Here is a 69730-nt window from a genome sequence, read left to right as displayed (position 1 = left end):
TGGTTGCAAATGGGAAGATAACAAGTGCAAAGATTCCTCTATTCTAGTAAACAAACAACTGGCCCTCAGCGTGGTTTCTGCAGCATTTGTGGCCTTGCTGTTTTAAGGATTTTATCTCCATTTTTCGAAGTAATAGAAAGTTATTTTGTGTAAGAATTTTCTATAATTTGATGGCTCCAATACTTTTTTATTGAAAATGTAAAATTAGTAAAAATAAAAAAATTAAATACTAGCAAAATGTTTATGAATGCGGCCCATATGTGTAAATTAGTAGAGTAAAAAATATAAATATTGATTAGCATTCGTATTTAGTTTGTTTTTTATATACTATGGATATTAGGAGCAACTTATGGTTATTCTACTAAAAAAAATAATAATTATTATTGTTATGACAGGAAGTGTTGTGAGTGTGTACAGTTTAATATTATAATAAGAGAAGCAGTAATAATCATATTCATGAGAAAACAAAGTACGAGTGATTTTTGAAAATGACAATGCCGCTGTGAAAGTAAGAGAGTGAAATAGTGAGAAAGTGGAATATTATTCAATAAAAATCAGAAAGAGAAGTAATTAAAAGATGTAGCATGTGCAGTATAAAAGGCTATGATTGTGGAAGCATCATACCCAAGGAGGTGAGAAAGGAAGACAATGATAGAGAAAAAGAGTATAATTTACGGATAAAATGGCTCTAATACAGCTAATTAAAGAAAAGAGCAGAAGTAATCAAATAGAATCGCCGTCAATATGCTCTTGAAATCCACACAGAGAATCATTAGTTACGGTTGAAGCACTATCATAAACCAGGAGAAATCTAACACAGAGAATGTAGTAGGTAAATATGGTGTAATGCGTCTAAAAGATTTTCTCCTAAGTTGAATGTCAAGAGCGGTGAAGCAGTGGTATAAAACCAAATGATAATTTCATAAAAGCTTACACAACGTACTAAAAGTCGGACCAAATTTACAAATACTAGAAGTAGGATAAGAAATGTATCAAGAATAAAAAGAGGCACTAGCAACATGGTTGTTATTTCATCACGAGAAAGTCTAAATCAGTTAGCCCAAAGGGCCTATAGACGCAGCCAAACTGAAAAAGATATTAAATATAGGCTAAATGTGTGTTGCATTATATATTCAATAGTGTAATTTTTGAAAAAGTGTGTCTAAATGACATATTTTGTATGTAAGACGCGGAATAAATTAGAAGAGTGCTACTGTATTTATAAATAGGAAGCAGAAAACATTAAATAGTGGATATTATGAATATGTATTTTATCTTTTTTCACTGCTTTATGTGCCGTTGTTATTCAAAGTAAGCAATAATAGTAAAGAAAAACGGTCAAATAAACGCATTTAGATTGTATCTTGACATAAAGAAGCGCGAAAAAATAAAAGAAGCAAAGTCAAGCCGACGATACAGAGCATTTAAGGAATCAAGAGCGTCAAAACTGCCATAGCTTATGATGCCCATGTTGGCGTCAGAACTGCACCGGTAGTAAACCAGGAACTTTAAAGAAGGTATCGAAGACCTGCCAGGAATCATCCGAATCAACCCAAAAATATTTATAGTCCTAAATAGAAGCTCTCTTTTAAACAGAGCTGGCACAAGACAATCGTTAATATTGTGCTAAACATCATTTATCCCGTCTCACCAATAGCCAAATGAAACGTCCAGCATACCCTTTTCAGACCGGATAACTAAAGTCAGAACTTTAGAATGCATGCTAATAAAATATAAACAATCAGTAATAGATGCCAAATAATCGTTTATTCATACGTTAAACCGCAATGCAAACGAAGACAGTTCAGAAAAAAGATTTACAACGTCTTAGGGATAAATTCACCGGCATCAGTCGAAAAAAAGAGCATCACTTCCTCACTATGGATATCTCCTGACGTCTTCACGGAAAAGAAATTGCATGCAGATGCATAGCGCATCCTGGGGACAATCCAAGAACACAATCCCTAAGTTCAAAACTGAAAGAAACGACGCGCTAGACGAAAACGATCAAAAAATGCTAATGGCAAACGCACCGACAGTTGAGAGCACATTCTAATACGAAACCCAATTTAAAAACATTAGCCATAACGCTCAGCAGTAAAACAGCAAAAAATGCAAGCAACCATGTCAGCAGTTGCACCCGGCGTTATTTTAGCGATAGCGGCACTTAAGCAAGCACGCGGCGTCACCGATGGCGACAATGCGGCGATATTTAAGCCCTTATGTGCGGCACTACAGCTGGCGGACGTCAAGCCCACTTTCGAACCTCCGATCCAAGCTAATATGCCGGAGCCGCTGGACCTGTACAGACTCAACATGTCAATAGCACCGAAAGACTGGCGAGCGAAATTCTTAAATCAAGGCAACAAAGCGGCCTCCACACCAGCGGAAGTGCCGACAGACGAGAACGACGAGGAATTAAAGGCGCGTTGGAAGACGTGGGCCGACACAGCGGTCTTTCTAGCAACCGACAACAACGAAAAAGATCTAAAGGCCAACTATGGCCTAGCCACTGCAACGGCAGGACAGATCGAGGCGATACGCCCCACAATACACGACATTACCGAAGCGGCGCGCGCCATCTACACGGCCGACAGCGACCCAGGGCCGGCACCTGACGCCGACGAGCTGCTACAGAAAGAAATAGCACAAGCCGTATACGGCCAAGAGCAATGGGGACCAGAAGAGCTCACAGCGAACAAAGTTTTAAGCGGCCCAGACACAGGTTACACGACAGCCTGCGGAGGAGGAGGAACACAGAAACCTCAAAACACAGTAGCCGGTACAATAATCTGCGTCTGCGGAACCGGCAACACACAGTCGAAGAAGCCTTGCCACAAAAAACAGACAACGCAAACGGCATGGCAAGCGACCAACATACCGAACAGAGCAAGCTGGGGCAACCTACGCAACGTCTGCCCGAAAGCAACCAAAACAAAGATAACAGCACATGGATTAAGGGAACTCGTCGCCGCAGCAAAAACAATAGCGAACACACAAGGCAACAATGTTTTCATAGGCTCAGAGGGCGAAAACACTTGCAACGGCAATGCAGCCGGTGCCTGCGTCAAAATCACTGGCGGGGCACCATCAGGAAACCTAAAAGACGACGCCATACCATGGATAAACAAGCTAGAAGCCGTCGCAGACAAACTCGCCGCGCGCGACAACTACAACAGCGAACAGCGACGCAAAAAAGCAGCAATTGCCGACCTGATATCAAGGGCAAAAGCGGTAACCAAACGCGCTCATTACCTCTTCCAGTTTCAGAAAACAGCGAAAACAGCCGCTGCTGGTGAAGCAACGGAAGGAAAAGTATCAAAAGGAGACTGCAAGCAATACACCACAAACAGTACCTGCCCCAAAAACGACTGCAAATGGGACATCACTACAGAGACAACAGGAGAATACTGCAAACCCAAACCAGAGACAGAAACCACAGAAACAGGAGAGAAAACAAACGAGGGATAAAAAGATAAGTGCTCTGCCGCCCAAACCCCTGATGCATGCGCTGCAGCAAAAAGCGATATACCAAAAGGTGAAAAAGCAGTTTGCAGATGGATTACTTACATTGAAGGCCCTGGCGATGCCGGCCACCTCATCGTGGTGCCAGGGTCCAGTACCCCGTATCATCGGGGGAAGCCAAGAGCCAGCAGCGTTCCTTTCATGGGGAACACTGCTGTGCTCCGGCTACGGCATCATACAGCACAGGGATCAGCAGCGTCTTGCTGGGACACCGTTTTTCATTTGTCTGTCCCTGGGAACGTGCCAGTGTGCCATCAGCAGTATCATCCGCACTAAGATGCTGCTGTCCGGTGATGTGGAAGAGAATCCCGGCCCGTCGTTGCGCGGGATACAGTGGAACTGCGCCGGGCTATCTCAAGGAAAGAGATTAGCACGAGTTCAACGCCAAAGACGGGTCAAAAACCTGGCATGACATCCCGTGGGTGAACAACCTAGAGGCTGCTGCACTTGGCATCGAAAAGCAAACGGCGGCAGCAGCATCCGCCCAAGCTGCTGCAAAGCAGATACAAGCGGCACTGGGGGAAACAAAAGTAATTTATTCGGCAGCACTTGCTGGGGAACTGAGCCCAGGCAACAAAGTACCGAACACCGACAACATGGCGGAAGAGCCCCCAATAAAAAGTGAGAAACCAACACCAAACGTTTGTGCTGGAAAAAGAGTTGGATATAACTGCACAGACGGCTGCAAAAAAATTACAGAAAACGGAGAGAAAAAGTGCGTAGTGAATCCGACATACATACCAAAACAGGAAGAAGAAGAAAATCAAGATGGGAAAACTTACTGCTTTAATCATACTACACAACAAGCCTGTGAGAAAGAAAACAAGGGCAAATCTAGACCTGTTTGTGGCTGTAGTAAAAACAAAGTTGGTTAAGAGGAAAATGATATAGAGAAGCGCAGAAATGGCAGTTTCCTTGCAAGTAAAACATTTTTCTGCTTGATGCTGCTCTTGTGAGTTTGGCATAATATTATTATTTTACTATTTTAAAGAGTTTTTCTGAATTTTATGAAAATTTATGAATCTTTTTCTTTGATATAATTTCAGCTGAATGTTGCTGAAATGTGATGTATTTGATAAATATTAACACTTTATTTGGAACATTTACAAAAGTAAGAAATCAAAAATCTATTATTTTTGTATTAAATTGGTATATGGTTGTGTAGTAGTAAGGTGACAGAGTACAAAAATATAACTAGTTTGCTTCTTTGCCATACTTTATGGATATGGATAAGGTTATAATGGTTATAATAATAATTGTAATAATAATAATGATAATGATAGGGGTGTATTGTCAGTGTGTGTATTTACTAATATTATAATAATAGTAATGAGTTTTATAATAGTAACAATTCTATGAGTTTTTTATGAGTTCGTATGTGGCAATTATAAAATGTGTCAGTTATGGACCTTTTATAATATTATATCGAATAAATTGAGAGGAATACTTGACTTATGATTTTGTTTTTTTTGTGGGGCAGAATTTGGACCAGAGGTGAAACAATGGTTTTCAATTTTCTTTTTTGTATATGATACCAAGTCTTTTTTAACTACTCCTTTGAAGGGAGAGTGCAGAGACAGGCCAACGAGATCAGGTGTTAAAATCATCGCTTGTCCACCTGCTGTGTAAAAATAACTTACTGGAGATCATTTTTCATCAAATAAAACTTATGGAGCAAAGGAAGGGAAGTTATATTTTGATAGAACAATGGTTGGTGGAAGGCAGTCAACAAAGGTACCGCTTTACAAGGGTCAAAGGGTTTAAATAAGGTACATGCAAAGATCGAAGTCCTCCAAAAAGCAAGTTATTGATTTTCCGTGAACAATAACTTAACCTGACGCAAACTCCTCCTCGGAACGTAACTATAATTCTATATTAATAATATATGTAACAGATATTCGTGACCTTAAGCAATCCCTACAAAGAGAAGGTAAACAAATAGAAAAAATACGCAACCAGTAATTTTTAAGCTTTTCTTTATAATGCAGTTATTACATCGATTGCGGAAGGAGCACAGAACGGTGCAGAAGCTTTTACTGTGTATTTCAGTGCCTATAATGTAGCACGGTTGGGAATAAAAGAAACGGACCATCTACCAGCGGCTGAAGTGGAAAAAATACGACAGAAACAGAACATCCATGGATAGTAACGCTTCCAAGTGCTATGACAACACAACAGTGTGGCAATTCGAACAGGCACACGAAAGTGGAAGACTCGAAAAATCTAAAAAAACAAAGCAATAGATTTATAAAGTGGCAAACTATACGCTACACCAACCAATTTCCAACAAAAACAGTAGTTCGCCATAAAATTGAGCGAATTCTCAACAGAAGAAAAAAGCCTGCAACGGAAATACAGACTGGGTCCCAATCAAAACAGCCTGCGACACGCGAACCACAAGTACCACAGCAACAACAAAAACTCTAGTAGCCGCAGTATGCAGCGCGATCGAAATCATAAGCAGAGGAACGGGCTCCAGCAAAACACTGCTAAACGCTGGTGGCGGCGCTCAAAGTAACTACCAGGGCTGATCAGCAGCCGCAGTCTACATAGACTATACGACCAGCTACCAAGCGACAAGTGTAGATTCTATCCCATGGATAAAGCAGCTCATAATAGGGATTGAAAAAGATCAGGGATGCAACAGCAAAGCATGCACAGCTAAAAGTCCAAATACAGCGGCTTCATACGCTGGAAAACTTGGCTTGGGTGCCCTACAATTTTCTAAATTTGCCGCACTCCAGCAACAAAGAAGGGGAAACGGAGAGCAAGACACTCGTACAAACACAGGCATCTTGCGGCTGAAAAGAAAAAAAGAGTGTAATAGTTCATGCAAATAATAAAGGGCTAAGGACAAAGGGTAGTGCAAGGTAGAAGAAATGTAAAATTACAAATCAGACAAACACAGCAGAAACACAAGATGGAGCGACAGGAACATCAACAGAGAAATGCAAGGGGAAAGAAGAAAAAGATTGTAAATCTCCGGATTGTAAGTGGGAGGGAAAAGTGTGAAAATACTTACATTTCCTTGTAAATAAGAAATTTTCTCTGATGGCTGCTTCTATTTTGAGTTTGATGGCGTTTCAACGATATTTCTTAATTTAAGAAACTTTGTAAATATCGCTGGTTTAAGATATTTTTCTAATACTATAACACTTTTGTAATTTTTTTTGCAAAGTATGCAAATTTTGAAAAAATTAAAAACATAAAAACTTAGTTTGAATATTGCCTGTGTGAAAAGTGCTGAGGTGATAGGGAAATTTTCTTTATTTATTCTTTGTTTTATCTATTTTCTTTTCTTGAATATTAGTTACTGATATAATAGTAATAATAGTGATAATGATAATAGGAGAGTGTTGTGAGTGTGTGTATCGTTAGTAACGGCAGTACCTCGATAAGGGTGATGACCGGACAAGTGTAGGATTAAAAAGAGTTTAGATTTAATTTGATGAGCCTCGTATTATTAGAAGTAGTTTTGAAGCAAACTATATCTCTTCCTTAGTATTAACGGCAAAATAAAGTCATCAAAGATGCAGATACAAAGTAATGTTTGAGCTGAATTTGAGGCTAGACTAGCAACAACGGTGAAGCGAAAAGGTGGAGAGGCACGAAGAAGCACAACTAGCAGACTATACAGCCTTGTTTACAACAAAATGAATAAGAGACACGGTGAAACTGGTAAGCAACCTAATTTTTAGAGGGGTAATACTGACCTTCCATTAAATTCAAGCACTATAAACCCTGAACCGCAAATTATAAACTGACATGGAGGCAAAACAGGCATAGGATGGGCTCAAGAAGTAAACTTGCATCCATTACAACCAGCGCAAAAGCATAAAAGGTAGCTTTGTAGATAGCACTGTGTTTTGGTGTTGGAAACAGCAGACTACACACTATACCGCGCACGTGTGATTGTAATATAATAACTTTGCAACGAGAAAAAATACAATTTTATAAACGAATATAAATTCGGAATTTCAGAACATACGATAGGTTCAAGTAACAAAGCAGTACAGCCAAAACAACAGACCAAGGGTACCTGTTTTGGTGAATTCCCTAGCGTTGTGTTACAACACCTTATGCTTATACCAAGAAAGCAACAGGAAAAACACCAAAGCGCACCGGTAGGCGGTACCAAAACAGCAAAGACAAATATACGAACAATGAAAGAAACCAAAAGCAGCCGCCTCACAGCTGCTCTTACTGCTATTCTGCCGACTTCAATTGGAGCACAGGACGCCGCGGGCGAGGTTATGAAAGTCGCGAGCAGCATCAACTCGGTATGTGACGAGGCAGCGTATGCACTGGCATTAGCTAAAACGTTCACCCAAAAACTGGACACTGCGTTAGAGAAAGCAGCCATATTAAAGAAACAATCGACCAAATGGCAGCTAGCGGCAGCAGTAGAGCAGGAATCAATCAAAGGAGCCGCAAAGACGGTTCTATCACTCCTCATGAAACTCCGGGCGGAGGAAACCAGCCGTTCTGCTGTATGGCGAAAGAAACACTGACAAAAGCATCAAACGTGATGTTAGCAAGGGCCACAGCACTGCTAATATCACGCAAAATACATCCGACTGAAGTGCAGAGCAAAAAAGCGCCACAAAAGACGATAATACCGGTACGTTTTCAGAAACAGCAGCAAAATTCACAATTAAAGCGGACCAGACAGTAGAAGCGCAAGCCTGCGACCTGACAAAAATCAACAACCAGGCGATAGACGAAGAAGAAGAGCCGACACCAACAAAACTACAGATCAAAGCAGTTTCTGATACATATTTTAACCCGCCGGAGCTAACAATCACCGCCTTCGCTGGGGGGACTGCGAGCACGCACAACAACATAGGCAACACCCACGCATCAGGAAAGGACTGCGATGACAACAACGCGCGAGGCGGCGGCAGAACACATGGGCTCGGTGCTGACGTCGCTTTCGCGGCCACCAGAGACTCGACGTTGACACCAACAAACATAGGCACAGTAGAAAACGGCAAGATAAGCTGCAGCACGGCCCCAACGGCGGAGCAGGCTGCACAGCCGGGTCTTGACCAAGTAAAATGGGCAATATGTGCAGGCCTAAAAAACACAATAAAAAAGCAGTTGGAGCTAACAGCAACGAAGACGGAAGAATTAGCAGAGCTGGACGACTTGCGACAAATAGCGCAGCAAATACTTTTTAGCAGAACGGAAATAGAAGCGATATCAGAAACACAGCGGGACAGACAGGTGCGGGAGAAGATCAAAGATGTTTATGGAAGAGGAAAAACTGACTTTGCAACGAATTACCTCAAAACCCTAACAACAAAACTAAATTACAACCTAGGAAAACAAAACGCAAACGAAGACAAAAAACCAGAGGCAGAAGTTATACTTGCCTATTTTTAAGGCATAAATTACCACAGGAAGCAAGAAAAAAGCACTGAAAAGGAATCTTCAGATAAGGGCCCAAATAAAGAAGACACAGCGAAGAAATCAGGCAAAGGTGACGAAAAGAAGGAAGAAGACAACGTTGTCAAATCCGCGTGCAGCAGCTTTCCAAACCAGACAACTTGTGAATAAGAGCAGAATTTCAGATGAGAAAGTGAAAGTTGCAAGGATAACAGTATTCTCGTCAAATAGATATTAGCTCTAAGTGTGGCTGCTGTTACAAGATTGATAGCATGTTAAAATTCTAAAATTCTAAGGATTATCGCTGAAAGTGATGAAAATAGTAAAAATAATATAATTATCTATTTCAGAGAATATAATAAAATATTAAAAATTTGATATACTAAACACTGTTTGCCAAATTCTTTCAAATTGTTTAAAATTTTAAAGATATGAAATTGTTGTAAAAAGTGTATGGTAGTAGCTCTTACGTGTATAGTATGATAATAGGGTATGAAAATTTTACTTTTTTGTTTATTATGCTTATTTTGTTAATTTTCTAAACATAAACTATAGTTAAAACAGTGATTGTAATATTAATAGTGAAGATGAAAATAAATAACAATAATAATAATAGGAGAGTACTGTGAGTGTGCGTATACTAACAGAATATGAGTGTGATGATGTGGTAAACTAAATGGGAAGACAAAAACAAAAGAACTTAAAAAATTCGATGCTGCAATGGGAGTAGGTGAATGAGTAAGGCTGAGGGAGAGGAAGGGGAATATTGTCAAAGGACACGAGATAGAAAGACAAAAAGGGAAAGAGATGGAACGTGCGCAATTACAAACACAAACATGACGATAGGTGTTGTCTTGCTTGACCAAATGCTGGGTGCCACAGCGGTGGTGTGACAGTATAGTCTGCAGCCGAAATGGAGTCGCTACGTTTTCCGCAGGAGCAGTGAAAGAAGAAGATAAGAAAATACAGATTGATACGAAAGCAGACGTGGAAAGACGTTGCATTACAGCCGAAATTAACACATTTCTAGGATTAAATGATGCGCTGTATTTCAATCAAAAAGGGGAGGCTGTAGCAGTGGAGATAGTAGTAACTACATTTTTTAATGTCCTGGAGGATCCCAGTATCGAGCTGCGAAAAATAATCAGGGGCAAGGGGAAGAAGGGATTGTGTAATCTTGAAATAACTTCCAAACCTTATTCTCAGAAGATATAGTAACAAATGCTAGCATTGGTGTGAAAAAATATAATATTATAAAGAGGAGGGTATTAAAACTATGACATATAATGGATCACTGTGAGCAACAGCAAAAATTAAAAAGCAGAATACCCTTAAAGTAGAGCATATATCAACCGGTAAATAACTTTATATGAATTACAGTAAGTTTGTTATGATAAGCTTCCCCTACTTGCTTAATGGAAACCCCGTGAACCATTTCAAGGAGCGGATACTTCATATAAAAGTTGTCGGTGAAGCGGCTTTGATGGAGCATATTAAGAAATTTCAAAGCAAAAGAGTGGAGCCACGACAGCAATTTCCATGTATGAGGAGGAAGACACCGACAATAAAACGCAAAGACAGTGGGAAATTCCACAGAGCACGCGTATGACAAAAGCGGCAGAATTATTCCTTTATCGAATGTGCAACCACAGAAAAGGAGTTGCAACGCATCAGAAACGCACAGTATCCATGAATGACAGGTCTAATATATAAGGAAAGAGGAAGAGAAATCCTTTTTGCAGTTCAAACTGGAAACCTTTAAAAAAATTTAGCTTGTGGTAGCGGCCATGAGTTTCTGTGGTGAAACAGATCTTTTCAAAAAATAAACATATGAAAAACACAATGAAATAGAGTAATAATTTACATGTTATACTGAGTCTTCTGTTTATCACCATTGATACGAAATTATTGAGAAATAACTATCCGTTCGTTTTCAGAAAAATCACCAATTAGGTTTAGGTGAGTTTTACACTTTCTCAACGATAGATGCAACTTAGACGGTTAATAATCACTAATTTTCAAAAAGAAGTGTCAGTTAGTTGTGCATTCCTTTTTGCTTAGTTTTTGCAACTTTACCGCTATTTTCAACACACTTGTACTGTTTGATTGCAGATTTTACATAGGTTGGAGCTAATTCTTTTACGGGACGAAGGACATGCTGGCGCTTCTTTTTCTGGCACTGATAGTTTCTACCTGTCCAGCTGAGCCAGCAGCCAATGACGTAGCATTAGAATTCAACGCACTGTGCGAGCTGATAGGTATAGCGAGAGCTAGAGACAAAATACCAAAGTTGACCCTTGGAAGCAAAATAACAAAACAAAAAGAATTTATAATCGCCCTAAATATGTCTGTCTCCAGCGATACATTCTTCAACCAAAAGTTTGACAGACCTGATGCACCAACAGGTGAATCCCCAGAGTGGCAAAAGAATAAAAAAACTTGGCAGCGGCTGCAAAAGATAATAAACGACAAAAGTAGCGGCGCTTTCGGCCGCGTAATAAAACAACCACCAGACACAGAGGAAAGAGAACTAGCAGCGACGTTAAACAACCAAACGGTAGCAGCAGCAGAAGCACTAACAGAGGGCGAAGTCAATGGACCGACGGACAAGGAAATCCAAGACCTGCTGCAAGGAGCGGTGAGCGGCAAAGGCGGAGCTGCGCCAGCGGACGACACAAAGACATTTGGCACGGTGGCGAGAAGCTGCGGAGGCAACGGGGCAGACAACACAGGCCAAGGCAAAAGCCTAGCAAACGATATACTCTGCCTCTGTTCTCACGACTCAAGCAACGCCGGCTTCCAAGGCTGCGCAGGCGAGGGTGCGACCCAGATAATAACATACACCAGGGAAAGCGGTGTGACGGCGGCGCTAACCACGGTAACAGGCAAATGCAAAATAAACACAACGCAGCAAGTGACTGCCCACCGTCTAGCGGCGGCAATAACAAACTTCAAGGCGCTTCTAGGCCGGCACGAAGAGGCGGCAGACCTAAGCAGCATGAGGCTAGGCAAAGGCCACGCCGGCAACACCCGCGATGGGGGCGGAGCCGGTGGCTGTATCCTGTATAAAGGACTGGGGCCAAATGGCATCCACGACATACCTTGGGTAAAGAAGCTCGAAGGCGCCCAACACTTACTGTTATTGCGCTACCAGGCAATCCGTGAAGAAAAGACAGTTCTCTACGGCATGACGACGCTAAGAATGACAGCAGAGCAACTGCATAAGAGAGCTCTACTTACAAAAAAGCGACCAGCAGGCACACCATCAAAGGAACCAGAAACTAAAAATCAGCAAATAACAGACTGTAAACAACACAAAAACAACAAAACCGAATGCGAAAATGCAGGAAAATGCAAATGGGAAGGTGAGAATGAGACCAAAGGGGAATGCAAAGCTAAACAGGGATCAGATACCCCAGAAGCAGGAACAGGCGATGAAGCTACAGGAACAACAACAGATAAGTGCAAAGGGAAATCGCAAACAGACTGCAAAGATGGCTGCAAATGGGATGGAAAAGAATGCAAAGATTCCTCTATTCTAGCAACCAAGAAATTCGCCTTGATGGTTTCTTCATCTGTGATTTTAGTAATATTACAGCATTATAAGGATATTTGCTCAATTTTATAAATTTTATTAAATATGAGAGAATTGGCTGAAATTTCTAAAATTTTATACATTTTAATACCCTTTCCAAGAAAAATGAGCGAATTTGAATTTTTTCAGGAATTAAAAAAAAACAAATTTGGTATGAAACTGGACTATTGGTGTAAAATAGTAAGGTGATATGGTATGGAAAATAAGTGATATTCTAATTTATATTATTTTGATTATTTTGTAAAATTTATATGTATTAATTAGTGTTATAGTCGTAATAGTAACTGCAGTAATAATAATAAGGATGATAATGATAGGGCTGTGTTATGAAAGTGTATATGTACGAATATTATAATGAGAGCAGTAATAATAATAATAATGATGATGATAATAATAATAATGGAAGAGCGTTGTTAGTGTGTATATACTAATATAATAGTAAGAGTGTTTCTGAAGACTAAAAGGGTAGCCAAAGTAGAAGAACTTAAAACAGTGTCAGGGTTGCAATGAGGGTGAGTGAATGAGTGTGACGATGAACATAAGAATAGAGAGCAAGGAGTATATTATTTAACGAAACAGAGGAAAGAACAAAGAGAAAGCGAAAACGAAAGATGGAAAGTGGAAAATTCGCACAATTATACACAAATATGACACCGGATATATTCTAATTATGTAGATACAGAGTACAGCAGACGGGATTAATGGAGTCGCCACGGTATCCGTAGAAATACTGTCGTGATAATGAATGGAAGAAAGCAAAATACGAAATGAAATGACAAGATGTATGCCGGCACAGTACAAGACAAAATATTATACCGAAAGCTTGCACTCCACAATTAACACAGAAATAGATAGGTGTAGCTGTAAAAAGAGTAGCTGCAACACCAGTGGTTTACAAAGGTACAGCGATGGGAGAATCATGATGAAAACGACTGACTGTGATATTTGTCACCACAAATTTGTAACATTCTAGGTATGTCTGAGAACATATTGAAACCAGCTACTGTAATTCTCGTAACAATTTATTGAGGGGAATTTCGAAAGAAAGTGAACAGACAATGACGTAAAGTGTGACATAACAAATGCAGTGGAGCTAATTTTAAAAAAATAGATAGGAAATGAAATAAAAACTCAACAAAGGAGCATACACTCTTTTAAAAAGATACATCATAACAATAAAATGACACTTTTCATATACGTAAACACTGTTTAATCAACTGCAAACCTTATCTGCCTGACTGATCTCTTTTCTAAAAATCTCCAAGTTTTCCTTATAACTTTCCCAAAATTATAAAGCAAATTAGGGAATAAAATTTTTGCATCTTGAGAACTTTACCCTTACTATCACATTTAGTATGCTTAGACACAGTATCACTTAAAGAGGATACAACAACAAATATAACAGAAACTGTTCCTGAGATACTAGAGTATTTGTGGTCGTAGTTCAAACTCATGCAACCCAACAATGGTGTAGGCTCATATTGAGTGCCAAACTAAGCCATGTTGAAATTATTACAGTTGAAATGGGAGGTTTGTATAGCCATGTTAAAAGGTCTTGATTGGTTATGGAATTTTTAGAAAGACAGGATGCTAGTGATGAGGATGTTGTAATAAGTGTTGATGGTTCTGACGTTACAGTTAGTGACTGAGACAAATATGAAAATGCTGTGGAATATTTTATACAAAATACTGCAGAAACTTGAAGAGAAATTTAGTAAAGAGGATATATTTATTGAGAAACAAATTTCTCCAATTATATTCATGACAACATCAGAATGTTATGCATCTCAGTTGGATTTGATTATGAACTCAGATCAGATAGAGGACATGTGCAGAGATGCTATTGGTTTTTAATGTTGGTTACAGAAAAGAGGAGGATAAGAAGCTACCGCATTTACTGAAATCACCTCCTAGTTGAAAACCTTATCTTAGTGGTGATGGTTTTATAGCCAGAGTATGGGCATTTGAAAGGTTTGAATATGTATTTGGGGAGTTACTAAAAGGAAGTGAGGAATGGTGGTCTGAACAAAGTATTTCAAAGCCTCTGCTAATATGGAGTGCAATTGAAGAAGAAGCTGTTGGAAAGAGATTTGTTTTGAGAAGGGGCATGATTGGATAGGATTATGAAGAGAGATTTTTTACTATTCTCAATAGTGTGGAGTTGGAGCAGGCTCTATTTATTCATCTTTCTGGTTAATCATTTGCGTTGGCAGAGAAATCAAAGGTGATTTTGAGGAAGTTGCTCTGGTACAAAGATATTCGGCCAGGGTGTTCAGACATAAAGCACCCACCAAAGATATTAACTTTTGCGAGCACGTGGTTTCGACAGAATATTGAATATAAGGTTATATGCAGCAGAGTCCAAGAAGAATCGATATTGATTAAAGCTATAAAATAAGCTATTTTCTTTGTTTGTTTTTTAAAAACAACATGGAATAGGCGTAACACAGCAAATGCTCGCAACCACCATACCACCGCAAACGATTAAGCGTCAACAGCAGGATAAAAGCAGCTGTTAGCGCAACTCCTCTGGCGGTACACCTCTATTCACTTATTAATATTACAAAACCTTTAGTAAACGCAAATCATAGTCCGTATTTTCTTGGATGTCTTCTTTCCTTCCAAGAATGGTTTATAATAGGCCCCTAGCGTTTTTAATATACTTATTCACTTATAATCACCCGCCTGTCATGGCTTATGTGTCCTATGTTATCGCATTCCTGGCAGCCTTTGCAGCGACCATCAAGCAAAGCTCAGGAACAGCAGATGGCAACGCAAAAGAGCATGGGGTAATGTGCCACCTCCAGGCGCTAGCAGCATCACAAGCACCAGCAATAAAAATCGAACCTGACAAAGGAAATACCCTGCAAATGTTGGAAGAACTAAACTTATCAACAAGCGATGATAAATGGAAAGCGATTTTCAACACAGCACTGGAAGCACCTGCCGGAGAACAGATGCCAAAAGAACACGACGCATCACCGCACGCCGAGCAGTGGCGCAAGGCCTGGAAAAGTTGGTGGACGGCAGCAAAATCCGCGTCTAAAAACAAGCTAGGAACCAAGGAACATGGAAAGTACAAAGGCATACAGGACGAATATCAGCGACAAGCAGCGCATGCAGTCATTGAACAAGCAACGACGCAAGCACAGGCGCTGCAAGCCGAGTATAACATCGCCAAGACACAAGCGACCGAAACGCTACCGCAGCAAATCCAAAGCGAGCTCAACGCAGCTCTGTATGGCGGCAGCGGCGGCGTCACGGCCGTCGACACCGGCAACACACTTAAAGGGGCCGGACGGTGGGCGACGACGTGCAGCACAGCAAACGCCGGGACGTCGATCGCAGGCGATTTTTTGTGCCTCTGTAACGGCGCCGACGGAGGAAACAACAATTGTCCAGGAGACTATACACAGGCCGACTGGAGTGCAGGCGTGTCGCAAACAGCAACCAAGTGGGCGGCGCTCACAGCGACCTGACAGACACAGGAAAAGCCCGGGGTCACACAAGAAAATATAGCAGCAGCGCTCCATGCCTTTGCGTCAACGCTGCAGCGCAAGACAAACGGTGCACAAACCAAAGTAAGGTTGGGTGAAAGCAACGACTACAACTGTTACGGCACTTCCAGCAAGCTTTGCATAGATTACAGCAATCACTTTGTGAAGGCAACGGGAACCGGAATCAAGGGAATCACATGGGTCAAGCACCTTTATACAGCAAGCAGTAAATTGAAAGAACAGGCAGAGGCAGCCCAGCGGGCAGCGACGATAGGCCAACAGATCGCATCATTAGAGACCCAAGCCGACCTTGTCTACAGGCTAGCCAGCCAAAATCTCTTACAAAAAGCAGCGCCGGCGGTCATTAGACAACAGAAATCGACCACGAGTTACGGAGAAAACAATAAGAACAACCAGTGTCCCATGAAAAACTCCACCGCTGCAGACTGCCCACCAGACCTCTGCAACTACAACACGCAAACACAGGAATGCAAACCTAAGCCTGGAAAAGAAAACTCAGCAGCAGGAACAGGAGATGGAGGAGCAGGAACAGATAAGTGTGGTGCGGCCAAAACCTCTGAGGAATGCGCCAAAGTGAAAGGCGATATTCCGCCAGGAAAGAAAGCTGTTTGTGGATAGATATCAGGCAAGTGCACGGATTCCAACTTTCTCGTAAAAAAGAAATTGGCTCTGATGGCTGCCTCCTTTGTGAATTTTGTAGCATTTCAGCCTTCTAATTTTTGACCCTTTACATTATTTTTGCTAAATTTTATGAAGTTCATTAAATTTCTAAAAATTGATATATTTTAACACTTTTGTAAAACCTTTCAGAAATGTGAAAACACAAAAATATAAAATTTTTGTATGACCGTGGTCTGTGGGTGTAAGTAGTAAGACAATAAAATATTAAATGTGAGTGCTATTCTTATTAGTTATGGTTATAATCTTAATAATAATAATAATAATAGTAATAATAATGATAAGAAAGTATTGTCAGTGTGTATATACTAATATTATAATGGGAGAGGTGATGAAGATGGAATGGAAAGGTTAAATAAAAGCAAGTAAGTTAGTTGCGAAGGTGCAAAGCTGCGACGAGAGTAAGTAAGGAATGTGAACAGTAGCTGAATGAAGAAGACAGAGGGAGAGAAAGATGGTACAGGTGCAGCTTCGAGCATAATGTAATGATAGATGTAATTAAACACAAGGAAATGATTGAAATGAAGATGCGTGGAAGACAGTACCGGGTGTTCAAGACAAATAGGGTTGGAATGTTGTTCAAAGAATCACTTATATTACTCCACACAGACACGGTGATGCTGGTTCTATGGCTTTAACGAATATCTAGGTAGCTGTCATAGGAATGTAATAAAAGTCTTAGCATCTACGAACCCAATAGTACAACTAAATAAAATATTTTTTACAACACTTTATAGAGGATAAATGTGAATAATGCAAGGAATTATGGCACACATGTAGAGTGCAGTCTAAGTTACTGCTACAGCTATATACTAAAACTAAATCCGTAGATGCATGTAGACAAAAGATGTGTTCACTGGGAATCACCATTCATAAGTCACACCGTAAGAGTATCAAGAAATTGATTATTTATGTAAACACTTATTCTTTAAATAGACACAATAATGTTACAATTGATCATATTTATTGAACTTTTCAAATTTTTCCCATAACCCCCTCAAATGTAAGGTATAATAAGTCATGGAATTCGGTATCTTGAGAACTTTACGATTACCGTTACTGTTCTATTTAGTATTTTCAAGCTCAGTACCTATTAAATAAGAAAACAGCACGTGTAACACATAATGTTCTTAAGAAGCCTAGAGTGTTTGCTGTTGTAGTCCAAACTCATGCAACTCAGAGATGATATAGACTCATATTAAGTGGAAAACTAAGTAATATTGAGATTATTACAATTGCGATGGGAGGTTTGTACAGCCATGTTAAAAATATTAGATGGGTTATAGAATTTTTAGAAAAAAGAATGCAAGTGATGAGGATATTGTCATTCATTTAGATGGATCTGATTTTATTGTTGGTGATGGAAATAAGTATTAGAGTGCCGTGGAATATTTTATGCAGAATACTGCAGAAAGTAAAGATAAATTTAACGAAGAAGATATTGTAAAAGAGCATGTGAAGAGATGCTATTGGTTTTTAATGTTGGATACATAAAAGAAGAGGATAAGAAATTACCTCATTTACCAAAATGATCTCCTAGTTGCAAACCCATATCTTAGTGGTGGTGGTTTAATAGCTAGGGTTTGGGTATTTGATAAGTTTGATAAATAGTTTAATGGGATGCTTGAAATGAGTGATGAATGATTTTCAGGGCAGAATATTTACAAACCGTTTCTAAATTGGAGTGTGACACAAGAAGAAGATGTTGGACAGAGATTTGTTTTGAAGAGAGGAATGATTGGATTGGATTATGAAGAGCTGTTCTTTTTTTATTCCGACAGTGGGGTGATTGGAGAAGCCCCATTCATTCATTTAAATGGAAACCGATTGCGCAAGAGAGAAGGTAAAATTGATTGTGAAAAATCGTACATGACATAAAGAGTTAGAAAGAAGAAAATTTAGTACGAAATATTTGGGTAGAATTCAAACCCATGCACTAGATGGGGAGAAAATGACATTGGAATATGCAAGTGTATGTGGAAAATCGCTTAAAGAAGGGATGTTATTTAAAGCACAAAAATTGTAACAGTAGATGTAGCATGCACATCATATTTGCGGAAGCATATACAGCAGACACTGGCCAGCATACCAGCCACGAAGGATATAACCCTAACACGATTTAGTGCTGCGAACCGCTTGCACAACAACCCAAACAGCAAATACCAGAAAAATACAGTAGAACAAAGCACGGAGACATAGGAAAGGACCACATAAATGCGAATACATCAAGGAAGAGACCGCTACAGCAGCAATTGCAAAAAAATCTCGGTGAAGCAACGCGGTACTGCCACCAAAGACGAGTATCAGAGCAGCTCACACAACCCCCATCATGCCAATAACCTTAAAAGTGCCCACTGCGAATAACGCACCGCCAATGCACGTAAAAACAGACCACAGAAACCTCAACTGAGTATACAACTTGTATTGTTCAAGCTAGTAAAGCAAAGAAAGAAGTCAGTGACATGATAAAAACAATCACCACCTTAGCATTGCTGGTAATAGGATCAGCGAGTGCGACGGCACCGAACGACGACGACAATGCGGCGGCCATGACACTGATGTGCCCAGCGCTGCAACTCGCAGATGGCGACATGGCAATCGCCCCGGACACAACACCGACGCTACCAGACGTAACCGACCTCTACACACTAAACATGACCCTTGCATCTGACGAATGGCAAACCAAATTCACACAACAAGATTCAAACAACAAGTTCAAAGCAACAGAGATTCCCCAAAGCGAAAAGAGCGAAGACTGGAAAGCAAAATGGAAGACCTGGAGCGATACTGCGCTGAAGCTCAAAGACTCCGAAGCTAAGCCGGCAGTGCTCAAGCGCTATAACCTACAAGACGCTAGCCCAGCGCAACTAGCGGCAATCAGACCAACTGTCGCTGCATATGTCGACGCCATTTTCGAGCTTTCCAAAGCCGCTGGAGCCAACAAAATAGACCGCCTGTCGGACGAACAGGTAAAAACTAAAATACGAAAAGCAATCTACGGAGGAAAAACAAGCTATGACAATTCCATGGGAGGCGAAGCAATGCACTCAGGGTCAGCGGCGGGCAGGCAAGCGGTGTGCGACGAAACGGCGGGCACGCATAACCCAATAAAAACAATAGCGACCATTGTAGCCTGTATCTGCGGGACAAGGAATACCCTGCGAAATATACAACCCTGTGGACCCAAAGCCGGGGGAAACGTCGCATGGGAAGCAGGCGGCATGCCACTCCAAGCCAAGTGGCCGCTGCTCAGGCAGGCGTGTCCAGTGAAAACAAACAACAAACTAACAGCAGCCGGAGTTGAAAACGCCATAAGCTCTGCTCTACAAGCGATCTATGGCGAAAACAACGATCTTTACGTCGGCAAGTACGACAATGCCTGATGCGACGGATCAAACAACGGAGCCTGCATTAAATACCAATCCCAAGCTACGTCAGGCACTCCGAAACTAGAAAAGGCGGAATGGCTCCCGAAACTGCAAGCAGTTTCGGAGGAGCTCAGGCAGCGCGAGGCAGGCGACACAGCAACGATACAAAAAGCAACACAGATAGAGCAACTCAAAGAACTAACGGAGGCTGCAACGGACCACGTACACGCAATAATCACCCCGGCGAACCCGCCGACAGCTTCCGAACCGCGAACAACATCTGGATCCACAACGGTGGCAAGGGATACCTGCAACAAACACCACGGCAAAAATGCCACTTGCCCAACAGATAAATGTACCTATGATGAAAAAGAAAATAAATGCAATCCAAAAGTAGAGGGATCAGAAAACACAAAAACAGGAACAGGAGAAGGAGCTGCAGATAAGAAAGAGGAGAGATGTGCAGGAAAGCCGGAAAAAGAATGCAAAGATGGCTGCAAATGGAAGGGTGAAAGTTGCAAAGATTCTAGTCTCTTTGTAAATAAGAAACTTGCTCTGATGCCTTGTGTTTTTGTGAGTTCAGTAAAATTTTAAGGAATTTTGAGGATTTATGAAAGTTTCTATTTTGAAAGAGTCTGCTAAAAGTTGTTATATTTTGACATTTGTTGATTAAAATTTGCAAATTGGTGAAAATAATTAAATTTAAAATATATAGAAATTTCTGTAAAATCTGCATGATACTGACATATGGATGTAAAGTTAAGGAGAGATAGAGTAAGAAAAGATAGTGCTATTGTAAAAATAATAATTTTGTTTACTTTCTTTATGGATATTAGTCAGTGTTAATATTACAATAGTAAGAGTGGCAATAAAAATTATTATTATTATTATAAAAAAGTGTTGTGAATGTGTATATACTAATATTATAATAAGGGTAGTTAAGACTAAGTATAAAAATGAAATAGCACTTGAAACAGTGTTATTGGCGCAAGGGAACTAATAATGATGAAACTTCAATTATGTTAATCGTTGGTGAGTAAAACAACTATGTCAAGTGCCAACCTGATTATGGAAGAAATAGTAACTGCAAAAAGTATTCTATCAATGCCATGAGCTTCAAGTGGTTGGCACAGGGGTTGTTTAAATTTAGGAGAACAGCAGTAATAGAGCCACATGACTTTAAAAGTTTTAGTCAATGATTTTTCTGAAGCGTGTGGGTTGCCATAGAGAGTTGCCTGTCAAGGAAGAATGAAACCAGGAAAAGAGCCACCGGCAATAGTAACAGTTTTATTGTATCACAATGTGGTCTATGAACTGCCAGTCATAGTGGAGCCAACACCGTTGAGCGGTAGCAAAGTTATTAGCTAGAAACATTTTTTAGTTTTTTTAATAGTTTAGCGGTTCATAAGGTTGAAAAAGAACCTTAGCTGTAGACCTTAACATCCTGAAGAACAGCAGAGTTACGAGATCTGTAGCGTGAGCAGCACACAACACCAGGCACTACGTCTTGCAGATCATTTCCCAAAATTATTCTATTTTTTTTTAACGTTTTGTGGAATTACTGTTTAAGCGGTAACAACGCACAAAACTCAGAAGCTTTAAGCTAAAAAATCTTGTTTTTTTTGAGAAAGTAGAGACATCCCTGGAACCAGCGTTGCTTAATTCTAAGGAGAGCAGATAGCAGCAATAACACCAGTATGCAGCGACAGATAGAATACGTGGCCAAACTACGAAGAGAAACAGACTACCAACTTTAATTTTTGACGAGCTAGCGACTAAACAAACTACAGTTGCAACTCAAACTGTAAGAAACACGTGTTTATAGGAAGGTGGTTAACAGTAACGGCTGAGGTAGTAGCGGAGATTTTGTATAGACATTATGGTACTTCAATAAATCTTATCTTCCTTTCTTAATTGACAAATCGAACGATGCAGACTAGGGTTTAGTATATTTGGACCCACAACTCCGCACATGAGTAATGGTTACGATAGACAAGAATGCAAGGGAATGTGTATATGTGTGTGCGTCTGTGTTGCGGTAATTTACGCTATCAGCGGAATATTCCTCATGAAACGACGATGTATCATATTTGAAGTTAAAATTCCACAAACGGTCTCAGCGAAACGGCGTCTCTTCATGCTGACTTAAGAAAGGAAAGTGCAAAAGATGAAAGCAGAGGTTAAAAAAATCGAAGCATATCTGAAACACATAAGATAAAAAGTGCAACAAAATCATATTTTTGAATACAATTTTGGATTTAAAGACATAAAACTGCTGGAACTTATAAAGGGTTATTCAACATACTAAGGCTGAAACATCAGAAATTCACACACACACACACACACACACACACACACACACACACACACACACACACACACACACACACACACACACCATCAGTTCTTTAAAGTCCACAACAAAGTTTATACATACGCAGTAGGAAAAAAGCAGCAAAAAACACAGCGGAACTGGTAGTTAAGCTGAATTCAGCTACAACTGATATTAAAGGCGGTGAATTCTTACTTTTATTTACTTTTTGTGTGCATGTGTCTTCAATCAACAACCGAAAACGAGATCTCGACGATATTCAAATAAAAAACAACGATGAGACAAGGGAAACCGCAGGAAATAATCCAAATAGAGGACCAGCAAGACAAAACGGTACCTTAGATGCGATAAATCGAGAAACCTGAACGACGTGAAAACGTGAGCACTGTTATTTTGACACTAACGATATTTTTTTTCACTGCAGACAACAGGAGAAACAAGTGTTTCGAGTCATAAGCAGACGTCAAACTTGCAAAAAGGAATAGTGAAGACTACAGAAGCAGAAGCGGGTCCATGCACTATGCACATAGAGACTTAAAGCAGAATTATTTCCCTAAAACAATGCGTAGTGTCCGTATATTGGTGGGAATCGCACACTAACAAGCCGCTCTCCCCATATTTATAAGAAAAAACAAGCAGCAGCTGACAGAATGAACGGCACAACCTGGAATACCTGGGCTCTACTAACGATAATAGCATTAGCAAGCCCAGCCGCCGGCGCAACTACGAAGCCCATCAAGGGCTCAGTCTGGACAGGAACATGTTCAATAGCTGTAGATATGCGGAAAAATAAAGCCAAAGCTGCGCACAACATCGAACAAGCCAGCTTAACAGCCGACCTCTACATGCAGCGTTTACTGCGCACCGCCGTATACATAGAAGCAACACAATGCGGCCAGTACTCTAAGCAGGATATCGCCCTTATGACTTTTTATGGAGACAAAGCCAAGCAGGCACTGCAAGGCGCAAGCGGTGACAGCTTCAGGAAACTAGCAGCCGCCATAGCCGATGCCGCCAGGCTCGACGGCAGGATAGGCGAATTCATAAACATGGCCGCTGCTTTCGGGGCGGGAGGCACACATAGCTGCCTCGCTACCAAAACCGGCACAAATAACTACCGGGCGAACTCACAACCGCTCAAAACGGACGCTCCAGGCTGCGTTGACCCAGAAGAGGACCTAAAACCGACCGCAACGATCGACACAAAATTTACGGCGGATGGACATAGCTACGCCGAATTTCAGTCAGCAGCTGGCGCCGCAGGCACAGGGGGCAGCGTAGAGTGCGTCCTTACAACAGGGCTGAACGACAACAAGGTGCTGGACAGTAGTACCGGGGTAACGCTAACAGTCAGCCCGGAATTCGCACGAGGTCTCTTCAAGTATACCGCAGCTGACTTAAATACAGTTGACCTAAAAAATCCCAAACCGGGGGCAGCGGTCAGCAAAGCTCTACAGCGTGCACACGCAGCATATCTGCAAGCGAAGCAAACACCACCGGCATTCACGGAACCTACCCCAACTTCACTTAGCAGCGACGAAGACATGTCCAAATACTATAGAATCTACGTCCTCGGCCAAACACCAGACAAGTTAACGGAGGTACCCAACCTTGCACAAACGATAGCTTCCGCCTACAAACAGGGCGAAGAATTAAAACCTGAATACGGAAAGAAATTCTCACAAACCGACATATACAACCCTACTAGCAGCACTCCACCAACAATCAAGCTGGACCAGGTAAGTGCACTCCCTGATCTGATAAGCATCCTTCTCCATTACCGACAGAAGAACCAGGAAAAGTTAAAGGATACAATTTCTCAATTAGAAAAGCAAATCAACAAAAAATCCTCAAAAACTCCAGATAAAATTTGCAATGACGTAGGCGAAAAAATGAAACTGGTTGTAAAAACACATCAGGGTGTCACTTTGTTTCTACAAATCCCGAGGGGTCAAAGTGTACCTTAAACCCAGAAGCCGCTAAAAAAGTAGCTGAAGAAGCAGAAAAAGAAACAGCGAAAGATGGTAAAACTACAAACACCACAGAAAGCAATTCTTTTATCATCAACAAGGCTCCTCTTTTGCTTGCATTTTTGATTCTGTAATTGGGCTTGTAAAAATTTAGGCTCAATCTCATGAAGTTTATGAAAATTGATATTTTCGGGGAATTTTCTAAAAATACTAAAATATGATAAATTATATGACTTTTTCATGGAAATGTACAAATTGGTGAAAATATTACGAATTGAGAATTATTTAACAAATCTGTATGATATTAACCTATTGGTGTAAAACAATAAGATGATAGTTTGTGAAAAACGAGCACTATTCTAATTTGGTTTATTTTGTTTACTTTATGTTGATTGGGTGACTCTTAATAGTAATATAGTAATAGTAACGACTATTAAGGATATTATAAAAGTAATAGTAATATTATAATAAGTGCGGCGGTGATGATAAAATGGAGAGCCAATTTTGATTCACTCAAAACAATGGAAAAGAAACAATGGGAATAGGCGAGTAAGTTGGAGTTGGAAAACATGAGGAATATTTTTCGAGGAAATGGAAAAAAACAGAGAAAGAGAAAGTAAAAAGAAGGAGATGGAGAATGCACAGTTTCATACAGAAACGCAAGTATATCTGTGGAAATCATCATACAAAAGGATATGATGAAGAACAATAGAGGAAGCACCGAGTTTAGTGTACAGACCAAATAAAGACACTACGTCGTAAGCAGTGATAAAAGCAGTAAAAACAGTAGTAGAAAAATACAGAATATCATGGAAGAATGTGAGATAGCGAAGCACACACTCAAAAAAATAACGAAGCGGCCAATGATACCCACGTTTCACTTAAAAATGTTTAGACGTTATTGCTGATATGATGCTGGGGGCTGTTTAGTAAACTGATGGTGAATTCTAATGTCCAACTGTCAAGAGGAACAAACAGGAGCGAGATGATGGTATTGGATAAGCGTGAAAAAATTTAAAGTGTCTTTTTCATAAGACATATTCATATCGGTCAATATTTTATGAAAACATATGATATTGTTTGAACAAACATTTTGAAACTATAATTACTAAGGATGACCGTGGAAATTTAAAAAGAATAGACGCGGATAAACTGTTTAAAATGACGTATGTGTGGCTCATCGGATGCGATTCATTATGTAGAGGGACTCGGCTCGGCAACTTCACTAATTACATACTAACATAGTGACGAAAGATGAACTGCAATCAGGAAGAGTACAAACCACATAAGACTTTTTGCTAGTTAACAGTTAACCCAGCGCATCAAGCAACGATAAAGAGCGCATAAAATTATAATTTACGCAAAGATTACCGCCGCTAAGGAGCAGGCGCTGTAAAATAATCCAGGTTATGAAGGAGATCCAAAATAGGAATAATGCCACTAGCAAGTTGTGATGATGTGATGCTATTGGTAGCACATATGGACGGCGGCATTTGCCGCGCATTAGCAGCATTGGCCAAGAAAAAAGTGATGTTTGCGATATGTAGAGGCTTTTAATGACTTCTGTTGGCAGTAGGAGCGTTGAGAATGTGGAGAATAATTGCTAATTTTATAGGTGAAATGTTGTATCCGTTAGAGTATTATAAATGCCCATGAATTTAAAATTGAAAGATAAATGTCAGTCTCAACTATCTTCAGTTTTTGTAGTGAAGATCACCGAGCTGTTTCACGTAATAAACATTGGTGAAAACAAGCCAATCGCCCACAAGCTTTTATTCCTCATTCTTTTAAGTCGTTAGCCAAGAAACCCCGCTTGAAAAAGCACAAATGACGCTGCTAGACACAAAGAAGTATCTTCAAGTAGTGGCAGCTGTAGCAATAGCTCATACCAAAGTGACTGGCAGCGACGACCAGGCAACTATAACATAGCCGTGCCATGAGCATAAATATCTGGAGCATGTAGTAGGAAATTACAAAACCACAATAAGAACAGCGAAGAATAGGGGAACTAAATTACATCGCAATATAAAATTCCATACATTCGCGGCATGTAAATTAAAAGAAGATAAAGTTAAAAATCAACATTACGCGATAGCAGCACTCACAACAGTTCGACTTGCATGGCAGATACAATCAATTAAGGAGTACGGTCAGCGGCTGCGAACCAACACTACAACACTAAGGCGCCGGAAAGGGCAGCTGCAGGCGCTGCTAGCAAAAAAAATCTAAAACCAGCAGCAGCCGGATTAACTGCCGCCTCGCCAAATACAGGCAATAACGAAGCAATAGCATCGAGCCGTAGCTGCACGATAACCGCGGATGCCGCACCTGACACAACCGAACTTTGAAAACAGGAAAGCTCCGTCGACGCGACGCTAAAATCGGGCACTCTAGCGCTAAAAGGCACTAACACCATAAAAACCACGCCCGACGCCGCCTTCAGCATAAAACAACAGCAGATGAAACTTATCGCGATAGGGAAAATGAGTTCAATGCAGGCGTCAACATCAGACAACAAAGGCTGCGGCCAGAGCGGACCGGCACCGACAGCATCACCTTCGGTGCTTTCAACCAGACAACATAGCTCATACCACCGAAAGGGCCTACGTCAAAGGGATTAGAGACGCTGCAGCTTGTAACAAAGACGCGGACTCCAAGACATCACGATTGATCGGAGCTAAAGAACTAATACCCCTGGCGATGCCGGCCACCTCAACGTGGTGCCAGGGTCCAGTAACCCGTATCATCTGGGGAAGCCTAGAGCCAGCAGTATTCCTTTCATGGGGAACACTGCTGTGCTCCGGCTACGGCATCATACAGCACAGGGATCAGCAGCGTCTTGCTGGGACACCGTTTTTCATTTGTCGGTCCCTGGGCACGTGCCAGCGTACCATCAGCAGTATCATCCGCACTAAGGTGCCGCTTTCCAGTGATGTGGAAGAGAATCCCGGCCCGTCGTTGCGCGGGATACAGTGGAACTGCGCCGGGCTATCTCAAGGAGAGAGATAAGCACTCCACAAAACCCTTGTTGATGAGCGGATCGCCTTTTGTCTGTTGAGCGAGACAAGGATGACGCCTGGAGAGGCGGCTTGCTTTAGCGTTGCTGGCTACCAACATCACGGAATAGCTCGTAACTGCAAAGGAGGTGGTGTATCAATACTAGTGAGGGAGGACCTACCAGTCGAGACCGGTATGGCCGTTATTGGTCGCATTGAACAAGTGCATGCAACAATTCACCTTGCACGTGGAACCGTGCTGACTGTCACGTCGGCATACATCCCACCAAAACACACCTTCACGGCAACTGACCTAGATACGCTTCTGACGACTGACGGGGCCCAGCTCATCGGTGTAGAGGCTAACGCACACGTGTTGGCATGGGATCGCGCGAGCCCACCAAATACCAAGGGTGAAACCCTCACACAGTGGTGCATTGACAACCAGTTTCTGGTCTGCAACACTGGTGAGTGCACCAGGTACGCGCGCCACCACGGGGAGTCCACCCCTGATGTGACACTGTCAAGGAATTGCACAGTGTACACGTGGACATCGCTGTATTCTCCCGATAGCGATCACCATCACATATTTTTCGAGGTTATCGTTGGAGACGACACAGGTGCACTGAGTTGCCCGCGGCTTCGAAAGCCCATGTACGCATGGCTAAAAGCTAACTGGAGGAATTTCCGTCTCAAGGTTGACGAGCTCTGCAGGAAAATTGGTAGAGAGGAGAACGTCAACACCCTGGAACAGAAATTGAGCTCCGCCATCCGCATTGCAACGAAGGTCTCCGTCCCCCGTGGCTGCAGAGCAACGCCACCACATTGGGCACCTGAGCTCGCGAAACTCTATGAATAGATCGCTGGATGCGGACCCTCCTACCGAAGGGAAAAGTTGGTAGCCACGGGTAAGCAGGTCCTGGACCGTACCACAAAGAAGAGATGGAGCACGCTATGCTCCAGACTTGCGGTGTCAGACCGCTGCAGTTGCCACATTGTCAAGAAGGTATATGCGCAATGACCACTAACAACACCGGCACCAATAAAGACGATAGCGAGTGAGTTCAGTCTCATCACGATGGCTGAACTACGGAGATCGATCAAACTGCTACCGAGTGGATCCGCAGCCGGACCTGATTGCTTATACAACGAGGCACTGCAACACCTCGGTAGAACAGCGCTGAATGTTGTTCTGAGGCTATTCAATGAGAGCCTACGAACGGGAGTCGTGCCGCCTGCATGGAAGACTGGTGTTATCATCCCCATCCTGAATGCCGGAAAAAAGGCGGAGGACCTCGATTCTTACAGGCCTGTGACGCTCACGAGCTGTCTCTGCAAAGTCATGGAGCGCATAATTGCCGCGAGGCTTAGAGACACTGTTGAGTCCCAGCTGACGCCGCAGCAATCAGGCTTTCGCCCCGGATGCTCAACGCTCGAACAACTCCTGCACGTCCGCGCTGCCCTCTGCCGCCCCACGCACCAATATCGTACGGGTGCTGTATTCGTTGACTACGAGAAGGCATTCGATACAGTGGACCACGACAAAATTGCGAGGGAAATGCACAGAATGAAGGTATCACCCCACATTGTGAAGTGGTGCGTATCATTTCTGAGTAACCGAACTGGCAGAGTGAGATTCAAGGAGAAGCTTTCCAGCAGCAGAACATTTGAGCGAGAAGTACCACAAGGAACTGTACTTGGCCCAATCATGTTCATTATTGTCATGAACTCGTTGAGCCAGCGCCTTGCAGAAGTGCCGTTACTGCAGCACGGATTCTTTGCAGACGACCTGACGCTACTTGCGAGGGACACAGAGAGGGATGTCATCAACCACACACTACAATGCGGTCTAAACGTGGTGTTACAGTGGTCAAAAGAGTACTTCATGTCTGTCAACGTAGCGAAAACAAAGTGCACACTCTTCGGGTGTATAGAGCGCCACCCCCTTACATTACAACTGGACGGCGAAAGAATAGGAGCTGACAGGACACCGAAGCTTCTAGGAGTAACATTCCAGTGTCTGCAGGGGATGGCAACACATGCGGCCGAAACGAGACGCAAGATGGACTTCAGACTACTGCAGATAGCAGCCATCTCAGCTTCTACATGGGGGCCAAGACGACAAGTGCTGAGGGCTTTTTATCTAGCACTCGTACAGGCACACACCATGTATGGCATTGAGGTATAGTACTGGGACGCTTCGGAACGAAGTCGCGACCTCCTTGCATCAGCACAAAACAAAGCCAGTCGCATCATAGCCGGCATACCGCATGGGACTCGCAAAGAGGACTCTCTGCTGGAAGCAAACCTCCTGCCACTCAAGACGACCACTCTTGTGCGCAGCATGAAATTCATGCTGATGTGTGAGTGACGAGGCGGATTTTTGCGGCGCAGTGGTGAGGAAGTATACCACAGCAAACACCCAGTCAGAGCCCTACATTCCCGCATCATGCTGTCCTACCCCCACCTCCGCATTGAGCCACGAGAGCACACACTAGAGACATCGACGCTCCGCCACAGCTGCCGACCGCTATTTCACACGCAGATAAAGCCTGTGTGCGCTGATGACCCTGACGATGTCAAAAGGGAGGCTTCTGAGAAGTGGATTGAACGGCATTTTGCACGGAGGGGGAAGGAGTCACCACGACGAGAGCACTACGAATTGTGGACTGATGGATCCGTGTCCCTCGGTGAGAAGTCCGGGGCAGCTGCCCTGCTCTATAGAAACAACACGCTGATTTGTGCACCCAAAACCGGAGCAGGGGAACTCTCATGCAGTTACAGAGCGGAATGCGTAGCATTAGAGATAGGACTGCAACGGCTGCTGAAATGGCTTGCGGCATACAGAAGCACACCGAGCAGGTTGTCCATCTTCTCTGACTCGCTGTCAATGTTAACAGCACTGCAGACAGACCCACTAGCCGTAACGGACCCAATTCTAAGACGACTATGGAGGCTTCTGCTTCAAGTTCAGAGAAGGAAGATACGTATCCGACTGCAATTTGTCTTTGGCCATTGTGGAGTGAAACGGAATGAGGTTTGTGATGAAATGGCCAAAAAGGCCGCAGAGTTACCACAGTTGCGAGACACATGGATCCCCGACATCATTGCTTATGCGAAGCGAGTGCTTAGGTCGGAAGAAGTCCATGAGAACACTCATAGGTTTGGTATAACGGGCAACCACTTTCCAACAAAACATAAAGAAGAACTGACGAGGGAAGAAGAAACGGCACTGGCACGCTTTCGGGTTGGGTCTTCAAGACACTATGGATGGATGTTGCGAAAGATCAACCCGAGTGTGCCTCCACAGTGCCGATGGTGTAACCCGCAACATGCAGCGATAGGGCCAACAATACAAACAGCCTCAACTGTTGCGACACGTACTCTTCAGAGAACCTCAGACCCAAACAAATGTACGGAATATGATGCCACATACCAATGCCGCTCGAGTGCTGTAACGCATATGGTAAACAAACATGGCTTTGTGCGAGTTGATGCCCTCCGGAGGATCAAATACGGCGATGCAACACCTGCAGTGGACATCCCCCCGGAGCCCATTCCGGTGGTGGCGACCATTCCTCTACCATCGAGCACACGAGTCCCGATGAGAGCACATGTGCTTCATTGTACCCTCTGTGCCTCCAAATTCGCAGTGCCAGGCCGACTATTACACCACCTTAGAACAATACATGGCATAGGTACCGGTAGTGGGCGCGTGAAAAGGGGGCGAGAAAACGAAGACTCATTGCAAGGAGATGGTAGAGCCCCAGCAGCGCCAGCCTCTCAGGATACACGGAAGCTGCCGTTTCAATGTGACCTGTGCGAGGCGAGCTTCGGTACACGCTCTTCCCTGTCACTACACAAGAAATTCAAACATAAGAGCATAGTGACGGAGGACGGTACCGTGGTGGTGGTGCAATTCCCCCGTAAGCGTGCCCGTGAGGGAAACGTTGACGTCCCGGGGAAAGGCGAGGTGCAGTGTGGTGTGTGCCAAAAAGTGCTCAGTTGCAGGGACTCCCTCATCCGACACTGTGAGGCTTTCCACAAAGGTGAGGGAGTCGAGCTTAAATGCAGCAAAAGCACAAAATTGTGTGCCACTGATTCCCCGCATACAAACACATCCATGTTGGTGTGCCAGACATGCGGAAGGCAGTGTGCTAGCAAAACTGGCCTCACCCTATATCAAAAGAAGATGCACGGTATGAAGGTAGAGCGCGCTGTTACCAGCCAACGCGGCGGCTGCGAAGAAACGTCGCTGCACTTGATGAGCTGTCCCGGTTTGAAGGAGTTACGTGTCAGGTTTGCGGTAGAAAGTGTGTGTGTGCAGGATATATGATTCTCCAAAAGGCTGGCGCAATTTCTCATTGCGGTTGAACGGAGCAGGCCGCAGGTGAAGTCTTCCCCTAATGTAACAGTCATACAACCCACTCTCCCTTCTGCAACTTCCCCCCTTATTGCCGAGTGTGGAGCTAGCAGGAAAAGCACTGGACGCAGGAATAGTCCAGACACTCTCAGAGACAGAGGGGATATGCAGTCAACAAGCAACAGAAACAGAAAGAGGGGAAGAGAATAATAAACGAATAACAAAAATCAAAACAAAAGGATTGCTAATTGACATCTTTTAGAGAGTCTGGGGTGGGGGGCTTCTCGCCCCATCTGCTGTATTCCGTTCAACTGAGGAGCTACAACAAAAATTATAGAGAGTGTGTTAGGCTGAATAAAAAAGGGAGACTCTGCCACAGTCGCCAGACCGATAGCATCTCAGGGCTCTACAGTGATGGCTGATGGCCGCGCCAGTGGGGGGAAACTCCCACGAAGGCACGAAGAAAATTCCAAAAAATCAGTTTGTATTCCCTCTTCAGTTTAGTTGCATATGCTTTTATTTTATGCACCGCTTCTATTTTCGTTCGGCTGTCGGCGGCAATTAGTTGGGCGATTTGTATGGCGCTATATAGATTTTCAGCCCATGGGATCGCCCGGTGGCCTGTCTGCTTGTTGGCAAATTTGGCGGAGTAGTCGATGCACGCTGCCTTCGTGGCTGTTCGTGAGTTGGTTTGCGATGTCGCACCAAGCATGATTTTTTTCGCAGTTGTCGCTGCGGGCGTGTGCCCTACCTTTGCTCGTACTGCTTCCATTTCTTGTTTGAGTGCTTCCAATGCTGTTCCTTTTGGCGGATCGTCGCCGCACTGCGTGATGAAAATAGTATTTGTGCGAGCAGCGAAATTGTTGGTGCTCGTCGCTGGCGATCCCGGGTCGCTCCCAGTGCATTCGTTGGCCGCTTTTTTGCCGCGCAGGCAGAGGATGTCGGAGGTCAGTGACGAACCCGCATTGCCCGGTGTGCACATCGCTGTTTTTTCGACTGCCGCGCTTGTGCGTTTGCATTCGCTTCTGCTGCTTTGCGGTTTAAGCGGCGTCGCGCATAGCGCCGCATATATTTTTTCATTTTCAGTGCCGCTTGCGCGGCGCCTTTCGGAGTCTGAGGAAACGTTTCGGCTGCTTGTTTGGTTTTTAGCGCTTCGAAGGCTGTGTCTTTGGCGTAACTCCTTAATTACTCTTTTCCCGCCTCGTTTTTTTGGATATTACGTTCCTTGTTCAAACCTTGCTCTGAATCTTTGGCTGCTTCTTTTTGCGCTTCCCAAGAATCCCATTCCCTTTCCCAGTTTACGTCGCCAAGTTTTGCTCCTTGGCTTTTCTTGTATGCATTCCAGCCTTTTTTATCCCCTGATTTCCCGAACAGATTCCCCCACTCCTCCGTTGCAACTGAAATATTGTAGTTAAGAATGTCAGCGATGTCGAAATCCACGGTAATGCTAGAATATACTGTTTTCCTCAAGGCTCGTGCCGCCGTATAAACTTGACAAAGTGCTAGAAAGTCTGGACGATTTTCGTTTGTTGTACTCGATCTACCCTTGGTCGCCATTATTGCCGCAAAGACGAGTCGGATAAAAAAACTAACATTGTCTTGTAAATTACCTTGTAAAAAACGAGTTGAGGTTTAGTTTTTGTTTCCTGGCGTGGGGACTCTTCTGGCCACGCTACGAGCTTCTGCTTATTGTTTAACTTCTTCATGGGGCTGATGGTTACAGTTTCTTAGCTTTAAACAAATCCAATTCTTTAAACACATTGCCACAAATATTCTCATATTCAACGACCCATTTTTTACCATTTATCGTATAAGCTTTAATTCTTCCAAAGTTTTTCGTACCAAATTTCCTCATTTTCAACTAATTATTCCAAGTAATATTTTCACAACCTAATTCGCTTCCTCCTCCCATGCAACTTGTTGAACTGGAAAATGAATAAATGGTGCCGTTCCAACTACATCACTGGGCGGAATAGAGAAAAATCGCTCTTCATAATCCAGACCAATCATTCCTCTCCTCAAAAAAAAAAAATCGATCTCCAACAGCTTCTTCCTGAACTGCACTTCATATTAGTAGAGGTTTGTAAATATTCTGCCCTGAAAATCATTCATCACTCATTTCAAGCATCCCATTAAACTATTTATCAAACTTATCAAATACCCAAACCCTAGCTATTAAACCACCACCACTAAGATAGGGGTTTCCACTAGGAGGTGATTTTAGTAAATGCGGTAGCTTTTTATCCTCTTCTTTTCTGTCTCCATTACTAAAAAACCAGTAGCATCTCTCCATATGATCCCTGTGTTCTTAGTTAAAAGTTAAGTCTAACTTCCGTGCATAACACTCTGATGTTGTCATGAATAAAATAGGGGGAATTTTCTTCTCTTTTAAAATATCTTCTCCACTAAATTTTTCTTTACTTTTAGCAGTATTCTGTATAAAGTACTCCACTGTCTTTTCATAATTATCTCTGTCAGAAGCAATAGCATCGGATCCACCTAAATGAACTACAACATCCTCATCACTTGGATTCTGTTTTTATAAATATTACATAACTCACATAGGTCTCTGAACATTTCTATACAAACCTTCCATTACAATTGTAATAATTTAACATTACCTAGTTTGGCACTCAATATTAGCCTACATCATCCTTGAGTTGCATGAGCTTGAACTACAACCACAAACACTCTGGGCTTCTTAGGATCATTCTCTGTTACATTTCCCGTTGTGTCCGCTTAAAGAAATATTGAGCTTAAACACACTTAATGTTAAATCAACGGTAATAGTGAAGATTTAAAGATAATAAACATCATGCCTTAATGTACGTTTAACATTTGAAAGTGCTATGAGAAAAAACATTGGAAGCTTAATAGAAGATGTCAGTTGCGCCACTTAGTTGTTTACTTATACGAGTAATTCCTTGAGATACTTATGATGCATGTGATGATGTGTGTATTCTCAGTGTATGCAACTTATTTTTGACCTCGTACCTATGGTTTTGTTTAAAACGTTCCCTTAAGTCACACATAGTTCCGCACAATATATGTATTCAGTTGCCTTTCTGCATTGAAAATTGGTGTCTATGCATTTTTATTGGAATGAACCTATCTAGTTACAATGATTAATTCTGATATGGTATAAGTTTTTCACCCTCGCTTGATGACTACCCCGATTATCCGCTATCGCCAAGTTTTTCCCATAAGCATGGCTTTCTGAACCACTTCTATTGTTGTTTTTACAATCACCTCCGTAGAAAAATCTATCCATTTTTTAGTACATTTTAGAGCACAACCTTCTCCTATGTAATATTTACTTCGTTTCTGGATGTTGCACTGTGTGTTGTACTCCATATATTCATTGCAGATTTTAACTCTTCTGTTGTTTCTTACACAGAATACGAAGCGACTTCATTTAGCCTTCGCACTTTTCGTTTTCCCTGCCTTTTCCTCATCTCTTTGTGTGCTATCAATGCTATATCGCCACTTTCGAGTTTTAAACTGCGCATATTTTATCTATATCCCCTTTTTTCTTTTCTTAAATAGTATTCTTTGTGCCTTCTCCATGTCGTAATCACTGAACCACTCATTCACTTACCCTCATCGCATCATGGAAACTTTTTCCAAAGCTTTGATTTCGTCTCTCCATTCGATACTTAAATGCACTTTCCTCATAATGTTAGTAAATACGCTTAAAATACTCTCTTACTATTACTATTAAAATAACATATTAGAATATCACTCATTTTTAATATTTTATCACTCTACACTTTACACCCATATGCCACTCTTATAAACATTTTACTAATTTGAAAATTTTAATCAAAAAGTGTTAAATTATAGCAAATTATTTCATAATATCATTTTTTCATAAATTTCATATTATTGAGAAAACTCCTTGGAATTATAAATTTCTATCAAACTCACAAAAAAATAAGCCATACTCAGAGCAACATTCTTATTTACGAGAATACTGTAATCTTTTCATTTGTTGTCAATCCATCCACAAACAGCTTTTTCACCTGATTTTACATTCTTGTTTTCAGCCTCGATATTTTCTTTAGTATGTTTGTAACACTTTGGTTCTTTTTTCCTATCTTCCCTTATTTTCTCATTCTTATTTTTTTGCTTCCTTCCCTTTCTCATTCAATGTTCACTTTTTGCTATCCTTATTTTCCTCAACGTAATGGCAACCACTTTTAGTTTTCCATTCGGTTTCGTTTTTGGCGGAATTGCATTCTTTCTCTTTGGTAGCCACCGCTTCTGTTGACTCCTGCTTATCGCCTTGACCAGATAGCCAAGTTTCTCCTTGGGCTGCTGTCGCTTGCGGTAGGGTTCGCACTAAGGCTGGAATTGCCCACGCTGATGAGTTGATGTCTTTGAGACGGTGCAGCAGGGCGTCGTACTTGATCGCAGCCGACGTGGCTGTTTCTAGCTTTTCAGCTGCGCTTTCGTACGCTTTGACCCATGCGATTTCGTGAAAGGCGTCAATGCTGGATGCAGTTATCGTAGTGTACTTTACGCAAAGGCTGCCGGTCGAAGAACTGTCGCAGTCGGTGCCGTGTTTGTTCCCCAACTAGCCGGCGTCCGTTTTATACTGAATTGACGCACGCAGCCGGGCTAGAGAAGCGTGAATTAACGCTGCTGTTGTTTTGGCTGCCGATGATTTGGGACAAAGCTTCCGCATATCACCCCATACTTTTTGCATGTCTGAGGTCGCTGTGCTCCAGTCGTAAGTGTTCGTTACGTCTTTGTGGCATGGTTTGGCGGTCGTCTGTCCGCTATCCGTTGGACAAATGCAGAGGAACGTGTATGCTAATTCCTCTTTGTCTGCGATTTTGGTGCCGGATTTGCAAGCACCCGGCGTCCGTCGCGCAGCCTCTGTCGGTTGTTGGCTTTTGGCATAGTCCCCTTCGTCATCTTTGTTGCCGTAAACCGCGTTGTTTAGAATTTCTTTAATTTGTTTCTTTGTGGAAGTGATTCCACTTGCTTTGAGTGCGTCAAGTGAGCCGCCGATTGTGACAGCGTTCGCTGCTGCAAGCGCTGTTTGCCTTCGTGAAAACGGCAGCATTTGGTGGGGAAGTCCAGTGAAGCCACTTGCTGTTATATGCTCACTGAACTTTGCGTCTGCTTTCAGTGCCGCTTTATCTGCGGTTCATCCGTCCCAGCCTTCTGCCAGGTTGTTGTAGGTTACTTGTACATCTGATTTTAGATCTTTCCATGTTTTTGCCTTCCTTTGTTTTTCCTCAAACAATCCCTGCCAGTCGCCTGTTGATTGTGACATGTTTAGCTTCCTGAGATCTGTGATGAGCGGGTCGCCGGCTGCTGCTATAGCTGGAGGTGTCGGTACACCGTCCGCTAGTTGCAATAATGCACATAGGGGCTCCAGAAGTTTGTCATTCTATGAGCCAGCCCATACTGCGTTACCGCAACGAGGCAACGTCATAAACGAAACTAATACCAGCGCAAGTCGCGCGCCGCTTAGTTCTAACAGTGTTTGCGGAATTGGGAGATTTGCTACAGTGGGCCTTGTTGGTCTGTGTGCTATGGATTTTTTAGGTATCAAACATGTGGAGTACGGGTGTGGTGTTTTTTATGGATCTTTCTCATTTGAGTGGTCTGCTTGTGTTTGTGTCTTATTTAGTTTATCATCTGGCAGATTAGTGAGTGGTCGTTCTCAATCTCTCAACTGTTGTTATTAGCTGCTGCGCGTACCGCGGGATGATTATTTAGTGACATTTTCCACCGTCTATACTGGTTTCTGTTCGGAAAAATAGCATGTTCTTTGCATCCTAGTAAGTATTGCAGCCTCTTTGGCTACATAGCTTGCATGCCCTTGCTGGCTGCTTTGACTTTTTTCGTTTGCCAGCGCTTTCCAGTCTGGCTTACACTTCTTATCGTCGGGCTTCGTCGCGTATGGGTCGACTTCTGGTTGATTTCTTGGCGGTTCCGATGGAAAATGCTTTGTCCACTCCTGGTCCGCGACTGAAATGATTAATGCTCTTATGACGGTTATATCGTCGTCGCTAAGGCTTTGTTTTGGCAAATCGTTGGTGTCGCCGCTGGGTGGATGAACTACCTTGCAGACAGCATTTAATTCCTCCATGCTTACTGCTTCGGTGTTGACTGCCCCTACTTGCCTAGTTGCGCTTGCCATTAGCATGACTGTTATCGATGCTAATACTAAACGACGTTGTTGACCTACTGTGCTAATTTGTGGCATATCTGTGGCCATCTTGGCACTGGCTTACTGCTTTGTCAAGGAAAATATAAAATATAGACTTTTGAGTTCTGGTCAAATATTTACGTTTTCGCTACCGTGTTTCCCGCAGCTTCCCTCTTGTTGGCTAGTTTCGTGCGCTGAACTCGTTCATGTTTGTAAAAGTGTTGATTTCTTTCTTGTGCTCGCGATGTTCTTCCAGTTCTTCCAGTTCTTCCAAACACTCGCCGCCCTTCACAATTTTCAAGCACCTCTAGGAAACCTGCCGGCTTAGTGGCAGGCTCGTTAACACAGAGTCATGTTTCCCCGTCTGTTCTTTTTTTGTACTTCAAATGATAATTAACAGGCGTTAAAAATTTTAATCCGTCACATACAGACACCAAAATCTCAAAATTTAAACCCGTTCCGCGCTTCGTATCCAGAAGGAAAGGAACATAACATCCAAAAAATTGGTGCAACTTTGAGGTCGGCGCTTTACAATGTCATCCATCATCAGATTAAAAAGTTACAGTTTCCACTATTATCTTCGTTGGTACATCCATCTAACTGTGGGCGAAATACGGTGCATCATAATCGGCTGCATCTTGCCTTCGTGTGCCCATCTTTTCCGTATCCATCTGTTTTATTGCATAAGTTCTTTCTGTCGTATTCCACATTTGCCACTACATATAACATAGCAAGTCGATTTGTCCACTACACTGAACTTTCTCCTTCCCTCATTTCTCCATCCAACGTCCTCGTGTGCACTGATTGCAACCTTTATGCTTGTGTTTGTCACTGTACCTACTATATCTGCCCTTCCTTTAATAATATTTTTTGTGCTCACTGACTCACTCACCCCCTCTCACCGCTCCATTAGCATTGCTTTAATTTCTTTCATTATCGCCACCCCTTTCATATAAATCACCACTCTTATTACAATATTAGCATATACACACTCACAACATTCTCCTATAATTACTATAATCATCATTATCACAATTATTGCAACTCTAAACCATGCTCATAAAATAAACCAAATTAAATTTCAGAATGTCACGCATTTTCAAGCCCTATCATCCTTCTACTTTACGCTGACACGTCCCTATCATACATATTATACTAAAATTTCATATATTTCAAATTCTTAAAATTTTCATACTTTCGAGTTTTTCAATGGTTTTTACATTTTCGTCAAAAGGTGTTAAAATGTAGTAATTTTTTAAAAATTTTCATAATTTTCATAAAACTAAGAAAAAATATTTTTTAAACTTAATCATAGAATCAAAAATGCAAGCAAAAGAGGTTCCCTGTTAATGACAAAAGAATTGTTTCCTGTGGTGTTTGTGTTTGTCGCACCTGTCTCCTCCGCTTTCACTCCCTCTTTTTCTACGCAATTTCCTTCTTTGAATTCACATTTTCGCTTGTACAGTCATCTTTTCCTTTGTCTGTGCAAGCAAGTTCTGCCTTTTTTGCGACGAGGTCTTCGTTTTGGCATAGTTTTTGCATTAGGTTTTTTCCTTTCAAAAAACTAAGAGCTAGAGCAGCTTCGGGTTTTGGAGCCAAGTCGTTGATACTGCCTTTCTTTGGGTTACTTCCAGTTCTGTAGATAATTATTTCTTTACCGACATTCGTTTTGTATTTGGATTCGAAGGCGTTTGCTTGTTCGCCGTACGCAGTTTTTATGAGCTGTTGTAGTTTAGCTAGTTCGTCTGCTTTGTCCAGGTCGTACCTGTTGTCGCTGACCGCTCGAAGGTTGCTGACTATTTCCATGAAGTCTTTACTATTGGCTAGTTCCGCCCCGCTGTTTGAAAGGGAAGCGGGACTGGCCACTTGCAGTGCCTCTGTAGCTTTGCACGGCGCATTTGCGATATCCGTTGCTGATGATATGAAAGTTTTAGAATAGGTATGACTGCTGCGGCAAGTTTGTGATGTTTCAGTCGTGGCTCCTATATCAGTGCCTGTGGATCCCGAGTATACCCTTGGCGTCGCTGACCTTTCTGATATTCTAAAAGATTTGCTGTTTGCTGAGTTGTGTAACATAATAACGTCGTTTGTGGCTGCCGCGGCGCCGAAGCCGTCATTTTGGTCGCAGTTTGCGTGTGCTTGGGCATCGCCATTGCAAGCTTTGAGTGTTAATGTGTACGAATGGCCTTCTAAGTTGTGCGCTGCTGCTGTGCTTATTTTGATTTTTTCATGCCATGCAGTGTTACTGTTAGTGCCCTGTTGTGGTCGTCTTTTAGTTCGGTTTCTGTGCAGATGTCTGCTTTTTTGGTTAGCGCTAGCTTTACTGTTGCCGATCTGCCTGTGTCGGCATCAGTGCTTTTCCCAGTTGACTTGTGTTCTAGTTTCGATGCTCGCTCTGCTGTCACCAGGGCACCTGTCCATGTGTTTGCTATGGTGGTGTAGTCAGAAACTGCGGTTGCTGCGGTTACAAGGGTCTGTTCTGCATCCTGAGCTGTTTTGTCTGCGAATATCGCCAGCGCCCGCAGTTGCTGCTGGAAGTTACCTGCAGGCGCGTGCACCGCTGAGAGATGCCAGAAAATTGCTTGCTGTCGTCGGACTTCAATGTCCCTAATCCGCTGCTGAAGTGATTCAGCCGCCGCTTTGCTGCTAGCTTTAAAGTATGCTGCTTCGTTACAGACGCTTTTGACGGCGTCGCCTGCCGTGCCATAGTCTGAGTCTGCTGTCACATGCGCCGGTGACAACCAGACACTTTACAACATAAGCAATATCTCTTCTTGTTTGTATCGCATGGACCTTTGCCTTTATTGGGTCTTTTTAAGTTAGAAAATCCTCTTGGTTTGTCAGTGGCAGGGCTTACTTTCCCTTAAAAAAATTCCACAGCTTGGTTGTCTGTTTGTCTCGGCCACAGTTGTGATACTTGATGATTTTACAGAGTTCCTGACCTCATGGGACATCTTGGTTCCACGCGTGTCCCGATGTTCGGCTGTCACTGCGCTGTTAGCATGTTCATGCTGTGTAGTAGATCTTTTATTTGCGGAAATAGGTTGTCTAGATTTATGCTGAAACATAAAAAAATCTGAGACCCTCCTTTGGTTATCGCTAACCACCTGCGTTTAAGGGTTGTCTTCTACTCCCTTTTTATACTTTTAAGTTACAGACTTCTACAATATTCTAACCTATATTTGCTTCTCATAGAATAAACCTTTTCTCTTGCGATGTTATCTTCCCCTAAACTAAAAACAGTCACATTAGACCAATTAATCGCTGACTTTTTCTCTCAGTGATTTACGTTTGTATCTCCTATAATATTTCAAGCTCCAATAGCCACTGCTATTTATCAAATCACATCCATCTAATTTTCAAAAAAAGGAGCATTATTGGCTCCTCCTTCTGTATCACTTTCCTCTAGGGTATGCTATCGTAATTCTAGTTATTTCATTTCAATACTTCCGTCACTTTTTTCTGCTCTATTGCTGCATCTGCTGTGAACATTTTAACACTATTTAGCTTGCACAATAAATACTGTATTTTCTTCCTCATTGTTCCCTTCGTTACCTCCTTTTGTATTACTGTGCCCACAGTAATGTTTGTGCTTTTGAACTGTGCATATTTCTTAGTAACTTCTTTCGTCCTTTCGTCCTTTCTTCATTTTTAAAGCTCCTTTAATAATGTTCCTCGTGCTCTCTCACGTACTTGCATGCACTCACATAACCACATTTCTGTCTTCCTACTGTTTTAAGTGCTTGCATTTTTGTCTGCAATCTGGTCCCAGCAACCATTTAGTATAATATTAGTATATACTCACAACAAACTCTCCTACTATTACTACTGCTATTATTATTATTATTATTATTATTATTATTATTATTACCCACTGAATATACATATTGTAAACGAAATAGTCACAATTCATGACGGCATGCATTTTCTATATCTTAGCACTCTAACACTTTGCACTCATAGGCCACTTTCATACAAAATTTGTATTTTTTAAATTCTTAAAAATTTCAACAATTTGCATATTTACATTCAATAGTGTTAAAATATTTCAAATTATAATATATTTAGGAAAATATCTAAAAAAAGCAAATTTCATATAATTGATAAAAATTTCTTAAAGTGTTACCAAACTCATAGAAGCAGCAGAAATCTGAGTAGACTTGTTATTAACGAGAAATATGAAATATTTTAAAGTTTTGCTGTCACATTTGCATCCATCTTTACAGTCTTTTTGCTCTTTTCTTGCACATTTCTCCTCTGTCTTGTCACCTCCTGTTTCTTCCGCTGTGTTTGCTGTTCCTGCTTTAGATTTGCATTTTTTATTATCAGCATCGTAATCGCAGCCGAGGCTTTTGCATTGCTCTGCAGTCTTATCGGTATGTTTTTCGCATTCTTTCTGTTTCCCCGTGTCTTGCTGTTTGTCTTGTTTTGTGCCTGGCTGCGTGTCTGTTTTGTTGGTTTCTGCAGCGGTGGTTCCTTTAGCTAGGGTTGCTAGTGCTTTGTTTAGCGATATAAGGTGCTGTTCTAGGGCATGTGCTTTTGCCGCCGCTTGTCTGGCGTTATCAAGTTTGTCCGCCGCTGTCAGCATCAGTTTTAACCAGTGTATGTTCTTTATTCCGCCGCTGTTTTCCGTTCCGTAATAGACGCAGGCTCCACCGTGCGAGTCAGTTCCGCCGTCACAGCCGGTGCCACCATTGCCGTTAAGTTTCCTAAGGACATTGATTGTTTTGCCTGTACTCTGTGGCTTTGCTATATGTGCCGCGAACGTCGCGATCGCTCGTCTTACGTTGCTTCCGGTTAAGCTGTAACTCGCTCGTTGGCGTTTGCACGCTGTTTGTAACTTTATCCAGTCTTTCTTGGCGTCTATGGTGCCGTTGGCTGTTATAGACAACGCATCGTCGGCGTATTTGCTGCAAGCTTCTGCTTCGGTTTGCGTGGTGCATTGAACACACAGACATAAGGCGTCCTGCGCCAGGCTTTTGCCTGCTAGCGTGCGTTTGGAGGCGGTTCCGGTGTCACCGCAAGCCGTCTTCCTGTTGCTATTGCTGTCACACACCGTGATCTTTTTTCTTTTCCCGTTGCGCCGTGCAGTGCTTTGTTGAAGTCTGCTTGTATGGAAGTTTCTGCGGCTGCTGCTTGCTGATTCTTTAGCTCACTTTCTGTTTTTACCTCTTGTTGAACTATGTCTTTTATTTGCTTGGCCGTTGTTAAATCTTTGTGTTTATTGACCCATGCTTTGTATTCTGCGTTATCTTTGATTGATTTGGCTTTCTTTGTCCCGCGTTTGCAGAATGCCCATTTTTCACCGCCGCAGTTTTTGCTTTGAAGTGTGCCGATTTTTATGTCTTTGTGTTCGTTTTCTTCGTTGGTGATGAGGTATGCAACGCTTTCTGGCCCATCGAGAGTTATGTTTATTGTCGCCGGCGTCGGGCGCTGCGGCCTCTGCCGTTATAGCATCATTTAGACTGAGTATTAAAGCGAACAGCGGCACTAGCTTAAAGATACGCTTGATGTCGGCTTGCTTTGCTTTTGACATTTTTTTTGGTTTTCGCTCTTTGCGCCTACTGTGTTGGATGAGGTGAAAGTTGCTTCGTTAAAACTTTTGTTGGGGGTAAAACGGTGTAGAGCAGCGGTGGATACCTTTTCGTTTTGCGTTTTTTTTGAGAGAGTCGTGTCTCTATGAGTTGTCTTGAAACCGGTATAATTTTATTCTTCCTTAACCGTCGCTTTACTTTACTCTTCGCTGTTTTCCAGCCTCTTTTTGCGTTAATATTGAAGTTTCGCCTCTTTTTTCGCTTTGTCAGTTTCGTCGTGTTTCTGCTTGCATTTCGCTGATTCTCATTCTCCACTTATATTGCTTTAGTGTCACTATAACCCTACCAAAATTATCTCAAAATAACATGTGCGTCATGTTCCCTCTACTATGTGTAGTCTGCCCTTTCTAAACTCCTTCATTGTTTAGGACTTACAGATCAAAGCACTTCAGGAATATCTTTCTCAGTTACTATCGCTCTTAGCCCTACTATTTCTCTTTCGGTTACCCACGACCGACTAAAGTGTGCCCGCATTACCGTTAATCGTATTTTTTTATTAGAGCTTGTGCGCCACGACTAAAGCTAATCTCAAAGTTAGATGCGTTTAATAGAATGCGCTATTTTTTGTACTCTATGTGGATTTATATGGTCTTTTTTTGTTTTTGATACTGCTTTTGAGATTAATTTTATATCGGCCTCTTACTAGTCAATAACCAATTTTCAACAGGTGAAAGCCTGTTTTGTAATCAAAACCACAAGTTACCTCCATTTATAAAATTAGAAAACGTCATTTTCGGCATGCATAAAATTCCCATCTATGGTCTATAATTCAAACTTTCTATTGCCACAAACCATTAGGAAACTATCTATATATAATATTTCAACCTTTATAGTTTCCATCCGCTTATATTTTGCACAGTTTCATCTCCGCGTACCGCCGCTGTAACATGAAAAAATGTGAGCATTTGGGTGAAGAGATTCCTTTCATTGTTTTATGCGGAAATCATTGCTTTGCTATGGGTTAAAGATGCTTAAAAGCGGGAGATATAGGTATCGAAAGTGCTCATTTTTCCGGCTCTGTTTTTTAATACTGTCCGTTACTTTCGTATCAGCGACTACCCTTAAATGGATTACTCTCTCCTTCAAATTCCTTAATGTATGGCACGCATAAAACTACGAAATTGGAGGGATATCGCTGTTTATTCTATTTACTTCATATAGAAAATGCACTGGTATATATACAATGGCTTTTCTTCTGTTCACAGGATTTTTTGTGAATCATTAGTTAATACATTCGTCTCTACTGGCGTTATATGAAATTCTTTAGATACATTGTTTTGCACTAATTGTACTTTGTACTTTCATGATAACCACTCTATACTATGTCATACGATTAGCCATTAATCATTTCCGTACTTTACAGTCCCACTAATCCTACCCTCCCGGAATTTTCCTTTACAACAATATTTCTGTTTTACCTCGTCAATCATGTGTTACTCACTGAATTTCACACACTGCTAATATTTTTTCAGTTGTTTTTCTTGGTGCTGACTATTTAACGTTCCAACCAACATTATTATGATATAAGTATATGCACACTCACAACACTCTACTTTCATTATCATTATTAGTATTACTGTTATAACCTTAACTAATATTCATAAAAAAATCAATAAAGAAAATTAGAATAACACTTATTTTTTATAATATATTTTCGTATAATTATACACTCATTGTATACTTTAATGCATTTTTTTGTTGATTTGCAAATGTATTTAAAAGTATATTAAATATATCAAGGTTTAGCAATTTTTGAAAAATTTCATAAATTTCATAAAATTGGGCGAAAATCCTTAGAGTTCTAAAATTATACCAAGCTCACAGAAGTAGCAGCCATCAGAGCCAATTTCTCACTTACTAGAAAACTACCATTTCGGCACCTAAACTCGTCTTTGTCCTTGTCGCCTTCGCCACCTTTTTTCCAGGCGCAAACAGGTTTCTCTTTTCCTTCATTCATTTTTTCACAAGCGGTTTGATCATTGTGCGCTGCACACCCAGTTGAAGCTGTCCCTCTTTTTCTGTTCCTTCTGATCCTGCTTTAGGTTTGCATTCTCCATCTGTTTCAGTTTTTCCATCCCATTTGCAGTTGTTTTCTTCACACTCCTTTTTTGGTTTGTGTATTTTGCATTCTTCTGCTTTCTTTGGATCCAGAAGTTTGGGTGAGGGGTTTCCAGGGTCGACTAGTGCTGTCTGCGCCACGAAGGCGTTTTTGTACTGGTTCCAGATCGTGGCGTTTAGTTTGATTAGGGCGGTTTCATCCGCTCGCGTTGATACACCCGGTGTCGCCTCGCCTGCTTTGTCGACTGCCTGCTGCATTTTGTTCAGCCATGGGATGCCTTTGGGTTGCCCGCCTGAAAGTTGTACTTTGTAATTTACGCATGTCTGCTGGCTGCTTGTTGTGCATCCTGTTGTCGTGCTGGCCGCTAGGCCTAAAATATAGGGCGAATTCGCGTCCACAGTGGTTGCGCCTTTGCCATGCCGCCCCAGGTAGGTGGTGAACGTCATTAGAGGTGTGGCTAGTGTTGTGGGTGTCAGAAGGCTGCTTGTTGGTGGGCATTTTTTGATGAGGGCGCTGTAATGTGTTTTGAATGTCGTCGCCGGAGTGCCGTAATTCACGGCCGAGCCGCTGACGGAGTTGGCTGTCCCTGCGCAGATCTTTTGGTCTGTTGAGCTGGGGCCGATGACGCATAAGCACAGTAGGTCGTTGATAAGCGTTACCCCTGCGTTGTCGCCCTGTCCGGCTCCGCCACCGGTGCCGTCGCAGGTCTTGTCGACGTCCGGAGACGCACCAAACATTTTGTTGTCCGTCGCGGTGGCGAAATAAGCTCCGCTGTCTGCTTCGTCTTGCTGTTTGCTTTCATCGCCTGTTAACGCTTCTGCTAATAATTTGTTTGCCTTTTCTATTGCATCCTTGTTTTTTTGACCTTCCTCTTCGACTTTCTCCTTTATTTTCTTTGCGATCGCGTATGTTTCGTTTATTTTTGCCTTTGCCTGGTCGCCATTGCTTGTGTGAGGGATATGTTTTGGTCGCTTGGCTTGTTCAGGTACTGCTTTTGCTATGTCTTCGGATATTTTGGTATCGTTGTTTCCTGCTAGGATGTGTATTTGCTGAATACTGTTGAAGGCGCTGTTTGCGCTGCCGCTTAGTTTTACCGGCTGCTCCTTAAATCCAGTTTGCGCTGCACGGATTAAATGACACAGCATGGAAAATTCCGGCTGATTGTCGTTTTCGTCGCCTGCTGTGGCAACTGCGCCCCGCGTCAAAAGTTGGGTTATAACAGCAACAAATGCTGTAAGTGTGTGCACCGTTCGAGGTGGCATGCCTATACAACTTTGTGGCTCTGCTGTCGTTTACTTTTAGAAATATAGCCGTTCGTAAGAAAATCGCACCCGTTCACATCGCTAGTTTGACAGGCCATGGAGGTGTTTGCCTCCTCATAAGAGCCATTAATGGCACTTCCGTGCCTATCTTTGCATCGGTAGCAGTTTGATAGAACACGATGAATGTCGTCTGTTTATTTTGTAAGAGAAAAATGGATAGCCTTCGTCGATTTGCTTTCGCATTGAAAACACATTTTCAAAATAAAATCGACTGCTATGTTTTTGTATTGGCCTGTTTCCGAAGTAACTTTAAATTCTGTTTGGAAATACAACTTGGAAGTCCATTTGGGAAAGAGTTGCTTTCATTTGTTTACTACAGTGTATTAGCTTCCACAGGCTTTAATTCGTATTCGTCTTCCCACTGAAGTTTCTCTATACACTTTTCTTTCAATGCACTCACAGTCAATTTAGGATTGGCGACGTATCCATATACGTCTTAATACTCAGATCTTTCATCAAGTCCACAAATACAGTCGTCGTCATCTCTGCTGTTCACCTATAAATTTATGTGAGAAATACGGGCATCATCGACTAATGTTCATGCCTCATAGTCGTCTGTTTTGTGCAGTGGTGTCTTCATTCTGCTGTTTCTTCACATATTTTCCCCCATCTCTCTGTTGGTATGGATAACGCAGTGATACCATTAGGCCTGTACGCTGGACTCTGTCTCTCCCTCAATATTCTCTCCACCGTCTCTGTGAGTATGGTGATGCCCAAAGTAATGTTTGTGTTTGAAGATAAGCAAAATCCACTCCTTTCCTTGTTCTTTGCGATTCCATTAAATATATTCCTCGTCTTTTCTCTCATCTACTCCAACAGCATAATGAATATTGCTTACTATATTCTATTTTCGGTCTCCAGCCGGTGTGCACCACAACTCTTATTATAATATTCGTATTTGCACACTCACAACACTTTACCATTATTCTTATTCTTATTCTTATTATTATTATTATAACTAATATGCATAAAATAAACAAAATAATCAAAATTTAAAATGCTCTTATTTTCCATGCCCTCTAACGATACGAACGTGCACCCATAGTTCAGAATCATCCAGAAAGTGCATGTGTTCAGCTTTAAAAAGTTACTAATTCGCATATTTTCATCATATAGAGTTAATATATATCAATTTCAAAAAATTATAAAATTCAGCAAAAAACATTTCATAAATTTAATTATAGAAGTATAAATGCAAGCAAAAGAGAAACCTTATAAATGACAATAGAATTGCTCCCTGTGGTGTTTGTATCTTTCCCATCATTTCCTCCTGTTTCTTGGTTTGCTTTTTCTAGTTGTGCTTTCACATCCTTGTTTAACTCACACTTTTTGGTGTTTCTATCAAATATACAGCCTTTCTCCTTTAGAGTTTCACATTTTCCTTCGTCACCTGTCGCATCATTGCATAGTTTCTCCTCTGGTTTCGGGTGGGCTGTCGGACAGTTGCAAGCATCAGCGGCTGCAAGGCTGTTTCTTTGAATGGCTTTGCTGATCGTGTAGTTTGTTTCTAGTTCAGTGAGTAAGGGTAGGTTACGGATCTCATCAAGTTTCGTACCCTTCGTAACACCGTGGGAATCTGTTGATAATTTCAGTCCTTTCAGTTTTTGCCAGAACATTGTTGTTGGATCTGGGTCTTTGCTGCCGTACAGTTTTTCCATTGCTTGCTCTTTTTCCTGTCCGCTGAAGGGTTTGCTGGCGCCAACGGCTGCTGCAAGCGTGGCGTCAAAGTTGGCAAGGTTTTTCAGGGCATTTTTGTCGGGAAGCTCGATGGTGTTTACTTTAAGTGCCGGTTTCGACAGTGTGTTGAATGCTTTTGCGGCATGCCTTTTCTTAGAATCGCCTTCTGCCCCTGCTAGGCTGCTGAGGTCCGTGAGTTGGGCGTCCGTGCTGCTTAGACTGATGAGCCCCATAGCTACGTGGTTGTTGGCGCCGTAGGTTGCGCTTTCTACCGGGCCGTTGTTGTTACCGCCGCCGTGTATTTTGCAGCCTTTTGCGTTGGTCGACCATAGGTTGTTTTTGTCTGTTTTGCGTTTGTATCCGTCAGGTTTATGCACCTGTTTGTCGGCCCAGCCTGCTTTCTCGTCGAGATCTACAGCTTTGCAATTTTGCACTTGGTTTTTCAGTTGCTCAGTTGTGTAAAAACTTCCTGCGTTTTCGTCATCTGCAAAACAGCCGTTGTTGGTCCCGTCTTTCGCTTGTCCGGCTATATGCAGATACTCGTAGAGGCCGCCAAGCAAGTAGCTGCTGTGCCTTATAGCTTCTATTGCCGTCATTGCGGTTGCTTTAGTAAACTTGGCTTCTTCCTCTGCTGCTGTTCTGTGCAGGGCGGCGCTGATTGCTTGTAGTTGTAGTGCCTCTTGGGCGGTCGAAGCTGCTGCTATTAGTATCCGTACCTTGGCCAAGACGGCTTGGTTCGCCGCTAGCTTGTCTGCTGCCGCTGTTAGGCCATCGGCGTGAACATGCTCCTTTGCTCTGACTTCTGCCGCAATATCGCAAACGTGCTCCAAGCCATTCTTTGTGAGTGCTTTGTCGTTGGTTCCTTTTACTTGGTCCCGGGTTGCCGCAGCGCAAAGTAGCAGTATCAGCGCTATCCACTGGTGCATATTTGCTGTGCAGAAAAAGTAAGCTTTTGATCCACTTGAATGTGCCTGCTTCTCCGCCGGTAGTGGCACTGGCTGTGGTTTACGTGACCCTTCCTATCGCCGTGGAATTCACTGAGATATTTGCGGCGGTATTATTCCTGTAGCTTAGCTCTGTTGAGGTGGTGGTGGTTTTTTGGCCTTGATTTCCTGCGTTTCACTTTGTCTGTGTTTGGTCTGTGGCGTGGTTATTGTCGTAGGCAGCCAGCCTTATGTAGCTTCAGTGCCTACAGACCGGCGTAGTTGTGTCGTAAATGTTTGTAAAGTGGTGCTTTTTTGTTAGAGAGTTGTGCTGTATTACCCACAAACATAAAATGAGAAGTGCTACAAGCTGCCTGTCAGTTTGCTTCTGCGAAACCTGGAAATATCCGTTTACAAAATTCTTGGCCATCCTGACTCCTCACCTACCAAATACCCATCTGTTTTTCCACCAGATCAACCTTCTATTTCTATAGACCAGTGAGAAACTCCATATATATAAAGCATCTTTCATTTATTGTTTTAATGGATCCTATTTTGTTCTTATTTTCATGCACCACTTTCCGGTGGAATGATAATGAACAGCTGTGGTTTTCATGAGAACATAACGGCTTTTGTACCCGCTCTATATATTGGAGGACTTGACCTGCAGTTCCGATTAAGCAGTGGCCATTTGTGGTTTGTCTGCAATTTATTTAGCTGCTTATATTTATTTATTCCCTCCATTAAACTAGGATCTTCTTTATTCCTAATATTGAGCGCTGGATAATTGAATGCGGATAATGTTTAGCCTCTCTAAGGTATCTAATAGGAGTTATCTTCCAAGTTATTTTTTGTATCTCATAACTGTCCTTTAACAATTCATATATGTACTATTTCATGCAATTTCCGCTGGTTTCCTCTTCTTTTCCTTTCCACAGTAATCTATTAGTAATCATAGTTTAAAATTTTTTTATACATAATATTATAATGTTTCCCACAAGTGTTAGCCATTATTACTATATATGAAGAACAGAAGACTTTGACAATACATCACACTCACCCAATCCGTACGTCCTCTTTCTTCTTTACCTCTGAACATTAGGATCCTCCATCAGATTAAAAACCACAGCCACAAAAATAATCTACGCTGTGCTATCTATCCATTTTTAAATAAAACACTAGGCATCATTGACTCATACTTCTTTTTTTACTGATATATTATTTCACATTTTGTTGTTTCATCTTACATTTTCTTTCCCTCTTCTCCGACAACTTTTTTAATCCATACGGGTTACATACTGACTCTATTACGCATGTGCACTTGACTACGGCTCACCCTTAGTGTTCCTTCATTACATTATAGTTTATAAAGATTATCAGGTTCATATTTGTGGACGAAGCTCTGCATATTTCATTTTCCTCCATGTATTTCCTTTTTACGTTGCTTATTCATAATATTACTCGCGCTTTCGCATTCCGACTTCCTTACTCACCTACTCCAACTGCACTGGTGCCAGTATCTTAGGCACTTCTATCTTTCGTTGTCTGTTTTGTCTTCAGAAGAAATCTTAACATAATATTAGTATACACAAACTCACAACACTCTCTTATAATCATTATTATTGTCATTATATCTATTATTTTAATTACTAATATCCATGAAATAAACAAAATAATCAATAAAGAAAATTGGAATATCACTTATTTTTTATACCCTGTCACCCTGTTGCTTTTCTACTTTTCACCCATAAGCCACCATCATACAAAAATTCGTATTTTAAAAATTTACACTTTTCCAAAAGTGTCAAAACATATCAAAGTGTAGCAAATTTATAAAGTTCTCTCAAAATAGAAAATTTTCATAATTTTCATATAATTGAGCACAACCCCTTAGAATGCTAAAATGCCACAAAACTCATAAAAGCAGCAGCCATTAAAGAAAGTTTCTTATTGACAAAAAATGGAATATTTGCACTCTTTTACTTCCCACTTACAATCCGGAGATTTGCAATCTTTCTCTGGTTTCCCTTTGCATTTTCTGATGTTGTTTCAGTCCCTCCTGTTTGATGTTGCGTTGCAGGCACTCCGCTTTTTGAGGTTTTTTCATTAAATTTGCACTTTTTGTCACACTCAGCTGTGCTTTCGTTATAACTGCACTAAGGCTTGTTGTTGCGTTCGCTTGTATCCGTGATCTTATTGCAAGTATCCTCTGCTGTTTTCTTGTCTGTGCTCTCGCAGACTTTTTCAACCTGCGCTTTGGCGACGAGTTGCTGGTATTGGCCCAGTGGTTATCTTTTGCCTTCTGCAATTTGGGTTGCCGTCAGTTTCATGACTTCTGTTTGCTTTGTTTGCGAGCTCTCTTGTATCGGTACCTTGTATTTATCCAGGATTTTGATGAAGGGTACATTCTCGTGTTTGCCGTTGAAGCCGAATATCCTTTCGACGTCTGTGCGAGTTGGTGTATAGCCTTTGTCCTTTAGCTTGTTAGTTGCTATCTTTATTGTAGTTAGGATTGTTTTGTCTGCCGAGTATGCTATTAGTAGCGCTTTCAGGTCTTGTGTGGTTGTTACAGGATTGTTTTCGTCGGTTTTGATTTTGCTTTTGATTGTGGCGGCTGATTTCCTTGCTTCTTCGTGTGCTGCTAGGCCGCTTTTTTCCGTTTTTAGTGTTGCTTCGCTGCCTGTGTGAGTTAGTGTAAGTACACCGCCGCCCCAGCTTGCTGGTTTCAGTCGTCCGACTGTTCCGCCCGAATAGCCGCCGCCGTCGCTGCTAGTTAGTTTGCACGTCTTGGTTCCCTTCAACGCTTGCTTGTTTCCGAAGTTAAAGCTATCTTTTTCCAGAGTTGATAGTTTGTCATTTGTTGTTTTGGCTCTAATTGGTTTGGCGAAACAATCACCGAGATCGGAATCCTCGACTTTCGTATCGTCGCTGCCGCCCTTAATTATGTAGACGTTGTTGGTACCTGTGCTGTCTCCGGTGCTTGTGAAAATAGATACGAAATCGTCAATTAGGCCCGCTGCGTATGCTGTTTTGCTTCTGGTTCCTGGAGCTTCTTTTTCAAGCTCCTCTAACTCCGATTCGATGGCGCTGAGGGTCTTGTTCGCGAATTCTTTGAGTGCCGCTAGTTACGTTGAAGGCTGCATTTCCATGACCTGCACGGTCGCTATTTTTTGGAAAAAAAGACTATATTCTGCTTCCCAACCTGTCATCTTGGATATTCTGTTTGTTAGCAAAGCCGCCACAGTTTTTCCAGCTTTGGCTGTTTTGCAAAGTTATGTTAGTGCTGTGAGGTGCACTGCTCCCTGTGCTGCTGCCGCAGCTATTCTGCTATTGTGGTTTATTATAAGCGCAGATGCTACAATTAATGTGAGAATTGGCCGGCTGTCTGTTTCGCTTGCTTACTTAGGTTAGTTCTTCATTAAGTTAGTTTTAAAGGCAGTGGAAAAGGTTGTATGGTTGTTATGGGACGCTACTATCGAGCTGCTTTTGGATATCTGACGGAGCTTGCACCGCACGTATCTTCGTGCGTATTTTTGAGGTCTTCTTTATAGTGAATTTTCGGTGCTATTATAGGTGAGACTTGGCGCTGTTGGTGTTTGTGTCGTTTCCGCTCTTGACCGTGTCAATGAGCCTCTCATTTGAATGCCGCTAGCGACGCCAGGAAAGTATACTTGTTTTCATTTCGGCTTATGTGTTTTTACGATGACCTGATCACTTTAGACGCCGTTTTCCTGTTTCTGTTATTCCCTCCGCCAAGATGGTGGGCTGAGCTGCTTAATATTTGCGCCGTTCATTTTGTTTATTCTGTGAATTTTTACGAACGGTTGCGTAATTTAGGGGCCTAATTTGCATTTTAATACCAGGTCTCAGCTTTATGTATCTATATATCTATATATCGTTTCTATTTAATTCAGCCGCAGTTCCTTGCGTGTGATTATATTTTTTAAAAAAGAACACATTTATATGCATGAATATTCAAATCTACTGCTCATTTACCATTTTTATTTGGTTGCACTCCTGTATTGTATGCTGCTTTTATGGTCAGGTGGTGTTGCTTCATTTCACAAACAATTTTTGTCTTTCATTCCTTCTTTACATACTGGGTGTTCTCAGGTCTCTGCACTTAATATTTTGTAATTTTGATGCAAACTTAATTCTCATTCTTTTGTGCACGCCTAACGTGTATTAGTAGGGATACATTATCACTTATTCTTATTTGAATCAGTCGCCCTTTAACCGCTGCCACTTTATTAGCCGTATATCAATATGGCAGTGGAGGAGTGTCACTGTTAATTTCCCCAATTTAATAGATATAATATGCATGACTGTATATGTGTTATTATAAGCATCTTCCGCGTCTTTAATCTTCTCTTACAGTCCGCTGAAATACATAATTATTTCTAGTTGGAAACCCTTCTCCAGACAATACAATATCAGGGCTCACAAATATCAACCATTATCACTATATCTGATTGGAAAAACTGCGATATTACCTCACACTTACCCAATCTTTTCCTTTTGTATCTGGATTTTATTCCTCTTTATAGCTGAATATTAGGAGCGGCCATCAGACTAATAAGCACACCCACCAATATTTTCAATGTATTATCCTTCCATTTTTAGGTGAAATAAGGAACATATTAGCTTATCATGCGTCATTTTCTTTCCTGTTGCGCTTGCTTTTGTTCAGTTAGTTCCCTCTATGTTTCTACTACTACTTTTCTATTTTATGTCACTATTTTTAAGGATAGCGCAGCGACTCCATTTGCCTTGTACACTGGACTTCCGCCCTTCCTCGTTGAACAATCCTTCCTGTAGATATTCATGGCAATCATTATGTTTGAAACTCAGCATATTCCACTTCTCACTTACTCATACTCACTCAATCAAACTCACTCCAGCTCACTGACTTATTCTTATTACACCACTATATTTTTTGTCATTGGTTCTATTTTCCCACCTTATTCGGTCTTTTTTATCACTACTGTTATAATATTCGTATATACACACTCACAACACTCTCCTATTATTATCATTATCATTATTATCATTATTATTATTATTATCATTATTATTACATCTCTTATTATAATATTAGTGTGTACACACACACAACAAACTCCTACAACTATTGTCCTCATTATTATAATTTTCACTATTATAACCATAACGCTGGATAATATCCTTAAAATAAACAAAATTAGACCTGCTCTCGTTTTTCATAACCTGTTATCCTGTTATCCTGTTATGTTACAGCCGTAGATCTCTGTGATGCACATTTAACTAATATGCACATTTTCATTAAAAAGTTTTGAAATATGTCAAAGTATAAAATTTTCATAAAACTCATAAATTTGAGGGAAAGTACTTAGAATTCTTAGAATAATAAAATGCTATTATCTCCATTAAAGTAGAAAGAAATCATAGAAAATGTATTATTGATGTAAAAACTGGAATATTTACACAATTTGCTATCCCACTTACAATCTGGAGATTTGAAATCTTCTTGCTTTGTCTTGTCTGACCACTTCTTGCCCTTCTCATTTGGTGTCTTTCCTTCTGTTTTTTGCTCGTCCCCCTCTTTATGTTCGCATTCCCCTTTTCCATCTTTTTCTTCCCATTTGCACCCGTTATTGGTGCATTCACCTCGGGTTAACTTGGTTGCACAAGCTGTTGTGGTGGTGTTGGCACTGCTCTGCTTGTTCTGGGCACTTTCTATTGCCACCAACTGCAATCCCTTGTAATATGTGAGAGCTTGGATTAGCTGGCTGTCGTCAAGAAGATTTTCCGCGGTGATGTCAGCTGCCGCACCTATTACATCCTTTGGTATTGGCACTTCTTTCGCTTGTGGCCAGAGATTTTTGCGATATCCGCGCCGTCTTTTCCGTAGTTGGTGGTTATGAGTGCGTCTATTACCTCCTTTTCCTTAGGTGCGCTATACGCCTCCTTTGCCGCTTTGAAGCACCGTTTGACAGCCGAGCGGAATCCGTTGCTCTTTGTTATTGCGGCTCCATCGTCTAGGGTAAGCGGGGTCGGGCGCGGCGCTTGAGCCGCTATAAGATCCCTGATCGCCTGACTTGCTTTCTGCGCTTTCTCCGTGTCGGTCTCTTCGCCTGGTGTTTTGTCAGAGGCGTCTCTGAACTTACCTGTTGTGCCATCTACATTGAGTGCCGTGGCGCTTTCTTTCGTTAGTGTCCCCGCTGCTACGTATACATTGTTTTGTGCCCCGCCGCCGCTGGGGCATTCGCTGCCGTTCGATCCTTCGTGGCAGATGTTCGCCCTGCCTGGTTTTGTTGTCACTGTAGTTGTATCTTCGGATACTTGTATATTGGGAAACCTCTTTGTTTTCTCGTCAGTTAGCTAGGCCTGCAGCTGTGTTTCAGTGATTTCTACGGCTTCGGTGCAGGCACTTTTTGTTTTAGGTAGCGTTGACAGACTTATTGGTGTGTCTCTTTTGCTGCCGCCGCTGTTGGCAGCCGAAGTTGTCGGCGCAAGTTTCACCGCGGCTAACCTTGCTTGACCTTCGAGAAAATGGGCGTGACTTCCAAGGATCTCTGTTCCTGAGTCAGTTGCTGCTTTATAAGTGTTGTATGCTTTTTGTGCTTCCGCTTCCTTTGCTTGGACGTAAGCCGCTAAAGCGCAGTATCTTTTTTTGTCGTCTTCTGAAGCTGCTTCTGCGGCGACAGGCAGAGTTCTGAGGATCTTTCTCGCTTGAAGTGCTGTGCTCTCGGCACTGGCAGTCTTGCTGCGATAATGCGTTGCTATTTTCCCTAGCACAGTCTTCAGCTGGCATGTTGTCGATGTCCCAGTACTTAAGTCGCCGGCCACGGCGTTGAATCGCGCTGCTGTCGCTGTATGCTGGTAACAAAACATACAGAGCAACGCCGCCACTGCTATCCGGCTGTGCTTGTGCGCCGCTTCCGGTTGCATCTTCAAATGTTAAGCCTTGAGCTTATTAAACTTTAAGCTGTGCCGGTGTTCCCGGCCGTGAAAGGTCATGAACCGTTTTAATAGTTGTAAGATAGCAGTAACGCGCCATCACTAGGACGTTGTGGACGTAGTTTCTTGTGATAGTAGTTACGTTGGAAGTTTGTCATTCTCTTCCCCCTGCTAGCCTCTACCTTCACTTCTATAAATCTATTATTTACCGGTGGTGCAGATACCCTAATTAATCCCCATCCCACACTATTAAATTTTTCCCTCTCTGTGTTCGTCGGTTTGGTTTATAACATGAAAATTCAATACGCACTCAATGAAGCAGCATTGTCTTACCAATTTGAAATCTTCGCATCAAGATCCGCCATAAGATTAAATACCATGGTAACCACCGTTTCTTGAACATAATCTATCCACTATGGCGTGAAATACCGCGCAAAATTTCCTCTTTTATCATTTTCTTCTGTACTGTCACGCAATCAGTCGATTTGACCCATACTTATCCTCTGCTTTCTTCTTCGTCTGCTTCTGTGGATAACATATCTGATCCATTTTCCTCGTCCACTGTCTTCTGTCTCAATCAGGATTCACGACCCCACCATCTCTTTGTGTATGGTTATTTCCATCCTAATGTTTGTGCATCAAGCTGCGCATATTTCAGGTCCCGTCCACATGCTCTCTCTTTCCCTCCTACACACATACTCCCATTGAGCACTTTCCACTGCTTTTAGTGCTTGTATTTTGAGTGTCCATCTATTATTTTATTACTGCTCTTATTATAATATTCGTATATATACACTTTCATAACACACACCTATTACTATTACTATTACTATTACTATTACTATTACTATTACTATTACTATTACTATTACTATTACTATTACTATTACTATTACTATTACTATTACTATTACTATTACTATTACTATTATAATAATTACTAATATCCGTTAAAAAGACAATAAAAAATAATTGCAATAACGCTTATTTTTCTCACTCTTTTATCCTATTATTCTGCACCCATAGTTCACTATCACGTACATTTTACTATTTTCATATTTCTATAAAAAAGTGTTACAATCCATTAAATTTAAGTAACATATAGAGGAAAAAAGATTCTTTCATGATAGAAACATTTCATAAATTTCAAAAACTTTTCATAGAATTTCTTAGAATTTTAGAATACTTTAATTCAACTAAACTAATAAAAGCAGAGAACATCAGAGAAACTTTCTTATTGACGTAAAGACTGGAATCTCTGCATGTTTTACCCTCCAATTTACAATCATATTTGCGCTCGCCTTCGCTTTTCTTTTCCTCACTACCACCGGCAGTTGTTGTTCCTTCAGTTTGAGTTTGTGTTACAGGGACTCCCTGTGCTGTTGCTTTTTTGGCATCTAATTTACACTTTTATTTTCGTTAGTTTCTGTTTTATTAAAACTACATCCCGCAGTTTTATTGCAGTCTGCCTCGATTTTCATTTTGTTGCATTCAGTTTCCCCTAAGTTGGTGGTTGCTGTTTTTTGCCTCTCCGCTTCCAAGTCCTTGGTAACCTTGACTAGCTTATCTGCTTTTTCTTGGGCATACAACACCAGAATTTCTTGGAGTTTGCTCATTTCCTTTACTTCGTGTAGTTCTTGTTCCTTTACGCCGTTGTTAATGGGTATTATCACTTTTTTACTGTACACTGTCTGGAGCAGTTTGTTCACTTTGTCTGCGGGGTTCGTACTGAACAGTTTCTCTACTTCTTTTTTCATGTCTTTTCCCTCAGTTTTTTCTTTGCGTAGCGCTATGGCTAGAACTGCTGCTTGTAGGTCCGTATCGTCTGCCGTTATTGTATTGTTGTTGTTCTTGCTGGGGTCCGAGTTTTTGAGTTCCGTCAGGGCGGTAAACACTTTGTGCCAGTTTGCTTTGTTTCCGGTCTTTTCTGTTTTGACGTTATGGACCTCTGTTATTGTCAGGTGTGAATCGCTGGTCCTGTCGACGGTTATGGTGCCGAACGCCAGTTCTGCGTCCGCGGTTAGGGCGCCAGCTTGTGCTAGCCCTGCTGCGTGGGCCGTTAGAAGCGGGCACTGTTTGCTACCATGTGTTTGGTGTGTTGTTGACCCGCTCTGGTGCTGCAGTGCATTTTTGAAGCCGTTGTCGTCTATTAAATTGAGTTCGTACTGCGTAGGTGTCACGTCGGTCAGTTCCAGCGAACACGTGGCTCCATCCGCTCCGTTAGCGTTTTGGCCGCAGCTACCGGCGAACCGCTGTTGTCTAATATGCAGCTTTTGCCGCTGCTGGCTGTCTGAACTGCTATCGCTAAAAATTCTGTTAGGCGCCCCTGTCCGTAGCTGGCTGCATGCGTCGCCTTAACCGCTGCTGCTACAGCCTCTCTACCGAGCTGAGCAGCCGCTGCGTTTGCCTTTCTTTTAAAGTAGACCTGAAGTATCCTTGCCTGTTTTGCTGACTCTTCATCTTCGGAAGTTATCGCGAAAATGCCGCACCTTAGTTGTGTTTGTTCCAGTCGGTCAGCTAGACTCGCGAGGGTCGTAACTTTTCGCATGGCCTCGTTGCTTACTTTGCCAAGGTCGGTCGCGAGGCCGCAGATTTTTGACCATGCAGCTTGATTGAGTCCGTGGCCTGGGTTGTTGGCCTCCGCGAGTAAGTTTGTTATTAGCACCGCTGCGCCAAGCAATTCTGATCGCATACGTTGCCTTTTCTACCCTAGTAGTTCTTGCTTACTGGTAAAGTCTTTTGGAGCAATGAATGACTGAGAGATTGCGAAACCGGTTTATTTTTTAAAGTTCGCCCCTGAAATTCCTACACCTATCTGTTTTTGTGTTCTCCACACTGGTCTTTGTGGTTACTTCTGTTTATAAGTCCTTGTTGATGTATGATCCTGCATTTTATGGATTTAAGATTCTGAGCGGGTTGAAGTTGTTTTAAACTCAAAATTCCAGTTAAAGTAGACTTTGAAAACTCTACGCCATATTTTCTCGTTATCTATAAAACCGCAACCATCTTCATCCCAGCTTATCCAGCACTTCATTACCGCAAACCATCAAAAATATTACTATGTTAGTCTAACCTCACAACCTTTGCGGCTTTTAGTTTGTTCTATTTTGTGCAATTTTTGTAGGTCATTACACGACTCTGAAATGATCCCTGTCTTCTTCTTTTCGAAAACGGGCCTCTACCCCTCTGCTTTTATTTTACCATCTTGACGTGGTCGCTGCATTTTTTTTATTAAGGCTTGGTAATTTTGGTCCGATCTGCAATCTATGTTTCTATGAGACCCCTTTATTTCCTGCGCTAAAGCTTAGCCTGCTCTTATCCTTATATGATTTTCTAGTCTTATGAATGGCATTAATCTATAACCTGTATTTTCGTAAGGATTTTGGCGCAGCGTTGCAAAATTTTAACAAATCATATTAATCTACACTAACATTTCATACATGTACTATGTTAATCAGTTATCAGATTTCTGTTTTTCCTTTGTTTTCCAGTTTAATCCACGGGTATTTCTTAGTTTTAAATCCTATCCCAGATAATATAATGTTGGGTGCTAAAACTGTTGGCCATATTGAATATATCTGATGAGAAGACTTCGATCTACTTTACATTTGGCCAATCCCTTTTTCCAATCTCTTCTTCAAACTGGACATCAGTATCCACCACGGGATTGAAAAACTACAGTCTCCATCACATCTTCGATAGAGTCTGTCCCTTTTTCATTTAAATAACGGCTTCCATCGGAAACATATCAATCATTTTACCTTTATGTTTTACATATCATTTTTCACTCTCTATTTTCTTCATTTCCCCCTTTTTCGTATTCCGTCGCAGCCACAGCGAAAAGATTAGAAACCTCAGTTGTTCCGTACAAAGAACTCTGTACCTTTATTATTTATCCCTCTATCTTCTATTTGTGTATGATAATACACATAGTCATGTTTGTGCGTAACGCCGCGCATATTCCATATCTCATTCTCCTTTCATTTTTCAGCTTGCTTTAATAATGTAACTCAAGCTCTTCTACTCCCTTTTTCACTCACTTTGAAATCGCACATGCCATTATTTTCAGTGCTCCTATTTATTTTTCTAAATATTTTCTCTGCCATCACTCATATTACAATATTATTCGTATATACACAGTCACAACACACTCCTATCATTATCATTATTATTATTATTACTATCATTACTGCTCTTATTATAATATTAGTATATACACACTTACAATACTATACTATCAATTTAGTTATTAAAATTATTATTATAGCCGTATCTAATATCGATGTAATAAACAAAATAAATTAAATTGGAATGGCACTTATTTTAGTGCTCTATCAATCTACTATTTTATGCCCACAAGCCACTTTTATACCAAATTTGTATATATTTGTATTTATTCTAATTTTTGAAATGTTGGGAGCTTGCGAAAGGAATCGTCCATCTTTACCACTTTCTTTGTTATTCGTTCTTTCCTTTCTTATATATGCAAAGAAAAACTATTACGGAGGACAGTTTTTTAAAAAGGTAAGTAATTTTTTAAAAAGTAAGTTATCGCTCTAAGTTTTGAGAGATGCTAACGAAAACCACTCCAACTATATTGGATGCCGAATGGAAAATAAGTTTGAAAGAAATAAGGGCTTTTGAGGAATAGTGCGGTCGGACTGCATTTTCATTCGACTATCGTCCCCCTTTTGGAAATACAGCGGTACACGTAGACGGTTTGGTGAGGCTTGACAATGGAGAGCTTCGAGTGATTTTTGACAATGGGCAGGTAAATTTCGTCGATTTACGGACCTCGTTTGTTTCCTTCAATATGCCCTAAAACATTGAATTGTTGCCTATGTTCGAAGAAAATAGATGTTTTGTAACGAATGTCTAGCACTAGAGGCAAATAAGTCTAATTTATACCAACAGTACGAAATGACAAGAGCACAAATGAATGATGAGCGATGGAGAATGCAAAACCAGTCGATGGAACTGAATGGGCAAGTTGAAAGATTCATGCAAGAAAATTGTGCTTTGAGAGTGGAAATGGAACAGATGCTCTTCCATATCAATAGGTTGGACGTTGTCATTGAATCGATAACAGCTGAGTTACACCACTGGAAGATATTAGCAAATACGGATGCCACACATAAAACGGATCCAGTTTTCGAACAAGAGAGAGTGAAGAATGAATCAGATCGAAAGGAAAAGGTAGAATAGAAATAAAGTTCCCTTTTGAGTCATACAAATCATAGTTGGTACAGAAATCAAGCGGTACAGAATTACGGAACCCCAAGGTGGGAATCAGAGGCATTCGGCGGTTAAAAAATAGCTTTGTGGACAAGGGTTTTCCCTCTGAAGAAAATATACGGACGTTTAAAGGGAAGATCGAATACATGACGGAAATATCACCGGAACAGTTTTTTAGTTGCACACAAATAACTGTTTCCGTTAGCACAAAAATCGGATTACGGGTTATAATGCGTCTGGGACCGATTTGCGACATGGATAACTGCATTGGGAGCAGAAGGCCCCTCAGAAGGTGGGATAACAGTCGGGAGGTCGATTCACACTTATCTTCTAGTCTTGCAAACGGCGAGAGCCCACCCGGGGGTGCGAGTGGAAGCGTTGGCAAAGGCACTACATGACTCAAGGAGGGACGAGGATCCATACCATCAAGCATACCTAAAAGTTCAAAAACCGACTCCCCGAGTTTGCACAATACGATGCTTCCGATGTGGGAAGTTGTGGCACTACAGTACGTTATGTTTCGTTAAGGAGGCCAGGGTTACGGGGCCAAGGACCCTCAAGTGTATGACAGTGAAAGGAGAAATGCTGGGAAATGTCCGAGGGTAGAGGAGGACACAGAGGGAAGAGAGCCAGCAAGAGAAATGGCATCCACAGTTTTACTCCCTATGAAAACACCGGTAAACGAAGTTATCATTATAAAACCACCCACCCACGATCGGGTTATGGTGGTGTGGGCTTCATAATCGAATTGCATAGCAAGGGTCATGAGGAGACAGTCAACTTGGGAGCAGCGGCGGTCGATTCTCAGAAGATTCTGCGAGTTTGCGGCAAAACACAACGTGGAGCCAAGCAAAGAGAATGTTCCCATCTTCATTGTGAGTTTGGAACTGGCCAAAAGCAGCGCCGTGAGGTGTACAAGAACTCTTTTGTCGATGCTAGTGGAGTGAAAGACGCCAGAAAGAATCTTTTTGTCGGGTTTGCAGAGAAAAGTGGTGAAAAATCAATAAAGCAGGCCCGCCCCATGCAGAGGTAGGAGTTGGACATGATAGTCGACACAACGGAACTGGAAAGAGATCGAGTAGCCATGCGTCTGGCTTGGGTCACTGCCAGCCGTTGGGGAGAGATTGCTTCTCTGCAAAAGGAAAATTTTGTCGCTCATCCTTAGGTCGAGGGAGCACTGATCGTCGACTGGGTGATCCTCCCAAAGACCTTCAAGTTGGACATTCACAGAGCAGCGAGATATGCGGTCATCGCCTGCGAGGACGCCAAAAAGTTGAAGAAAGTCGTAAGGCAGAGGGCGGATGAAGAAAAAATAACCACCATCAGCACAAGAGGCATGGAAAACATTCTGAAACCTTACGGAATGACAGTACATTCTATAAAAGGGGGTCTCTACCTCATGTTTCCGCAGCGGTGATACAAAAAGACCTCTATCCATGCATTCTTGCCCAGATGGAAAAACACACGGACCCCATGGAATTTCGTCGGAGCACTGTTAGCTATTTGGGACCGTCCGTGGCAGTACTAAACAAGTCAGTAGATTTAACGGCGCTCATGTAGAAACGGAGGGGAAGTGGGCTACGTCACTGTGGAAGGTTCCAAATCCAACGAGGAGGAATAAGAGGACAGGACCTTTATTTCAGGGACACAGCATTCTCCGACGCACCCATCAAACCAAGGTGGCCTCTGATACTGAGAAACAGGAGTTACCGTTACAACAGGTGGATGTGGAGACTTTGTCGCTAAAATGGATCAGGTAACGATTGAATAGGCAATATTTACGCCGCTTCGATTATGTTTGGAAGACCATTTAAAGGCTGGCAAGGAAAGCAGCTCGGAAATACGAGCTAAAATTGGCGATTTCAGACCAAGATGCTATCACCATGGAAAGAGCGGCTGCAAGTCGGAAAGCATCGAACAACCCTACCACGGGTTGGGCGGTTCCCCTCACGGTCCCTGGCGATGCCGGCCACCTCAACGTGGTTCCAGGGTCCAGTACCCCGTATCATCGGGGAAAGCAAGAGCCAGCAGCATTCCTTTCATGGGGAACACTGCTGTGCTCCGGCTACGGCATCATACAGCACAGGGATCAGCAGCGTCTTGCTGGGACACCGTTTTTCATTTGTCGGTCCCTGGGCACGTGCCAGCGTGCCATCAGCAGTATCATCCGCACTAAGATGCTGCTGTCCGGTGATATGGAAGAGAATCCCAGCCCGTCGTTGCGCGGGATGCAGTGGAACTGCGCCGGGCTATCTCAAGGAAAGAGATTAGCACTCCACAAAACCCTTGTTGATGAGCGGATCGCCTTTTGTTTGTTGAGTGAGACAAGGATGACGCCTGAAAGGGCGGGTTGCTTTAGCGTTGCTGGCTACCAACATCACGGAATAGCTCGTAACTGCAAAGGAGGTGGTGTATCAATACTAGTGAGGGGGGACCTACCAGTCGAGACCGGTATAGCCGTTGTTGGTCGCATTGAACAAGTGCATGCAACAATTCACCTTGCACGTGGAACGGCGCTGACTGTCACGTCGGCATACATCCCACCAAAACACACCTTCACGGCAAATGACCTAGATACGCTTCTGACGACTGACGGTGCCCAGCTCTCATCGGTGCAGACGCTAACGCACACGGGTTGGCATGGGATCGCGCGAGCCCACCAAATACCAAGGGTGAAACCCTCACACAGTGGTGCATTGACAACCAGTTTCTGGTCTGCAACACTGGTGAGTGCACCATTTACACACGCCACCACGGGGAGTCCACCCCTGATGTGACACTGTCAAGGAATTGTACAGTGTACACGTGGGCATCGCTGTATTCTTCCGATAGCGATCACCATCACATATTTTTCGAGGTTATCGTTGGAGACGACACAGATGCACTGAGTTGCCCGCGGCTTCGAAAGCCCATGTACGCATGGCTAAAAGCTGACTGGAGGAATTTCCGTCTCAAGGTTGACGAGCTCTGCAGGAAAATTGGTAGAGAGAAGAACGTCAACACCCTGGAACAGAAATTGAGCTCCGCCATCCGCATTGCAACGAAGGTCTCCGTCCCCCGTGGCTGCAGAGTAACGCCACCACATTGGACACCTGAGCTCGCGAAACTCTATGAATAGATCGCTGGATGCGGACCCTCCTACCGAAGGGAAAAGTTGGTAGCCACGGGTAAGCAGGTCCTGGACCGTACCACAAAGAAGAGATGGAGCACGCTATGCTCCAGACTTGCGGTGTCAGACCGCTGCAGTTGCCACATTGTCAAGAAGGTATATGCGCAATGACCACTAACAACACCGGCACCAATAAAGACGATAGCGAGTGAGTTCAGTCTCATCACGATGGCTGAACTACGGAGATCGATCAAACTGCTACCGAGTGGATCCGCAGCCGGACCTGATTGCTTATACAACGAGGCACTGCAACACCTCGGTAGAACAGCGCTGAATGTTGTTCTGAGGCTATTCAATGAGAGCCTACGAACGGGAGTCGTGCCGCCTGCATGGAAGACTGGTGTTATCATCCCCATCCTGAATGCCGGAAAAAAGGCGGAGGACCTCGATTCTTACAGGCCTGTGACGCCCACGAGCTGTCTCTGCAAAGTCATGGAGCGCATAATTGCCGCGAGGCTTAGAGACACTGTTGAGTCCCAGCTGACGACGCAGCAATCAGGCTTTTGCCACGGATGCTCAACGCTCGAACAACTCCTGCACATCCGCGCTGCCCTCTGCCGTCCCACGCACCAATATCGTACGGGTGCTGTATTCGTTGACTACGAGAAGGCATTTGATACAGTAGACCACGACAAAATTGCGAGGGAAATGCACAGAATGAAGGTATAACCCCATTGTGAAGTGGTGCGTATCATTTCTGAGTAACCGAACTGGCAGAGTGAGATTCAAGGAGAAGCTTTCCAGCAGCAGAACATTTGAGCGAGGAGTGCCACAAGGAACTGTACTTGGCCCAATCATGTTCATTATTGTCATGAACTCGTTGAGCCAACGCCTTGCAGAAGTGCCGTTACTGCAGCACGGATTCTTTGCAGACGACCTGACGCTACTTGCGAGGCACACAGAGAGGGATGTCATCAACCACACACTACAATGCGGTCTAAACGTGGTGTTACGGTGGTCAAAAGAGTACTTCATGTCTGTCAACGTAGCGAAAACAAAGTGCACACTCTTCGGGTGTATAGAGCGTCACCCCCTTACATTACAACTGGACGGCGAAAGAATAGGAGCTGACAGGACACCGAAGCTTCTAGGAGTAACATTCCAGAGTCTGCAAGGGATGGCAACACATGCGGCCAAAACGAGACGCAAGATGGATTTCAGACTACTGCAGATAGCAGCCATCTCAGCTTCTACATGGGGGCTAAGACGACAAGTACTGAGAGCTTTTTATCTAGCACTCGTACAGGCACACACCATGTATGGCATTGAGGTATGGTACTGGGACGCTTCGGAACGAAGTCGCGACCTCCTTGCATCAGCACAACACAAAGCCAGTCGCATCATAGCCGGCATACCACATGGGACGCGCAAAGAGGACTCTCTGCTGGAAGCAAACCTCCTGCCACTCAAGACGACCACTCTTGTGCGCAGCATGAAATTCATGCTGATGTGTGAGTCACGAGGCCGATGTTTTTCGGCGCAGTGCTGAAAAAGTATACCACAGCAAACACCCAAGCCGAGTCTTACATTCCCGCATCATGCTGGCCTACCCCCACCTCCGCATTGAGCCACGCGAGCACCCACTAGAGACATCGACGCTCCGCCACAGCTGCCGACCGATATTTCACACGCAGATAAAGCCTGTGTGCGCTGATGACCCTGACGATGTCAAAAGGGAGGCTTCCGAAAAGTGGATTGAACGGAATTTTGCACGGAGGGGGAAGGAGCCACCGCGGCGAGAGCACCACGAATTGTGGACTGATGGATCCGTGTCCCTCGGTGAGAAGTCCGGAGCAGCTGCCCTGCTCTATAGAAACAACACGCTGATTTGTGCACCCAAGACAGGAGCAGGGGAACTCTCATGCAGTTACAGAGCGGAATGCGTAGCATTAGAGATAGGACTGCAACGGCTGCTGAAATGGCTTCCGGCATACAGAAGCACACCGAGCAGGTTGTCCATCTTCTCTGACTCGCTGTCAATGTTAACAGCACTGCAGACAGGCCCCCTAGCAGTAACGGACCCAATTCTGAGACGACTATGGAGGCTTCTGCTTCAAGTTCAGAGAAGGAAGATGCGTATCCGACTGCAATTTGTATTTGGCCATTGTGGCGTGAAACGGAATGAGGTTTGTGATGACATGGCCAAAAAGGCCGCTGATTTACCACAGTTGCGAGACACATGGATAACGGACATCATTGCTTACGCGAAGCGAGTGCTTAGGTCGGAAGAAGTCCATGAGAACACTCATAGGTTTGGTATTACAGGCAACCACTTTCCAACAAAAAATAAGGAAGAACTGACGAGGGAAGAAGAAACGGCACTGGCACGCTTTCGGGTTGGGTCTTCAAGACACTATGGATGGATGTTGCGAAAGATCAACCCGAGTGTGCCTCCACAGTGCCGATGGTGTAACCCGCAACATGCAGCGATAGGGCCAACAATACAAACAACCACACCTGTTGCGACACGCACTCTTCAGAGAACCTCCGAATCCACCAAATGTACGGAATGTGATGCCACATACCAATGCCGCTCGAGTGCTGTAACGCACATGGTAAACAAACATGGCTTTGTGCGAGCTGATGCCCTCCGGAGGATCAAATACGGCGATGCAAGACCTGCAGTGGACATCCCCCCGGAGCCCCTTCCAGTGGTGGCGATCGTTCCTCTACCATCGAGCACACGAGTCCCGATGAGACCGCAGGTGCTTCATTGTACCCTCTGTGCCTACAAATTCGCAGTGCCAGGCCGACTATTACACCACCTTAGAACAATACATGGCATAGGCAGCGGTAGTTGCCGCGTGAAAAGGGGGCGAGAAAACGAAGACTCAGTGCAAGGAGATGGTAGAGCCCCAGCAGCGCCAGCCTCTCAGGATACACGGAAGCTGCCGTTTCAATGTGACCTGTGCGAGGCGAGCTTCGGTACACGCTCTTCCCTGTCACTACACAAGAAATTCAAACATAAAAGCATAGTGACGGAGGACGGTACCGTGGTGTTGGTGCAATTCCCTCGTAAGCGTGCCCGTGAGGGAAACGTTGACGTCCCGGGGAAGGGCGAGGTGCAGTGTGGTGTGTGCCAAAAAAGTGCTCAGTTGCGGGGCCTCCCTCATCCGACACTGTAAGGCTTTCCACTAAGGTGAGGGAGTCGAGCTTAAATGCAGCAAAATCACAAAATTGGGTGCCACTGATTCCCCGCATACAAACACATCCATGTTGGTGTGCCAGACATGCGGAAGGCAGTGTGCTAGCAAAACTGGCCTCACCCTACATCAAAAGAAGATGCACGGTATGGGGGCAGAGCGCACTGTTACGAGCCAACGCGGCGACTGCGAAGAAACGTCGCTGCACCTGATGAGCTGTCCCGGTTTGAAGGAGTTACGTGTCAGGTTTGCGGTAGAAGGTGTGTGTGTGCAGGATGTATGTTTCTCTAAAAGGCTGGCACAGTTTCTCATTGCGGTTGAACGGAGCCGGCCACAGGTGAAGTCCTCACCTAAGGTAAAAGTCATACAACCCACTTTCCCTTCTGCAACTTCCCCCCTTATTGCCGAGTGTGGAGCCAGCAGGAAAAGCACCGGACGCAGGAATAGTCCAGACACCCTCAGAGACAGAGGGGGTATACAGTCAACAAGCAACAGAAACAGAAATAGGGGAAGAGAATAATAAACGAATAACAAAAATCAAAACAAAAGGATTGCTAATTGACATCTTTGGGAGAGTCTGGGGTGGGAGACTTCTCGCCCCATCTGCTGTATTCCGTTCAACTGCGGAGCTACAACAAAAATTATAGAGAGTGTGTTAGGCCGAAAAAAAAATGGAGACTCTGCCACAGTCGCCAGATCGATAGCATCTCAGGGATCTACAGTGATGGCTGATGGCCGCGCCAGTGGGGGGAAACTCCCACGAAGGCACGAAGAAAATTNTAAAAAAAAAAATTCTCCTTCACAAACTAAAGCATGATGCCAGAGTATTGCCTGTTACCGCATATTTTATAGGAGTTCATGCATGCATATATATATATATATATATGTCTGTGTTGTATCTTGGAACGTTGCGCCCATATGGCAAATGGATTGGAAGACTGCTGCTGCATAAATTCATCAACCTTGGTCGCATCTATCGTACAGGAGATTCCGAAACGTATGTGTGCACGCTGCACTTTGAATCCGCATTGAGGGTGGTAACTTTCCAGTCGCGCAGAGACGTTGCACGACAACATTGTGTGAGGAGAGTCACTCATATACAGATCAGTTTTGTCTTGTGTTTTGAAGGTGATGCCGCAAGTGCTTTCGATTTTCCCAGGGTATTATTTCCTTTTATTGACATGATAGGGTCATTGCCCGCAACCGCGGAGTGGAAACAGGAAACGATGCAGGATGTCAGCGTGTTGAACCGCCTGAGCGATATTTTCCTGAACTTCGGTAAAGCACAGCGCCTTCCAAATATCCATGAGGGAACAATCAACTCTCCACACACCATGCAACTTTACGGGTTCCCACCCATTTTCCCACTATTTGATACCTTGTTTGTTGTGGATTGCGACACAACCACCGAAGTTGAAAATCAACGAAAAATAAACGGTGGTGATGTTGCAATTCCAAACTGCTGGATCACATGATAACAAAACAGGAACAGCCCTTAATATGCTCGAGAATCCTGTCCTTCTAACATGTGATGCGAATAGGGATATGTTTTTGGGAAATTTTATGAATGAATTTGGGTGGGGAGTTATTTGTGCTCAGCATGTTGCCGTCAGAAAGATGAGACGCCAACAATTGTGCAACGATACAGCGGGCAAATGAAGTGAGGAAGATCGCAAATATGTTCATTTATTTTGGGCCAACAGTATGAAACATTACCTTGTGCAATTTAATGTTAATACCGTCGCTATGTTAGCTATTGAAAATATTGCG

General features: G+C 42.7%; 4 protein-coding genes and 19 pseudogenes across 4 annotated transcripts in view, besides 32 other annotated features; 12 read left to right on the top strand and 11 right to left on the bottom strand.

The window, feature by feature from the left end:
* Positions 1-106, top strand: part of Tb11.24.0012 (variant surface glycoprotein) — a gene marked incomplete at both ends in the record, with an annotated part of 1458 nt that extends 1352 nt beyond the window's left edge. Inside the window, one exon of the mRNA XM_824675.1 lies at positions 1-106. This exon is cut by the window's left edge and continues 1352 nt beyond it. Coding sequence (XP_829768.1) covers positions 1-106 — 106 coding nt within the window.
* A 77-nt stretch (positions 107-183) lies between these two features.
* Positions 184-229: a sequence feature (AT_rich).
* Positions 230-362: 133 nt separating this feature from the next.
* Positions 363-385: a sequence feature (AT_rich).
* Positions 386-2112: 1727 nt separating this feature from the next.
* On the top strand, positions 2113-3471 carry Tb11.24.0011 (variant surface glycoprotein; the record flags this gene model as incomplete). The annotated part of the gene is made up of 1 exon (XM_824674.1): positions 2113-3471. The coding sequence occupies one exon, from the start codon at positions 2113-2115 to the stop codon at positions 3469-3471; it is 1359 nt and encodes a 452-aa protein (XP_829767.1).
* Positions 3472-3578: 107 nt separating this feature from the next.
* Positions 3579-3826: a repeat region.
* Positions 3827-3899: 73 nt separating this feature from the next.
* Positions 3900-4481, top strand: Tb11.24.0010 (annotated as a pseudogene).
* A 281-nt stretch (positions 4482-4762) lies between these two features.
* Positions 4763-4807: a microsatellite.
* A 1054-nt stretch (positions 4808-5861) lies between these two features.
* Tb11.24.0009 lies at positions 5862-6630 on the top strand (annotated as a pseudogene).
* Positions 6631-6843: 213 nt separating this feature from the next.
* Positions 6844-6873: a microsatellite.
* An 815-nt stretch (positions 6874-7688) lies between these two features.
* Tb11.24.0008 lies at positions 7689-9192 on the top strand (annotated as a pseudogene).
* Positions 9193-9236: 44 nt separating this feature from the next.
* Positions 9237-9289: a sequence feature (AT_rich).
* Positions 9290-9464: 175 nt separating this feature from the next.
* Positions 9465-9528: a microsatellite.
* Positions 9529-11068: 1540 nt separating this feature from the next.
* Positions 11069-12541, top strand: Tb11.24.0007 (variant surface glycoprotein; the record flags this gene model as incomplete). The annotated part of the gene is made up of 1 exon (XM_824673.1): positions 11069-12541. One exon carries the CDS (start codon positions 11069-11071, stop codon positions 12539-12541), a length of 1473 nt encoding a protein of 490 aa, XP_829766.1.
* Positions 12532-12555: a sequence feature (AT_rich).
* A 168-nt stretch (positions 12556-12723) lies between these two features.
* Positions 12724-12771: a sequence feature (AT_rich).
* A 101-nt stretch (positions 12772-12872) lies between these two features.
* Positions 12873-12909: a microsatellite.
* Positions 12910-13812: 903 nt separating this feature from the next.
* Positions 13813-14906, top strand: Tb11.24.0006 (annotated as a pseudogene).
* A 292-nt stretch (positions 14907-15198) lies between these two features.
* Tb11.24.0005 lies at positions 15199-16749 on the top strand (annotated as a pseudogene).
* Positions 16750-16952: 203 nt separating this feature from the next.
* Positions 16953-16988: a microsatellite.
* An 821-nt stretch (positions 16989-17809) lies between these two features.
* On the top strand, positions 17810-18730 carry Tb11.24.0004 (annotated as a pseudogene).
* Positions 18731-19166: 436 nt separating this feature from the next.
* Positions 19167-20666, top strand: Tb11.24.0003 (annotated as a pseudogene).
* Positions 20667-20761: 95 nt separating this feature from the next.
* Positions 20762-20786: a sequence feature (AT_rich).
* A 153-nt stretch (positions 20787-20939) lies between these two features.
* Positions 20940-20969: a sequence feature (AT_rich).
* A 1430-nt stretch (positions 20970-22399) lies between these two features.
* Positions 22400-22470: a microsatellite.
* A 584-nt stretch (positions 22471-23054) lies between these two features.
* Tb11.24.0002 lies at positions 23055-24500 on the top strand (annotated as a pseudogene).
* Positions 24501-26201: 1701 nt separating this feature from the next.
* On the top strand, positions 26202-27074 carry Tb11.24.0014 (annotated as a pseudogene).
* Positions 27067-27255: a repeat region.
* Positions 27067-32210: a repeat region.
* Positions 31962-32210: a repeat region.
* On the bottom strand, positions 32153-33328 carry Tb11.21.0011 (annotated as a pseudogene).
* Positions 33329-33450: 122 nt separating this feature from the next.
* Positions 33451-34550, bottom strand: Tb11.21.0010 (annotated as a pseudogene).
* Positions 34551-35615: 1065 nt separating this feature from the next.
* Tb11.21.0009 lies at positions 35616-37179 on the bottom strand (annotated as a pseudogene).
* Positions 35811-35908: a sequence feature (GA-rich).
* Positions 37180-37482: 303 nt separating the features above from the next.
* On the bottom strand, positions 37483-37968 carry Tb11.21.0008 (annotated as a pseudogene).
* Positions 37969-39147: 1179 nt separating this feature from the next.
* Positions 39148-39203: a sequence feature (AT_rich).
* Positions 39204-39208: 5 nt separating this feature from the next.
* Positions 39209-40688, bottom strand: Tb11.21.0007 (annotated as a pseudogene).
* A 1028-nt stretch (positions 40689-41716) lies between these two features.
* Positions 41717-41769: a microsatellite.
* Positions 41770-41937: 168 nt separating this feature from the next.
* Positions 41938-41966: a sequence feature (AT_rich).
* Positions 41967-42013: 47 nt separating this feature from the next.
* Tb11.21.0006 lies at positions 42014-43435 on the bottom strand (annotated as a pseudogene).
* Positions 43436-45127: 1692 nt separating this feature from the next.
* Positions 45128-45148: a sequence feature (AT_rich).
* A 146-nt stretch (positions 45149-45294) lies between these two features.
* Tb11.21.0005 lies at positions 45295-46814 on the bottom strand (annotated as a pseudogene).
* Positions 46815-47790: 976 nt separating this feature from the next.
* Positions 47791-47830: a microsatellite.
* Positions 47831-48052: 222 nt separating this feature from the next.
* Positions 48053-49477, bottom strand: Tb11.21.0004 (variant surface glycoprotein; the record flags this gene model as incomplete). The annotated part of the gene is made up of 1 exon (XM_824672.1): positions 48053-49477. The coding sequence occupies one exon, from the start codon at positions 49475-49477 to the stop codon at positions 48053-48055; it is 1425 nt and encodes a 474-aa protein (XP_829765.1).
* A 955-nt stretch (positions 49478-50432) lies between these two features.
* Positions 50433-50463: a sequence feature (AT_rich).
* A 618-nt stretch (positions 50464-51081) lies between these two features.
* Positions 51082-51130: a microsatellite.
* A 242-nt stretch (positions 51131-51372) lies between these two features.
* Positions 51373-52893, bottom strand: Tb11.21.0003 (annotated as a pseudogene).
* A 1605-nt stretch (positions 52894-54498) lies between these two features.
* Positions 54499-54551: a microsatellite.
* A 300-nt stretch (positions 54552-54851) lies between these two features.
* Tb11.21.0002 lies at positions 54852-56404 on the bottom strand (annotated as a pseudogene).
* An 823-nt stretch (positions 56405-57227) lies between these two features.
* Positions 57228-57345: a sequence feature (A-rich).
* A 214-nt stretch (positions 57346-57559) lies between these two features.
* On the bottom strand, positions 57560-59105 carry Tb11.21.0001 (annotated as a pseudogene).
* A 1462-nt stretch (positions 59106-60567) lies between these two features.
* Positions 60568-60615: a microsatellite.
* A 2985-nt stretch (positions 60616-63600) lies between these two features.
* Positions 63601-63851: a repeat region.
* Positions 63850-68498: a repeat region.
* Positions 68499-68752: a repeat region.
* Positions 68753-68826: 74 nt separating this feature from the next.
* Positions 68827-68846: a microsatellite.
* Positions 68847-69730: the final 884 nt, after the last annotated feature.

This window comes from Trypanosoma brucei (assembly GCF_000002445.2).
Source record: "Trypanosoma brucei brucei TREU927 chromosome 11 chr11_scaffold01 genomic scaffold, whole genome shotgun sequence".
In the NCBI taxonomy this organism is placed as follows: domain Eukaryota; phylum Euglenozoa; class Kinetoplastea; order Trypanosomatida; family Trypanosomatidae; genus Trypanosoma; species Trypanosoma brucei.
This window is presented reverse-complemented; position numbering and strand designations above follow the sequence as displayed.